We start from the raw sequence: 71,751 nt of genomic DNA, 5'->3' as shown, positions 1-71,751 counted from the left end.
TAGCCAGTGCAAAATTGCAGCTTTACAAAGCCTAAATCCAAACTTTTGTTTAATTTTTTAATTTAGATTTCACTGCTTAACTGAGATACTGTCTATATGACTCTTGCAGATCCAGACCAGTTGACTCTATTTATTCACCCACCCACCTAGACCCCCCCCCCCAAACCCCAAGTCAAATAAACATAAAATTAGAGATCAAGTGTCAATATTTAATTTAAAAATCTTGGTAGAATTTTAATGGATCTTGAAGATATACAAATGTAAAGCACATGGTATTGCAATTTTAGAAAAGAATATATTTGATAAGACTTTGGGAGAATCACACCCTAAAAGCTAGTTATTGGGTCTTAAAAATCAATACAGTCTCAGAGAACACTAAAACACTGGTGTTACCATCCAAGGCACGATAGGCACAGAGTGATGAATGACTCTGATATCACTAATATAACGTGTAAATTTTATGTTAATTAGACTTTTCCCCATAAATTAAACTTTTTAGAGATTGTTAGATATGAATTCATGATTTTCAAATTAAATGAATTTTCAATGACACGTGTATAGTCCAAGTACTAGTTTTACAAAAGAGGTTTTGAAAGGGTGAGAGTCTAACGTATAATCATTTGGTATCTAAAATATATTGATCTAACTAATCCATATTTGTATTACGTAAGTCCATTAAAAGGAAAACGCTACTTATCATCGTTAGATCGAGGGATTGAAAGCTATGACATAACATTGAATCCATATCTCTGGTAGGGAGAAGCAATAGCTTCGTGCTCCGTTTTTTCTCGCACTTGCTAGCAACTTTTTTCATTTTCAAAGCTCAAACTAGCCCCGTTACATACGTTTGGCCTTCACCTGAGTATTGGGCTTAATGGACTAAAGTGATGTCAGTATCCATTTCTTCATGGGCTAGTAGCTTAATCTTTGGGCCAACTTTTTTGGTTAATTGTACACTAATCCAGTAATAAAAGAGGTCATTTAAAATTTTACGAGATACTCTATTTAGACACCGATATTTAATCCTGTGCTTCGTTTCTTAAAATAATTTAATTTTGTTTCATGTTTCAACAAAAATCAGATGTTCAGATGTGTGGTGCTGAAATTTTCTGGACTGAAGTTTTAAAATTCAGCCATATATCATATATCATATGTGTATACTTCAGGCGAAAATGAGGAAATTTCGGACATCGACTATTTAAATTTATTCCTAATTAGATATACTTATAAAAATATTTATAAACTTAGATCATAACTTAAATAGTGACACCAATATATCAATGTATTTCCCCTAATAATTACTGAATTTATGAAAAAAAATTCTTGTGATCAAGTAATTGGGCTTTAGTATCTTTCTAGGCCAGTAAGAATGAGGCCCAAATTAATATTCGAAATGGGCCGTAGTTTGAGGCTCAAAGTTCCTCCTTTTAACCGGAAGACCCAAGGAAGGAAACGATATAATCTCAATTCTACATCAAATTGGATAGTTGAAAACGATATAATCTCGATTCTACGATGAGTACGATAGTTGTTCTCCGCTATCAAGCAAATACGCATGATCAGATGTAGTTATTTTATAGTCGATCATAATCAGGCTCCTAAGCTAATTAATACAGATAATTTATTTAAAGCTACTAAATCTAGATGGAACATCGTAGAATGTTAACTCTAAATCCACAAAGTTAAAATTCTAAAAAATTAGAATTCTAGTTTTTTAGGTTGCGTATTCTAAATAATTACGTAAGTTATACATATCAAATAAATATTACTAAGATAAATATAAAATTTAAACTAAAGTTACAGAATTCATTCAAATATATAACTCGTACTATAGTTCAACACCTCCATCATCAAGGGTGAGGTGACAAGGATGTATTAATTCCTTTTACCAAATTACCTCTAACCCTACGATCCCCATGAAAGAAGAAATTTGTGGTAAGGAGCTAGCGTTTCCTTTTAATCGATACCCTGCATTATATGAATGTGAATAAAGTTGAGTAAATAACTTGGGATACCAAATAATTATAGAAATAATATTATCAACCAAGAAAGAGAACAAAATGTATATACTTTAACAACTTTTAATTCTTTTCCCCATTTCTTGCAAAGTTTCTCAATTTAATTAGAAGAAATAATGGGACTTTTCCATTCGTAAGTTAGAATATTAGTTGAGCTTTAACTATCTCTTTTATATATATAGTGAAAAGCCTTTTTTATATAATAAAAACTATAGTCTTGTTTTCTATTTTTTGCACACGAATCAAGCATTAAATAACCATATTGTATATTTGACACGTTTTATTTGCATAAGTACAATAATAACACGAGGATTAAACTAACATTATCATAAAAATGGAGTGTTTTTGAGTTTATGATAATTTTTATTCACACTACAAGTAAAGCAAGAAAGTGAAGGGGACACTTTGGACCTATTTAACCATAAAAATTATTCACTTTTGTTTCGAGATAATTTTTCATGACTTAATTTGAATAACTCTGATTTGAATTAACTTTAAAATGTATTCAAATACATAGATAATTGTATAGAATGACAAACTAATAATATAAAATAAATATAGTAGCTATCATTTGATTTATTTGTATTTCAGAAGAAGCTGTTTGCCGGTCTCTCTCTCCCTCATATTCTTGCTCACCACTCTCCCTCTCTCGCTTGCTTCCTGTCGCTCGCCTCTCTCGCTTTATACAATAGAATTATATAAATTGTTTTGTAATTGTATAAAGCGAGAGAAAATTGTATAAACGCATGCAAATACATATATCTTCGTCCTATACACTTAAAATTATACTATACAAATATTTCTCTGCCCAAATCTCTTTTGCCTTTCTCGTTTTATACAAATTCAAATTGTATATAATTCCTCTCTTTCTCGTTTTATACAATTCGATTCAATTGTTTATTTCATGCACAAGTCTCTTTTTGCCGTTCTCTCTTTCTCATTTTATACAAATTCAAATTGTATATAATTTCTCTCTTTCTCGTTTTATACAATTCAATTCTGTGTTTCTCGCTTTCTAGTTTTATACAATTCAAATTGTATATAATTTGTCTTTCTCATTTTATACAATTCGCTTCAATTATATATGTATAGCGAACTATACATATATAAGTTTGTTATTGAGCGCAATTATGCAAACTTTACTATGGTATACAAGTATGAATTTTATGTTTGTTATATGGGAAAATTGCCCTTAAATATATTCAAACATGAATATTATTCAAAAATCCAAATAATTCCAAACTCTGTAAATTAAAAATAAAGTGAAAATTATTTGAAACCTCTAGCAAAACGCCTCATTTGCATGATCGAAGTTCAAAAAATAGACTTGATTGAATATCAAAATCTAAAAACATCACATAAAATAGAACGAAATGAATATATGTATATAAAAGTAAATGTACTTTAGCTACCATATGGGATTTCCATGACCCATTGCTACAAACAAAAAATATCATAAAAGTCCGAAAAAAGCAATAAACTTCATGTTGTACGTTAATTAATCAAAATTACCATAAATATAGATAATCCAGAAAATAATGAAGCTATTTCCAATTGTGACTATACCAAAAGCAATTAATCCAACTCTTTGTAATCTAAAATTTAGTATTGATAAATCACAATTAACCACTTAATGGAGTTCTTATAGTTACGTAGAAGAAAAATAAAGCGATCTTGAAAGTTTGAAAGAGGAAGTCTAGTCTTTTTTCTTAAAACAAACAAACAATATAATAGAATATATTTAAAAAGTTGAATGCATAATTAAATCAATGAAAATACAATATATCTATGAATTTAATTTTGACACTAAGTTATTAGACACAATTGAAGTTACGGATCGGATATAACTCAATAATTTTAAAATCTGATTTATGTTGAGTATATAAGTAGTTTATTTAGATGAATATAAATTCATAAGCTTTAAAAGATATTAGTTACGTAATAAAATATTATTCGTTTTGAGCTAAATTTTCATTAAAAATATATAATATTGCCTTTTAATTACGATAAGTTTCATCTACTAATATGAAATTTTGCTTACACATATTCACCAATTTCCTAGTTTTAACTAGAGAAATTGATGTAATCACCTTCATTTGATTTAAAGATTAAATACGCGTCATCTACGTCAATCATGTATTTGTGACCAAGGATCCAAAACTCACCAACTTCGTTTTTTATGTGCATGTATGATAGTAGAGTAAGTTAAATGCATCTAGTTCAGTTGTATGTCATTAATTTTATTATTTTCATTAAACGATGACTCTGATATTACATGTGAAAATAATCTAAAAAATTTTTAACATGTCTAAATTATTTATTTTTTAAAAAAAAATTCTATTAAAATCATTACTTACATAATTTTAAATTTAATCTGATTCGAATATAAATATGGTAGAAAATTAAGGGGGAAAAAGGGGACAAGTCCAAACAAATGGTAATTAGGATAAGCATTGGTATAATAAAAACAAAAATATAAATGACTCAAACTAAATAAATAGGGCCGCCCACAGAGGGAAATTAAAAACCGGGTTGATTCCTAATCCCGGTTTAACAAATCAGCGGTTTTTAAATAATAGCCGGTTTTATGGGAACAAAGTTCCTTTAAACCGGGAGAATTAGGTGGGCCCAAGACCATGAGGGGTGGGGTGGTGTTTTACGTGACATTATGTGGCGAATCGCACGATGTTCCTTTATTCTTCACGTGGTTTCCACGCGCACCCTCTTTTTTCGAAATGGAATCTTTTTTTTTTTTTGCAACGTATCGACACGTCATTAACGAGTCAGAGTAAGGTAGAATCGAGGGATTCATCTGAATCTTTTTTTCCGAAGAGGACATAGTACATGACATTGAGCTTTCATCAACTTTTTCGCGTGTTTCTTCTCATCTAAGTGAATTTATTTTTTATTTTCTCGATCTATTTAATGAGATATCTATTGGCTCTAGTTGAATATAAGTATCATATAATTTTAAAATGTTATAATTTTTAACTTTTTTATTGATTACTAGGTTATTATATTGACGAAATAACTATAATCTATATTTATTATTTTAATATATATACAATGAGTTCAATATTATATAAAATTTAAATTTTGGATATGTGGCGACTTCATCACTAGCCCAAACCCTTCCGTTGAGGTTCATGACGTGTGTCGATAATTTTTTTTTTTTACTTCAAAATGCTAACACATCCACAAAATTTTCAAACCTTTTTTAAAAAGATAATTAAAGTCAAATAATATTTTAATGTGAATTTTTTTTAAAAAAATTGTTAGAACCAGTCTGTTTTTCACCTTTGACTGAATAGTTTCTTTATTGTTTTTATTATATATATAAATTTTAAATAGTTTATAAAAAAATGGATCGTGTGGAATATCTTAGACTTTGCTTTCTTCAAAAAAAGATTTTGACACACTTTTATATATCTTTTTTGATGATGACATGGTTTTTTTAAAAGGCAATTTCATCTTAATATTTGAGAATATATGGGTTCGTGCCTGATTAACATAAAGGTATCAAATATAGGAATTAAAATAAATTTAAACAGATTAAATTGGACTGAATTATAAATAAGGCAATTTGGACTCGCAAAATTTATACTTACTCACAAATTATTAATTTTAAAATAATTTTATTCGCTTTGGCCTATAATCAATGATTATGCTATCTTAAATTATCTAATTATTATTAAAAGAAAATAACATGTCACTTTTTAAAATGTCTTCTAGATACCCAAAGTCTTAATTAGACGTGGAACCAATTTATTTTGTATTTTATAATAAGCTAATTAATCGAATCTATAATTATATTATATATATACATTATTTAATCTAAAGATAAATTGGATTAAAGTTTCTCATCAATACAAGTTTTTATAATTACCAAAAATAAAAATCAATAAATACATGATACTTATTTCAAAAGTTTTATAACAATATAAACTAAATAAAATTATTTTAATATTTCGTGATTGATGATTCGTCAAAATACAGATAAATCTCATTATTCTTTGAAAATAAAATTTGAGTATAATAATCGAATATTCGCGATATAATTTCACGAGTGAAATTAAAAATGATAAATTTTATTATTCTCTCTGTTTCAATTTATAGACACTTTTCATTTTTCGAGAGTCAAACAGTTTAAAATTGATAAAAAGTTTACGCATGAAATCTTTAACTTTTTTGAAATAAAACGTAAAAAATACAACAAATCACAATAATTCAAAATTCAAATAACTAAAAGATTTATAAAAAATTAAAATACAAATAAATTTATTTAAAATGTAAAATCTGAAAAGCATCACGTAAAATTACCGTGTACCCAATTATTCTTTTTCACATAAAAGGCACACTAGGTGAAACCCATAAAGAAGCCCAAATATTGGGAGAACTTTTATTATAATTTAATTTAAAAAAAATAACAAAATAAAAAACTAAAAGAAACAATTTCTGTTTTTCAGGTATTACTTGATCACCCAAACATGACATAAAGCCCCCACCCATACCCACGCCACCCCACCCCACCTTTTTCTTCTTTTCTCCTTTGATAAATACCCCTTTTCTCCATTTCTCCGCCTTCACTATAAACATTTTTTCTCATCATTTTTCTTTTTCTCTCTAAAAGAAAAAAAAAAAGCCATGAGAATGAGCTGCAATGGTTGTCGAGTTCTTCGAAAAGGTTGCAGTGAAAATTGCAGTTTAAGACCCTCTCTTCAATGGATCAAATCACCTGATTCACAAGCCAACGCTACTGTCTTCCTAGCAAAATTTTACGGCCGTGCTGGACTCATCAATCTCATCAATGCTGGACCCCAACATCTCCGCCCTGGTACATCTTCTTTTTTGTAAAAAATTCGATACTCTATCCACATAGCTATTAAAATTATTGAACCTCTATGCTATTTTTTTTTTCTTTTATAGATCAAAAGAGAGAAACAAAATTAATTTTTTTAATTACCTTCATATTACTTGAAGAATTGAATCAATTTTTCTAGTACCACAACTTTTATTTATTAATTATTGTGATTTAATTTTAAATATATTAACAACTGTATACAAAAATTAGATCGTTAAAAAAATGGCACAAGGTATCTTTTAATTGGATTTACTCAGTTCATTCAAATCCAATAACTTTTAGCTCGAATTCTTTATATGAATATATTTTTTTTTTGTAAGTTTCTAAATTTAAATCTTGAATTTGTGTCGAATAGATATGCATGCAAATTTTTAAAAAAAACTAACATAGTTTTTTTTTGGCCATTTTCTCAGCAATTTTTAGGTCTTTATTGTACGAGGCTTGTGGCCGGATAATTAATCCGGTAAACGGATCAGTCGGGTTAATGTGTTCCGGCAATTGGCAGCGTTGTCAGGACGCTGTCGAATCGGTACTCAAAGGATCAACAATCATGCAAGTACCGATTAATAGTGATGATGATAATAACAGTACTGATCAAATTGTACCGTTAAAAGGATGTGACATACGACATGTTTCAAAGTATAACTCAACAAACTCAGATAACCAACAAGTCAAAACTAGGAATGGCAGGCTTAAGCGTAAGGGTAGTACTTTTGATTCTGCAGCTTCAGCTTCCGTGGAAGTTGAAGCAGCAGAAGAGTACTTGTTGAAGAATCAACCCCCGTTAAAGTTCAGTATAACGGGATGGGATCAATTTGAAGAGAGAGAAGATGAGATGATCAAACGCTCACAAAGTCATGACTCGTTTTCAGTTGAAACGGTTGAACCGACCCTTTTGGTGAACCGGGTCGACCCGGTGAAATTGGAGGAAGATGGTGATCTCCTAGGATTAGACCTTACTCTTGGGTTGATGAGTCCAACAGGCTGATGACTCCCGAGAGCTCTTATTGACGGAATCATTGGAGACCTCGATGTCAATTCATCACAACATTTTGGGCTTTTTTTAGTAAAGGGAAAAATAGTTTCCTTTTCTTAATGGTAATCTTTTTTTGTTTGTTTTTGTTTTTGTTTTCTCTAAGTTTTTGGTTTATTTTATTTTGGAGGCATATATATTATACAAATAGATAAGAGGTAAGAAGTGTAATTATGTAGAGTTGTTGGTGATCGATCAATGTACGAAATGAAATTGTCACAATTAGTGACAAAGTGATCATTAATAATAATATAGTATCTAATTAACAATGACTAGTTGCAATAAATTGTGTATTTTTAAAGATTTTGCACTTATTATTATCCTTATGTTATGTACTTGCTACTTTGTATTGCTTGGTACAAAGGAAGGGTCGATAACTTTTAATTTTAATTCTTATCGAAACTTTAAAATCACAATTCTAATGAGGCATCGATACAAAGCTATTATTTTAATTTGTATTTGATACAAAGCGTGGATCATCCAAGGCACATTAGCATGGCGTACTCCTCCTGTTCGAACCGATTGTCTTTGCTTGGTTATCTTAGTAGGAAATTGAAACAATCTATAACAAAATTACAATTAACCTTGGAATTTACTCGATGAGTTTAATCGCTTGTAATATTTTTGATTCATTAAATTGAATATTTTAATTTTACCTTTGTTTTCGTCTTAATATAATTAATTAGATCTATATTTTTCTTAGATTTTGATTGGCCAAAAGAATGAAGAACACGTGGATGCATGGAGGAAATTTTGTCAACAAATGCTATGCATGCAATGGGTAAGTAAAGTTTGGATTTTGCCAAGTTTTTGAGGAAACAAAAGTTTATGCTTACTTTTGCCTTATTTATGGATCATAGACATGAGGAATATGCTAGACTAGCTGTTGTGGACATTTTTCCCAAGAATTTAGGTGTTTCTACGCAATTAATAAAAATAATTTTAAAAATTTACGTGACATAATTTGAACGACGATCAAAATAACAATAATAATAATGACTTGGATATATGTATTTGTTGTAGATATGTTATAACATTTGTATAGTTATAAAAAAATTTCTTATTAGGAGTAAAATGCAAGATAAAAAGTTCTGTTAATTGTCTTCTTTTGGTAATCAAGGTTGATTCAGAATTGAATTTTATGTTTTCTGAATTCCATAATAACCTTTTTTAAGTGTTTAAAGGACAAATTTATAGAATTCGAGCTGTAAATTGTCCTCTAATTCTTTTAACACGTGAATTGAAATAAAAAGAGAAGTGTATCTCATATATTAATTGGAATAGATATAGAGAGATGACTAGTAATAAATCGAAAAATTCTCATAAAATCCCCCAATTGTAATGCAAGTTTAAAATACTTTTATCAAATTAATTAAATAAAAATATAGAAGGGAAGATAAACAAAAATTAAAAATGGTGCGTGTGGTATGGTGTAAGGGGAAAAAGTTGACTAATTATAATATTAACATGTAACATATCCAATTATATTGCTAATTAATAGCTTACATCACATACAACCAAACCTTATAATATTTGTTCTCTATTATTATATTATTTCTATTATATATTAGCTTAAAGTTTTAATTGGTACCTTATGTACTAACCAACAATTTGTGAATGTTTTCAACTCAAATGATATTTGGAGGCTTCTCAATTAAGAAAGAGTATAAAAACAATGGCATTATGGATTGCTGACTTGTTGCCAAGCCTTGTTGGTTTGTCACATATAACATATATATTCCAAATCCAACTTGAAATTAAAAAAATCTACAATATCATATAATATTCTTGCAATCACTAAAGGTATATATATTTGGTATAGAGAAAAATATTTTCTCCAAAAATATCAAAATTTGTATATTCTATTAGTTAAGATATATTGAAAAATATTTTTGTAAAGAAAATAAATATTCTAATAAAATAATTGTGTTAGCTTGTAGAAAAAGAAAAAACAAGTTCGATAAGTTACAATCAAGCTGATCATTGTCTCCTCTCTATCCCCAAAACCCAATCTCCCTCTACCCTATAACCCCAATTTCCACCACACCCCACTCACGATATTTATCTAAATTATATAAAAATATATGACCTGTTTGTCTAATATTTATAGTATATCCATAATTTTAAATAACTTTTTTATGTATTTATATTGTAAGTGTGGATGAGTTTCTTTATATCCTTTGTCTTTTTTATTTCTCTATATTTTAATTCTGTTACCAAAAATTCTGATTAATTATACTATTACATCTGTTGCAAATTTTTTCTTTATGCTTATGTAACACTAGAATATAAGCAAAAAAATTCTTAATTTCCATAAAAAAAAATAAAAGTGTCTTCCTTTCATACCAAACGCACCCTAAGTCTTTAATTTAAAATATATTTTCAAGTAAAGATTAGTGCTTTCATCTTCTAACCTCCAACAACAATTTGCAGTTTTTATGGTTGAAAAAAAATAATCATGTGCCAGGCATAAGCTTTTTTAAAAAATTATATAAATTATAAGATGACAGCATGAGTGACGAAAATTGGCATGGAAGTGGTTTATTAATATTAAGTAATAATTAATAATGTAATAATTAATTGTTAATTAAAGAGTTTGATTATTTTTTATGAACAAGCTGAAGTCAAGAGAGTATCTAGATTCATTGTGTTCAAGTTTCCATTATACAAACATGTGGAGCCATGATTTGGTAATCCAATTATATTATTTAATATAAAAAATTTCTTAATATTTTTTTAAAAATTTGCTTTGGCAGGTCGCCTCATAGATATATATTAATTAATAAAAGAATCACTAATATCACTATCTTGATGTTAGCTAGTTTTTGGACATAATCAACTTTACATAATTATTCTTTTTTTTTATAGAAAAATTACCCATAGTCAAAACTACGAAGAAATAACAATATAATATAGATTTTAACGAATGATTGAGATTATTTCATTGTTAGTCGAAAATTTCGAATTTAAATTTTTGAAAATAATTTTTTTTCTATTAGAGCGCTGACCCTAGAATAATACTTTGGACAACAATACTCCTTAAAGGAGGAGTGATATATAGCAAAAGAATCTTGAGGCTGTGATGTGACTTTAATTATGCAAAAATTATTTCTTATGAATTTTTATAATTATTATGATATTTGCTAATCGATTTAATCGTAAATATGTTTTTGAGCATATATATCATATAGACTTGTGGTAAGTTTATTTATCTAAAATGTCATATACATTTTTTTATAATAAATCTATTACTCTAACTTTTACTTGCTTTTCCTCCTTCATAGGTAATATAGTTCAAGCTTTATTTAAATAGATTTTTATAAAAATTAAAAGGTATTTTACTCCATTGATGAATCTATACATCCAAATAAAATCGATTCAATTAGTAAAATCATTATATTTCGAATATCAGAGATAGTGTTATATTATTTGTTGTATCTAATTACAAAAACACATTAGCTCTAGCACTAAAATACATCATGGAGGGTTAATATACTTTAATCAATATTATAGTCAATATATAGAGAGTTATGCGTGGGCTGTTTTTCACATAAATGGTAGAACATTAACAAAACACACATAAAATAGCATCATATAAATTAGGAAATAATTTTTTATATACAAAAATGAAAGTAATATACAGTTTTATTACAATTTTATGATAAATCTAGAATGGAGACCCTATAATTAAAAGTTAGATAAAAAAAAAAATCAAACCCCGATAACTGAAAATTTAATAAAATGAAGAAATGACCTATGTAATTTGACTTGGTCTGATCATTCCACTTAACAAAATTTTTTTTTTTATCAGCGGTAATAAATATTGACATTAATAAAGAATTTTAAAGTTTTTATTAACACTAGTTAAGCGTCGTTGGAACCAATTACGCTAAAAATTTTACGGACATATATAAAAAGTATTAAATACTACTGAAAATACATTTAACGATAATTAATTCTTAATTATCGTTAATAATATTTTTAATGTAGTGCCTGTTGGTATTTACTCTCACTCAAGTTTATCATCTATCTTATTATTGGATCACAACATATAGGGATAACTCAAGTACACACTTATACTATACGAAGGTCCTATTACCCATCTGAACTTATTTTATTAATAATTTTTTACCCCTTTTAGCCTACGTGACACTATCTTGTGGGCCCAACGATGATTGACTTTTTTTTTTCAAACTAGTGTCACGTAAGCTAAAAAAGGATAGAAAATTACTTATAAAATAAGTTCAGAGGTAATAGGACCTTAGTATAGTATAAGTGTGTCTCTGGGATTCCGGGCATAGATCGATGGGTACTTGTGCATTTTTCCCAACTTATATTCAAATCATCCAATTTGCTTGGCTTAACTAATTATTTAATCATTAGTATGTTTATTAAAAAAGATAATACTCTTATTATAAGGTCAACTAACAAAGAGTTTTCTCTTCTTCTTTTTTCCCTTTAATTTAAAAATCTGTCGAAGTCATCAGACATGGATTCCATTTTTTTTGAGGGTATATACTTGAATCTGCCTAATAGTCCACCATAGATTATATTAATAAAAAATATAACAAGAAAACTTTTACTTTTCTTCCTATTTATTATATATTTATTTCACCAATATTAAAAAAATGCAAGTTGTAATTCCTTAAATAAAATATTACGTGTTAAAAGAATTATTTAATTCCATTTGTTGAATATGACGTGCAAACCGTGATTCCCGACTTGTAAATTCAACTTTCCTCAAAGAAAGAGTTAAATTAATTGATTAATAAACATTTTTATCCTTTAATTTGGTCCTTTAGTAATTGAAAAATAATAATCTTATTTTAGTCTCTAAGCACATTAAACCTTCCGTGAATTGAATTTGTACATTTTAAATCACGTTACTCGTACATATTCACAAAGAGAAAAAGTATCATAATTATTCGTTGTTTCACTATTTTGTTATTTATGTGTTTTTACTTTATACAACTACTGCATATTTAACGTTAATATAGTTCTATATATAAATAATCAAATATAACTTATTTTCTATATGAAGTAACCGAAAACACATATTTTGATTAATTAAAAGTGAAATTGTTGAGTTGTACATCACAAGGATTAAAAGAAGAATTTATCAATAGTTTAGGGATTAAAAGTGCTATTATCACTATTTTTTCAATATTAATTAAGAGGTACGTTGCACTAAGACAACTATTAATCACTAAATTAAAAAATGAGGTGAAGTTGTTTAGTGGATAATAGGAAACGTAAAGTATCTTGATTAGGCTTTTGAATTAAACTAATCAAGCAATTTAATAATATAATAATATTTCAGATTGAATTTGATAGAGATTAGCAAAACGGTGAAGTTTCCCCGCATAATTAGAATAAAATAATACCCTATGGATTATACATTTCAACCCTAATTAGTTATTAGATGCTTAATTAATATTTAATAATTAGTGATAGCCATATTATGATAATTTAATGGATAAGTGCTTTATTACGATCTTGACAAGGACTTGTTTGATTATTATTAAGGGCCTTAATGAGCAGTGTTGATTCTTCACAGCATAAAAGAGTTAGTACTTTTTTAAAAAAGAAAATAAAATTGGACAATCATTGAAGAGGGTTAATCACTAGAAAACAATAATTAATATTATTAAGCATAATAATTAAGGAAGTAGGTAAATAACACTTTCCAACAAAGTGATGACATAGCCAATCATGCCAAGAGAGATTATTTTATTTTATTTTTATGTTATGTTATTTTCTTCCCTTACTATAACGTAAAGGAAAAAAATAAAATAACATGAAAAAATTATTTTAAAATTTTAAATGTATTGTGAAAAGGTTTAGGAAAATGATCTCCGCGTCAGAAACGGAAAGCTCGCTCAAGTATAACTTTTGATGATTCATCGAAATTTTAATTCAAAATCATTGCCCTCAATCGCCAGAATTTCTTATTTAATATTGATCCGAACATACTTTAACAAGAAGTTAAGGAGTGCCAGAATTTGTGGTCAAGTTCTCGTGATCAACTTAACATGATGTCTAGAAGGTCTAAGATATACCTTTGGTTCGTGAGGAATTTTCTTTCATCGTTCTATGTCATACTTGTGATTCACTAACTCTCAATTCCAAATAGATCCTCCCTCCCACTGCTCCACTTTGTGTCACTTGTTTTCTCTTTCCTTTTGTGTGTGTTAATGTAACATAGATAAGATTGGAGTTCAAGCAGTTCGAATGTGTGAGATCACTTTTAGCCTTCGTTGCTTTGAGAATTGATTCAAATCAACTTCAAATTTGATATATACAAAGTAGAAGGAAATCTTGTATACATGTGCTATTGTACAATGGGCCTATTGGACCATTCATTATGGGCTTCTATAATGGATTAGGTGTTTCTTGGTGATTTGGCCCAATAAATGGCATCATTGAGCCCAATTTTGCTTATTGACACTAGCTATCCTAATTTGGCCAATTTGGAAGAAACCACGAAAAAGCAAAGTTACTGAATTTGATCAAACATTTATAAAAATCTAGCTCCGGCATTTTTAAACCACTTTCACTAATATTTTGTCTATAGATCTTTGTCAAGTGTATAGTAGTCATTGGAGCCAGTGTAAAAATAAACTTTAAAAAGCTCATCAACCTTTCAATTTATCACAAGTACAATAACAACAATTCAATATAATCTCACAATTCAAATTTGATGAGAATAAATACACAAATTTTATCCTAACTTCTACAATACAAAGATTGTTTTTCATAGATATTTCGTATTTAATTCACTCAAAATGTTTTCCAAAATAAATTTTAAAAAATACAAACATAAAGAAGTTATCACAAAATATCAAAGAAAAGAAACATAATGATAAAAAATTTTAAAAAATATTATTTTTTTCCATCTAATATCCAAACAATAAGTTGTCTTTTGTCTTCCCTTTTAAAGTCCTTTAACCTTGAGACTTTATAGTCATGTGTCCAAAAATTTATTCCAAAAGGAGAATGCGGTCCCCTTTATGTACTTTTTATTTTCATTTTTTTAGTGCTAATAATTTAAGTAAAAATAATAAAAGGACCATTGAAAAGTCAATTTTATGGAAAAAGTGTATGTGTGCATTTGAGTTACTCATCAATCATTCATCATTTGTCACATTCTAAGGAAGAAAAAAACAATTTCACTTTCTATCTATAAAAACGATTTGTAATTACCAATACAATTGATTGAGTTAAATTTTATCAGTAACTAAATAAAGTCATATTAAATAATTCATAAATTATCCGCTCAAATTTATGGATCTTTTCGAACAAGCTTTTAAAATCTTCCAAGTTCAAAAAGTACTTGTAAAAAAAATATACATAAAGAATTATAACATATATTTGGCTAATTATCAATTTGAAAATTGTAATGATAGAGTATTGATTTGTGTTTGGCCAATCTCAAAAAGTATTTTTGAAAGAAAACTATTTTTTCAGCTTCAAAATAATTTTATTATCACTCAAAAACACTTAATTTATCCTAAAAGTCTGGTCTAATACCTCGACAATAAAAACTTTAAACCTTAGCTTGATCGAACAAGCTATTGACTAATCCATTAATTTAGGCAGATTATACATTGATTTGTGCTAATATTAAATAATTTATCAAATATCTATAGATATTTAATTATCAACTTAATTATTATCTCAATATTAATTTAGCGAATATTTTAAAAATTTAGAGAAACTTTAAATTCTAAACTCGTGTTCGTTTTCTATTTCTGATGGGTCCAAGTAGGCATGTTAACCACGTAGACCCATGAGAAAATGCCAAGCTCTATATTTAATATTAGCAGGTCCACTCTAAATCATTTTGCCGGTCAACTTCAAACTTCTACATTTTCAATCTTTTCTAAATTAATAATTAGGTTAAAAGTCACATTTTATGTTAATTGTTACACAATAATATGAGTTATATATGATTAATATCCAAACACTCTCTTGTAGTTAGAGATTAATGATCATTTAAAAGTATTTTGGATATATATTGAAAGTATCATAAGAAGAAAGTAACACGTATGATTTAAAATTGTACTATTAGAACTCACGTATCAAACGAGATGAAATAAATAAATATATTTGTATTTCATTGGATTAGTTATCCAAACTTCTATACGAAATTGCTAATATCATTATACAATATTGTTATCTATTATATCCATCAAAATTTGAATGACATAATCTCCCATTTAACTGTGGGATTAATATCATTTCTTATTTCACCAACGAAATAACTCGGTAATTATTTTAAAATTTAAAGTTTATAGATTTTTATAATAGTCTTAGGTTAATAGTATATATTAATAGTTAGGTTCAATTCAGATATATAGTATTCATCTGTTGTTTCAATTTATTTGTTCCAATTTCCTTTTAGTTCATTTCAAAATAAATATCTATTAAGGATATCTTGGTACATTTGTCTATCTTGAGTTTAAGCTTACGCGATTTAGAAATGTTTTTTACATTCTTAAATTCTATGTCAAGTCGAAACATGACAACCAAAATTTAAAACGGAGAGAGTAGTATTTAAGTAACTTTTTAAAATAAAACACAAAATTTTATATATATATATATATATATATATATATATATAAAGAACGAAAATTATAAGAGAAAAATTAAGAAGTAATTAAACAACTTTAATTTCTAGATTTTCTTTTGTCTTCTGTTTAGTCAAAAAAAATAAAAAATAATAAGAACACTTCGGAGAACCATGATACATCCAAAAAGTCCTAATTCAAAATGACAAAACTTTTATATAGCATAGCTAATTTATTATGGACTATATACAAGAAAGCTCTCCAAATTTACAAGTAGTACTATTTTTTACAGCTAGTAAAAAAAGTATTACAAAAAACCTGGTGTTAAAAAAATGTAAATTAAATTAAACTAACATTAATCATTTGACCAAAGGGTAATTAGGAGTGCTTGTTGTTACAAAATTGGCCCTTTTAACAAATCTTCCTTTCATTCTTGGCCTCTTTTCGGCATTCAATTTCCTAACTTCGTATCTTATTTTCTTCGAAAATAATCTTGTTCGTCTTTTTTCTCTGTACCTTGTTACTCTCGCTTCTCTTCCTCTATCCACTATTGTTACATTTTCGTTCATTATTCCCATGTAATTTCCCTGCAAAAATAGAATTTTTATTTTAAAATAATCAGATCGATTGAAAAAATAACTATCCATCATGAAACTTATTATCCAAACATTATATAAATAATTGAAGTTACACTTATAAGTCAACTTTTTTCTTTTAGAAAATGAAATGTTCATTAACGTGGTCCTAAAATTGCATGAATATTTACCCTTCATCAAAGTTTAAAATGATAGCATGCAAATCATTTTGTTATTCATTTTATTAGTACTTTGTTTTAAAATATTAAAATGTCGGTGTCCAAATGAAATGACTAGAATATCTAAGATATTTTGCTCAAATATCTAATGTCATATGATAATAATATATAGTATAATAAAATACAATATTTTCATAAAGACCTAAGTATAAACTGCATTGCATGTTACTAGCATATTCCTAAAATTAAACTCATTTTCTACGAATCAAGAAACACGTGGCATGAACTTTCACTTTCACTTTCAAAATTTAGAGAAATAAGACCATAATATAAATTGCATTATAACTATCAAAAAGTGTACTTTTAAATATATTCTAATCAAATCAATTAATTGCAAAAGTTATAATTATAATATAAGATAAAATAAATTAATAAAACTTACCATGCAATCTGGCCATGATTCATTTGAATCCAATTCTGGCCTTTCACCATTAGTCCAAGGACACCTTTGGTCAGCCCATGCTTTTAATACACCTTCATAGTCAAGATTTAATAAAATCTTCTTTTTATTTTCATCGTTCGTCACTACTTCATCGTCTCCGATAATATTTATCGACGAATCGTAATCGAATTTGAACTCAAAGGTGTCTTCGTTAATATCAATATCATGATCATGAGTATGATTATATTGATGATTGTGAGTAGTTGGAGAAGTTGTTTTTGTAACGACTTCCATTTCTCCCTCATCTTCAATTTTGACTTTTTCATGACTAATCATTGAATTTTCCTCCTTGTTACAAACCCCTAATAGACCTAATCCTTCCATATCAAATGACTCATCATCAAGTCCTTTACCTAGCAAACTCTCAACATCGGCTGCGAATTCCGCTAGCTCCATCTCCGAGGGTAACATCTCGTGAAATCTATTCAGGTCGACGTTACAGATATCATCTTGCAATGTCATCTCCTTAGATTCGAGTTTAAACTCTGAATCTGCATCTGTTGGTGCTGTCGATGAGCTGTAAAGGTGGCCCACGAAGGGATCGAGGATGGGCACTCGATATAAAAGTTGCTCCTCTTCATTCTCATCAAGTGAATTTTCATCGCTTAATATCTCAGGGACGAGATGAATAGGATTCTTTCGAATGACATCTCCATCCCCCGCGGATTTACTAGCCTTCCTCCCCTGCCTAGGAGTCCGTGCCTTCCTAGTAAATCCGCGATGCCACGATGGGACTGACACTGACACTGATACTGATGAAATTGATAGCGGACTTTCCAAATCGGGAAAGTAATCGTCCGATGATGATGATGGTGATGATGTTTGTTTTAGTGATGATGTTTTAAGACGAACCCTTTCGTGCCTACGTGCCAAAGGGTTCGCCGAATGAACGGAAGCGTCACAATTTTGACATAAAAATGCATCATCGGCCGGACAATACCAACGTGCCCTTTTTTTAATACAATTGTCACATGCTCTTGTTGTTTTTCCACCCATTGCACTTGCCAATTTTCTTTCGGAAACCATCGACAAATTCTGAATCCGTCTCTGATACGGATATTAATCAATGAACTTTTTTTTGTACTTTTGAAGAGTAGGTGGAAGAGGAAAACTAAGGGGAGATATGTTGAGTTAGATCTTTATGTATAATTGTTAAAAAAAAGCTCTAGAGGAACTCAAAAAGACAGTGCTAAAAGTGCAATTATTTGAGGAACCCACAAAATGCACTTTTACAGCAAATTATAAAGTTCTTATTTTATAAAAATGAAATTGTGGGGACAAATTATTTTATTTAATTTTTGGGATTTTCTACAAGGAATGGGAGACTATATTTGTGGGCCTACAATAAGGCCTTATCTGTATTTTAATTGGCTAAAATTATAAACATCATCTTTATTACTTGTTTTTGATTGGATAAAGTTGTAGTCAAATGGATTTCAAAGGGTCCCACTTCTATTGAGGATGAGAATTAGTTGAAAATTTGATCCAATTTCTCTATCCTAATGTCCATGTCTATTCCCTCTAAGAGTTTGAAGGAGACACTTTTGTTACATTGTCTTGCATTAATTTTTATTTTATTTTTTGCTTTTTCAAAATATCTTGTATTTAAAATTTTAAAAAAGTAATGTAAAGAGGTGTTCATTTGACTAATTAAATTAAAAATAGCATGAATATAATTAATTTTTTTTTGGCATAGCTTATATATGGTTCGTTCAAATTTCGAGAGTCAAACTGTTTTATTTTGAAAATCTTCACGTTTTTTAAAATAAAATAAGTAAAAGTGGTATAAATTACAATCATTCATAATTCTAGATATTTTTTGAAAATATGAAGGAAAAAATATGATTAAAGAAGACTTATTTAATTTTTGAAATTTGAATGGTGACACATGAAATGGGACTGAAAGAATATAAGTTATGTATATATGAAAAAACCTAACAATATATCTGTCTGACTATTTGTTAAAGACCGCTCGATTAATGTGAATTTACGATGAGACTTATTTAAAGGAAAAATATTTTTTTTAGAAAATCATTTATTTTTATGAAACGAATCCGAGGCTTTTGAGCTTTAATTAAAAATGAAGAGATCATATATTAACCACATTATTTTGGTGGTTGTATGCTTTGAGTTGTATGCTCTCTAAGATGATGACATTTGAAGTACAAAGCGTTGAAATTTTAAGAGGAATGTATATTTTGAGAAGAAGGTAGTTAGATACTTATAATATTTTTCGTATAGTAATTTTTAAATTTAGATATAACAGTTCATACTTTAGAAATTATACGAAAAATACTAATTGTAAAGTCTATTGTTTTTCATAATTGTATTCTGGAATTTACAAATTGAAACTTCATTTTGTTTCACGTTATATTTGTGACACTACTGAATTTTGAAAAGCCAAACAATTTTTTTACTAATACTTTTTTTTCCATTTGTTTTAAAATACCTTTATATATAGTTTCATATTGGTAAAAATTATTTCAAAAATACTAAGAAATCAATTATAATTGAAAAGTTTGGTTGAGCTTAAAAGCTTATCAAACTTATTTAAAAGTCAATTTTTGACTCCTAATCACTTTTTTTTTTGCGTGAAATGGATCGTTGTTTTATTTTTCATGTTGAGTTACTAGTTTTTCTGAAAAAAATGTTTTGACAATTTGAATAATATGCAATAAAAATATGTATCTATAGTGTAGTATTCCAAAGATTATTAGCTAGTGTGTATTATCTTACAAAACTAGTGAATCAACTAGTTGATATACGAATATTTATTTGGAAACATTTTTTCGGTCAGAATGGGCGAGAATTTGGTTAGAATGATAAAATAACATATTTCATACTATGTTGATTTATCTGTTTTTAAAAATTTTATCTTTTTAATTTTAATATCTTTTGATTAAAAAATTAAAAAAAGATCAATTTATTTTTTATAAAAAAAAAAAACATAATAGACTTTTTCAAGTTTTTGGTCATTTAGCATTTTTAGATTTTTTTAGAATTTTGTCTATTTTGTGAGTTTTGAAAAAGCATAAATTTTAAAGAAACAACAAACATTATACATATTTAAAGTTGAAAAACTCTTTATTGCGGTCCCTTCTTCTTTTTTGCCCCCCTCTGCCCCTAAATATTTGGTCTATAAAAAAGGGAAGTGATAATACAATTATTGTTTTTTAAAAAATAATTAATAATTGCCTTTTGAAGTTTTGATGATGTTTGCTAGTTTCAACAGTTACATAAAAGGTGTTTTATAATCATTGGTAATTGACTAATTATTTATTTCGTAGCATAAGAAAATCAACTAAATAACATATAATACAAGTTTAATACATATTATAAAGAACAATTTATCATTTACATATAATACAAGTTTTAATGATGGTTAATACATTTATCACACATTTTAATACACTTATAATACAATGTGTCAAATTTTTACCAAACAAACATAATATATTTAAAAAAAAGTATAATTCATATATATTGCATACATAATTCAATTTTAATACATATTACAGATTTAACATAGTATTATTATAAATAGAAATAAATAAAAAGTATAACTAAAATTTGTAATTATTTATTAAAATGTATCATTTTACGTAATTTTTCCTTTTTATTATATATTCTTGATCGAAGTAAATTTGTTGAGTCCCACATTGTCCGGATAGGGAGAATTTAAACTCTTTAGAGAAAAGCCTTGATATATTTCTCAACTTGTTATTTAAAATTGAATATATTTTTCGTTATAAAAGTGATGCATATATACCTTTATTAGTATACAAATGACTCACAAATACCCTTTTCTTCTAATAAAAGTAAAAAAAATAATTTTAAAATTTAATTTTTGAACTATTTTTTTGGAAAAAATATAATCCAGATGGGGTATATTTTAGCTTTCTTACACGTAGTTATTTATTTTTCGACAATTTTGTTTCAACGACTAATTTAAATTTATTATTTTGATAGTCAAATTTGTTTATGTTTCACTAATTTTCTTGTAAATTTTATCATAGATAACTCAATTTTGTTTTTTTTTTAATTTACAAAAACTAAATTACAATATAATAGTAAAAAATTAATTTATTTTTCTTTAAACTAAAGAATGAAAGAAAAAAAAATAAGAAACTCAAATAATAATAGTATAAAAGAAGTTAAAAATAATTTATATATGAAAAAAATTGAAATATATATCTTGAACTTTGTTGGAAGGATCATATATACCCCCACATGATTTTTTAAAAATTTAAAGTAAAATAAATAAATTTAAAACTATTTTTTACGCTTCAATTAAATGAAGAGTATATGTGATCTGTAAAGGTAGGAGTATGTATACGTCATTTATATAACAATAAGGGTATATATAAGTTACTTTTATTATAAGGAATATATCAATTCTAATTGACAAAATTAAGAAATATATAAGATCATTTTCGCATTTCACAACTCTTTATATATATGATTTAATTAGTCTTCTCTTTATATATATATATATATATATTATTTATTTTTTCGAAGTTAACAAATGCGATACGTCGATGGTTTCGTCTTCTACCCATAAGTCACACCAGAAAACACTTTGTGGTGAAGAAAATCATAAAAAATAATTTCCCCGTCGTGTCAGGCGTACATTTATCTGTTGTGTCCTCTTCAATTTATTATGAAATTAAAAGATAAAATAATATATGAAAAAGAAAAAAAAAACGAAGATAAAAGTGGATAAGTGTGATGTGGAAATATTTAGTTATAATTCTTACTGGTTGAAGAAAAAAAAATTCACGCACGTAAATGATGATGTGATGATTACGATTTTCTTGTTCGATATTTTAATTTAAAGTTTAAAAATTTAAATTTTTTATTAAAAGCATTATTTTTTAAAAAATGAGCTCCAGCATATGAAAATGCAGATTTAATTGAATCTCAATTATCTAACGCTTAATCTAAAAAACATAAAAATAAATCGATCATAGACAAAGTGTCACGGTTATGATATTGACAACTTTATTGTTCTTAACTTCGTAGTATTCTCACATGCACTTTTTTCTATAATGTTTGTGCTCTCTAATTGTTTATTAAAGTGAGGGGAGAAAAGGAACGTGGCAATGTGTCATGTATATGATCAAAGTAAAAACAAAGGAAATATCCAAAATAGCTAATACTAAAAATATAATTCGATAAAATATTTATATTTTACTCAATGACGATTTATAGCTATAAGTTAGAAAGGAAAAGAGATGAGTAAAACTAGAAGAGGCAGGAGAAATGTGAGCGAGGGAGATGACAAAGAGAGGCAGGGGAAGTGACATACATTTGGTGTCTGTATTAAATTTTGTAGGCATAATACATAATATGACCCTTATCTTGACTTTAACAAAAAATTACACCTTCTAATTTTGAGTGTGCATAACTATACATTAAACTTGTATAAAGTTGAACAAGTATACACACATATCATGCATGACATAACTATACATTAAACTTGTATAAAGTTGAAAAAGTTTACACACATATCATGCATGACATAATACATGTAGGACGTCGTGTAGGAAACAAAATTGTCATGTAGAATGCCCATGTAGGACGGATGTATTTATTTACTCAATTTTATACAAATTTAAGTGTCTATTTATACAAATCTAAAATTAAAGATTATAGTTATCTAGTGATACCAAATTATATCATACATTACATTTTATATATTATGTCAATTTTTAAGTCATCCATATCATCCATTGCATGACCCTTGTTGAGAATGACATTTCCTATCGTTTATCATATTCAAAGACTTAAACTCAAAACCTATGATCTTTCGCTCTGTGCTCTACTTATCATGAATATGGATAGAAAATGCACCTAAAATTTTATCAATTCAAAAGGAGTATATACATATATACCCTATGTGTATTAATCAAAAGTAGACACAATATAATGTAGTAACTATTCTTTCTATTTCACCAATAAATTTTATCACTTTGTTAAAGAATGACAAAAACTCTCATATCGGTGGTTAATGAGATGCGTGGAATTCTTATAAGGTTTGCGCAATTCTTCTTTCTTTGAGTTAGTTTTTGGAGCGTGAGTTAGGCCTAAGACCTAATTTCACATGGTATCATAGCAGGGCCTGTCTCACCCTATATTGGAACCCCCAAAATCAAAATTATCCACACACCAGATGCTAAGCACTGAGCGTGAGGTGGAGTGTTAAAGAATGACAAAAAATCCCACATCGGTGGTTAACGAAATGGGTGAACTCCTTATAAGGCTTGGATAATCCTCCCCCCTTTGAGCTAGCTTTTGGGACGTGAGTTAGGCCTAAGACCTAAAAGTTTTTTAACATTAAGTTCTAATTTTATGTTTTTTTTCTTCATTATTTAAAAAAAAATAAATGATATCGATTAAGTAGAAGTTTTAAGACACAATATGTTTTCTTTTTATGTTATATGTAAATGTATAAAGTGTACAATGATGTACTATATAGTAGGAGATGTGAATCGAGAAGTAATTTTCATGATTTTTCTTTAAAATATTGGGTGTTTTAAATATTAATATTGCAAATTATTTATTTTAAAAAATTGAGTTGCAATCGAAAATTAATTATCATATTTTTTTGTTGAAAAAATAGATTTTCTTAATTAGTCGTCACTAAAAATCACTCATAACATTTAGTGGCAATATTTTGAAATTTTGTGACAAATTTATCGCCATTAAAGATCAAGTTCTTTTGAAGTGAATTGACAATGCTCTAAAAAATTGAGGTGTTAACTCTTGAGAATTTTTTGATCTTCTAGGATAACAATAAAATATTTTTGATCCAAAATGTAAATAAAAATATAAATAATCTATTTCATATAATTAAAGAGCAATTTTGATCCTTTTCCAAAAAAAAATAATACAAATTACAATCTAACAAAGTAAAATTGTGCGGGCCGTGTTGAAGTTTGTGCGGATTCAGTTCAAACTAAACCCTAATCATCTTCAGCTTCTTCAACCTTCTGGCCGAATCCTCGAGGTCCACCTCTAGCTCTCGCTACAATTTTCCCCTTCCGGCCGCTCTTCTTCTTCTTCGCCGCTTCTTCTTTCTCGAATTTCTCCTTCTCTCTCTTCTGCAAAAAATCCGTAACAGCAATGTAGATTACTCCGACGGTTAGAATGGATAACCCGACGAAAGCAATGACCAAAAGAGATTGAATGACGGTGGAAACTCCGTCGTCACCGGTGGATGAAACAATTTGATCGGCAGTTTCAGCTACATTCACTTCTGATAACTCTGAAATAGCAGAAATTCTCCGATTTCGGATGATTTTGAATGAAATTGGTAGATTTGAGCGGTGAATTTTGTGAATATGGAGGTTTCTAGTGGATGAAATTGATTGATTTTGTGGAGGGAAAAGAGGTGATTTAGGGTTAATTACAAGGAAGGAGAGAGAAATGGATGTAGAAGCAGCCATTGTCTCTCATCCAATTTGCAAAGCCAGAGGAAATGTCATCTTAATTTTTGTACCTCTAATTTCCTTCACACAATCCATAACCTTATCTTCTCTTCCTTGGGCCCCACCACCTAGTAAATTTATGAAAATCGAAATCTTACTAACAAGGTGAAATTTTAGATGAACAATCGATCGAGATACTTAACTTTTTAAGAAACATGTCTATTGTGTAACGACTACATATTAGTGTAGTTTGATACGTTGAGTTGGAAAAGTTATTGTCAAATGTAATTTTATTTCTATTTTGTGAAGGTAAAAATTATTTTTGATGGATTGTCGACATAAGCTAAGCTTATAAAAGTCTGTATGAAAAGACAATATACTAGTGAAGAAGACAAGTAATAAATAATTGAGAGAAAAACAATATTTTAACAACAAATACATTATATTAAAGATGATTATTTTTAGTGACAATAGATATTCGTTGTAAATATTTCTATAGCCTATAGCGATAATGAATCAATGACAATTAATTAACGCCAATAAAATATTTTTCTTTTTTTGCCGCTAAAAATTGTTTTTACTATATTGATAATATAATAATTGAGACAATGAAACAACAGGTAATAATAAAATGAAAAGATATGATAGTATAGGAGAGTAATCTGATAAAGGCAACTCTTTTCGAAAGAATTTCTTACTTCTACAATAAAAAAAATCTTTCTATAATTTTAATTATTGATCAAGTAATCGCACATCCCAGAAATCAATGTTACAAAAAGTCACAACTCTAAAGAAAAAATTTGAATCGATAAAGATAATTTATTTGAAACGAACAAACAACGAGATAAAAATGAAATAGCGTATACTTTAGGTTGCCATAGGGGAATAAAAGATGATGGTGAATAGACCGTTACGTCCTCTTCTATATTTGTCTATGTATGCCATCAATTTGATATATGACATTATAAGATAATCATGCTTGGAAAAATAAACATGAAATTGATCGATCGTGACATAAGAAAATAACTTTCGTAAAAGAAATATTTCAAAAAAATTACTTTTTATCACATAAAAGTATGTTTATATATTGTGTTTTTTCTAATTTAATATGAATTAAATCATAAAATAATATAAGGGAAAACAAACATATAACCGATTAGTCATATAAGAAATTGACTTTTCATGGAAAATAACTTCAATCACATCAAATACATTATCCGTTGTGTCTTCTTCCATTAAATAATATGAGCTTAAATGATAAAATCAAACAACCTTGGGAAAAAATAAATACTAATGAATTTCGACGTGTCAAACACACATTTTATCTGTTGGTTTTTTATTTTATTTAATATTGAGATCTACATCGATAGGATAAATAAGAATTTATATTTTTATATAATTTTGGAACTACTCTTTACTCACAAGTTAATTTTTAAGGTTAAATTACGCCTAGATTTTATATCATTAACTAATTAAAAACGGAATTAATAAATAATATAGTGGTTTGGAGGGAAAAAATGAACATGCACCATTTTGATTCTGACTGTTACGATGTTATTTGTTTTGAATTTGGCCCTTTATAAAGTATTTAACTTTCTTCTTTTATTCTTATATGAAATTTTCTAAATATAATGAGCATTAAAAGCTTGCTCCCTGTCGGAAAATAATATTCTATCAATTTACGTTTGTTATCGTTCATAAATTTTTGAAGATTTCGAAATATTTTTTTATCAAAATTTTTCATAGGCAATTGTTAAGACATATTAGCAAAAGAGCCAATACGTTCAAATGAACAAACGCGTCCATTTTCGAGTTCAAACAAATACAAAGCAGGTAAATATAGATTTACAATTTTCCTATGCTATAAAATGTCACATACATACCATGTTTACTTTAATTAATTGTTTGTCAAAGTGAAAAACGGATAAGGCAAACACATGCAATGCCTACGATAGAAGTCAAAAATAGAAAGTTGGAACAAATTAATTGGATTACAATTGTTCTCATGAATAGATAATGGGATAAGATTAAAGACTCATTTAATGAATAGATCATAATGGGATAAGTTTCTCATAATAGTAACATTATTGTCATAAATACTCTTAGTTGTTATCACTGTTCTTTACTTCAGAATGTTATATACATGGCGTAGTTATAGTCATTAGGATTTTCGATCGACATTTGTCGTCAGGAAATTATATTATATATACAAATAAAATAACATATAAAGTGATTAAATAACATCTGGACACATTTAATATAACAAGGTATAGTAATATAGTAGTTGAAGGTGCCTTTAAAGAGTCAAACATTTAAATGTTTATAAATTCAAATTTCGCGAGCAGCAACTTTAAGCCTTCTCCTCCTAAACTTTTTCATGTATATTTAAAATTTCTAGTACTCTCATTCAATTTTTTTTCATGTATATAACGTATGGTTTTTCAATTTTTCCATGTATACAATGTAGTTTAATTTTAAAATCTCTAATGCCCTTATTCATCCAAAGAAAAAATGTATTCGTGTATAATTTCTGGACATTCTTTATGAAATTTCTGGTTATGCCACTTGTGATATATAATGCTTGTCACACAATATGTCATGATTTCTTTCTTTTCACATTTTATTTTTCTATAGTTACTTTGAATTACTTTTCTTAAGCCGAAAATCTATCTGCGTATACTCCACTCTCATCAGACCTACCAAGTAAGACTACATTGTTTTTGTTGTTATTGTTGTCATACTTTTTTGAATGAAAAAGAATATCTTATATTAGAACAAAAATATCAGAAAGCATCTATATTAAGATACTTATAGGTACAATATTTTTTATTTTTTCAGAAAAATCTGTGGAATGTAAGAACAAGTACAACTCATACATTAGTATCTTAGAAATATAAAAATTCATAGACCAAGTAGCAATTGATAAGTTAACATCATAGATTTATTTTTTCCCAATTATTGTTTTTATTACAATATTTTATTTTATTTTTTTAAAAAATAAAATCCAAGAACTCATGTTACATTAATGGGCCTAGTTACCATGCTGGAAATGAGTCCAGACAATGTGGGCCCATTTTTGAGAAATTCCTAGAAAATTGTGGTCCCTTTTGGGACCATAATAAGTGTTGTATTTTCTTGTGATACACATGATGGGCTTCATATATGTTGCTATCTAGATGGCTCAAAAAGTACTTAAAACCCATATTGGAAATTAGATAAGCCCACAATATTTTTGGATCAAAGCCCAAATCATATTCTCTTATATTATAATACTGAAAAGGAAAAGACTACGTAATTAGACATAATTCACTATCATATATGCTATTATTATCTATCTTATCTCCAATAAGAGTTCTCTAAGTATCTTACACTTAGATATATACATAATTTAAAATATATAAAAATAGGGAGAGAGGCGAGCTTGATTCAAATGTATCTAGCATACCAGATACTTGGAAGAGAGGTGAGTAAGATGGGAGTAAGATGGCTTCGACAACTCTAGCATTAATGACACGAAAATAACTTTTGACCTAGCTGAAAAGATCACGTTTATTTAGTCCCTCAACCTTGAACGTAATTCAAATGTCTTTGAGGTTCAAAATTTGTCTTGATTTAATACTATTTCACGGTCTGCAACAAAATAATACTTAATCTCTTCCACCTCAGCGCGAAGTATCACTTTGCTTTAGATCTGAGTTGCACATGTCTGAACTTCAAATGAAAATATCTAACACTTGATTATCGAAACAATATGCCAAAATTTTAGATAAAATTTATAAATTTAGGTTCGAAGTTTGATTATGAAGCGGCTAAACTTACTATATAGTATAGTATATACACTTCGGCTATACGTTAAATAATTCTTAAAATCGGGTATCCGTTCATGTAATCCGGTAATTATTCGTTTGGCCCATTAACAAAATCCAAAATTAAATAGGCACTTTTTACGGCCCATAGTGGCGTTTTAGCTTATGTATCTTCGCCGTACTCCGCCGTAGCTTCATCGTCGTCGAAGAAGTAGCTGTATCTCTCAGGTACCGGTAGTCTCTCTCCCCCCGTCAGTTTCAATTTTTTAATCTGTTTTACTTTTTGTATTGAAATTATGAATCCGTTTTCAAATTCTGCACATATATTTTACATCGCGTGCCGGATTTTTTTTTTTGCCGATGGTGGTTGTGGCGGTGGATGATGAGATTATAAATTTGTTTTGTACATATTTTTGGAATTGTAACTTAGTTTTTGTTGATGTGATGAAATTTGGGAATTTACTAGTATGATTTAACTTTGTTATGTGTGGAAGGACTCATGAACACGAACTAATTTGTTTTTTGTTTCGATTGAAACTAACATGTTCAATTAATTAGGTAATTTCACTGAGTATGAGAGTGACAGACTTTGCTTGCAATTTTGTAGAATTAGTTGTCTGAGGAACTTGATTAGCATCTGTGCTTGTGTAGGGATTTGGCAATATCAAGTTTTTGTGTTTTGTATGAAATATTCGGTGCAGTATTAGCGTATTACCGGAGTCTTATTCTAATTAGCAAAATAGTAAAAAAGGTGTAGACTTAACTGCATATTAGATCATTCTTTGGTTGGAATCTATTCATTTGAGTATAACTCCTAGTACTTACATGTTTGGACTATGTAAAATTCTTTACTCTAAAAATCAGAAATAGAGTACAAGTTAGTTTTCAAAATCATATCGCATGCAAAATTGTTGTCTTGACTCTGGATGTGTGTAATTCCCACTGATTCATTTTACCTGCGGGAAGTATACAAGTTAAGGTTCTATCAAAATCTTCTACAACAACGACAACAACATAATACCCAGGGTAATCCACAAGTGAGGTTTGGAGAGGGTAGTGTGTACACAACCTTACCTTTCCTTGTAAAGAGGTTGTGTTTCAGAATATAAAAGCATTTAACTCTCTCTCTCTCTCTACTCATGCACGTGCATGTGCTACTCAGAAAGAAAAATAGCATAGTGAACAGTGGTGGATAATGGATTTTAGTGGATGAATAATTGATACTAGAAATCAGGAACCTAGGTAGTAGTTCAGTGTGTTCTCTTTAATTATAACGCCTCTATTGTTTTGTCTGAATGGTTGTAGTGCTGGTCTTTGCCTTGCACCCTTGCCTTTTGAGCAAAGGTCAATGTTTATGAAGCAAATTCTATAAGTAGTTCTCCAGTCATGTCTTCTGAAAACCTGGCATTTCTTAGGAATTATGTGTCAGTTTGTGTAGTGACAAATAATTAAGTGGTTGTTGACATAACTACAGAGGGTGGCATCTAATGAATGGCTTTCTTTTACCAAGGGACCTTGACTCTACTCCATGTCACAGTACCCAAGATTCCAGATTCCTATACCTGGTGGCTGAAGTGAACTGCCTTAATCTGCAGCACTTGCTGCTTTTTGTCCATTACGACCTAAGGACAAATACACGAGGCGGTTTGAGATACTAAGTTGCAGTATTCTTTTCTGCCTTAGAAATTCTTTTAGAAATTATATGCATAAAATATCTAATTTTACGGAGAGATCATGGATTCACAAACCGGTGCCTTCAAAGGTCTATGCAGGACAAAACTATGAACCTATCTACTTGTGATTTTCCATGTACTGCTCTCATTTTTTCCTTCTATATGTGCTGCTTGTACCCTCTTTTAGATGTGAAAATTTCTTGACGTCAGATCCATCTTAACATATGTATCTGTGCGAAACTTGCGTTATGGATATGCTGGACCTTAAAGGCTCCATGTTCATTGTTGTATGACACTGTTTGTCTTACAACTGTTCTATTGAATTTTCCTTTTACCTAGGTAGGTAGTCATTCTCTTTTGTGCAACGTTCCTGTGGTACTCCATTTCAACCATTCTTGTTTTGTTTGTATGTTACATCTTCTTCTTCTTCTCTCATGTCATTCTCCTGATTGAATCTAGACATTTGAATTTTCTTCATCTAGGCATTTGAATCCGTCTAATCTCTCTTCTTATGCTAGTTAGACATACACATATTCTGTTTCACTTCTGTTTATGATAAAACCATTATTTTTTACACTGTGTTTCATAGTTCAAGCTTTTTGTTGACACACTCACTAATCTTGTGAGCTAACACAACATTGTCCACAAATAATATACACCATGAGACCTCATTCTCTATTGTTCGGTCGCTCATTCATTTGTAAGGTAATGAAGTACAGTTTTAATTGAATACTCGGACTGAACCCACAGTTATGAGGAACTCCGTTGTAATCTCTGTTACTTCTTTCACACTTGTGACAATCTGCTTCTTACATATGTCTTATGACATTTATCTATTCGATATGGATTCCTTTCTTCTCTCTTGCCACCAAAAGACTCTTCTTGACACTATACTATTATATGCCTCTCTGAGTCACTTAATTATTATGTATAGATGTTCCTTGCTTCCTATAGCTTTTCATCATTATTTTTAGTAAAACTAAGGCATCTGTTATGGATTTACTGGGCATAAATCATTTTTTCTTGTCATGTATAGTGTGAGTAAGTCTATGCTTTATCACTCCTTTACTGTTAGGGCGTTTCTACCTATGAGTTCTCTTTCTCTCGACTTTTTACAAAATTAATTTATTTTCTTTGTTGATTCATCGTAGTTATGGCTGGTAGAAATCGTATGCCCCGTCAACCTGACAACTTCAGAGGATTCCATGATGGGCCACCACCACGGGGTATTATGCAGCGAGGACCAGGACCCGTCCCTCCTCATCCATCAGTCCTTGAAGAGGAACTAGAGCTCCAGCATAGGGACATGCAGAGATTAATTGCTGAAAACAGACAGGTGATTGATGAGAATGTCATGCTTGAAAGGGAATTGTCTGCTGTAAAAGATGATATACATAGATTAAGTCAGGTCATTCCCAAAATGCGTGCTGACAACGAGGCACAATTACGAGAGTATATTGAAAGAGGAATGAAGTTAGAGGCTGATCTTAGATCTACAGAGCCTCTGAGGTTAGAGGTAATCCAATTGAGAGCTGAATCTCAGAAGCTAATTTCTTTACAGAAAGAGCTATCTGCCCAAGTTCAAACTCTTACTAATGATACTAATCGACTACAAACTGAGAATAAGCAACTATCAGCTATGAAGACTGATATTGATAAATTGCAGAAAGAATTGGCAGAAGCAAGGTATGAAGTTAAAACTTTCTCCCCTAAGAAAAAGATGAATAAACATGAAATACTTTGTTATTATGGTCCTCTGGTGTCAAGACCTCATTCGTTATAATGTATGCGATGGCCTACTTGTGATAACTTCTCTTTTTGACTATTCAATTTGATGATGAAATTGTAGGAGGCAATTTGAATATGAGAAGCAAGCAAATACAGAACTGGTGGAACAAAATCAATCTATGGAGAAGAATCTCATTTCAATGGCTCGTGAAATTGAAAAGCTGCGAGCAGATAAAGTTGGACGGGGCCTTGGTAAGTTCTCCATCTCCTTTTTTATCTGATTTTAATGACGTAAACTTTTGAGCCGTGGAAACAACTTACTTTATATTTTCTCTATTTTGATCTAGGTGTAGGAGCCTATGGCATGATGAATGGAAGCCCTGAGATGAGATATCCCGGTGGAGCGTATGGTGATCCATACAGTGGCGGTGGTTGGGGTTCCTATGACAATCGTGGTCCTCCCAGACGTTGAGTGCTATATATATATATATATTGTGACAGCACTTGAAGCGAAATGTAATGTGATGTTTTCTCCTTTTTTAGAAATGTAATACTCAATATGAAACAAATATGCTATGAAACCAAGATTTTCCAGTTGGACCTTGGGCTTAAGAACAAATTTTTGATAACATCATTCATATCATTCACATCTTTCGATTTAATTATAAGCTAATGAATTGTTATAGTTTTAGTATCATCGCGCTGACTATAGATTGTCATATGCATGCTTCACAACTGCATGGACTCTATGGATTGCATTGGTGTATAAGTTCCATATAGCTTACAAGAGTTTAGAGCTAACACAGATTTAACCACAAATATTCTTCTCTGCTTTTGTTGATTATATTCTCCTAGAGCTTTACTATTTCTGGGATATAAACTGGGTACTTATGGATACAATCAGACCAAGGTCCATCAGTTGGAGTTTCTATTGTCTTGTTACACTTCCAAACAGCACTGTTACACTTGAATCCACTCCCAAATGCAATTTGCCAAATTCTGTCACCTTTCTTCATCCTTCCCTTAGCTTCAATATAACTCAGTTCATACCACAATGATGAAGAAGACGTGTTCCCAAATCGATGCAGAGTCATTCTCGATGCTTCAACATGTTCTGCAGACAGCTGCAAGTTCTTCTGCAGTTCATCAATCACCGCTCTTCCACCAGCATGAATACAGAAATGTTCAAACGCTTGTTTGAAGTCTGGAATATATGGTTTCAGTTTCGTGTTAAAGACCTTTCGGCCTATGAGTGACAAGAGAAACAAAAGTTGTTCTGATGGTGGAAGAACAAGTGGTCCAAGTGATGTTATATTAGACTTCAATGCCTCCCCTGCAATGGCCATAAGATCTTTTGACAAGGAAATTCCTGTTTTACCTTCTGAATCTTCAGTTTCATATACACAATTATAAGATTTGTCATTAGATCCTTTGTGTGTTCTCACTGTATGCAGCAACTTGTACTTGGCTCGACGTAGATCTATCCACCACTTGTTTGATAACAGTATGGCTGCACCTCCCATTCTGAACAGACAATTTGGTAGGAGCATTGATCTATCTTTGCCTCTGTAGTAATTCGGCGTGATGATCTCTGTGCTGACAACCACAGCTATCGACTTGGGATGAACTCGGAGAAGATCACGAGCTAAATCAATGGATATCAGCCCAGCACTACACCCCATTCCTGAGAGGTTATAGCTCTTAACATTATCTCTCATTTTGTACTTATTAACCACCATTGCTGATAAAGAAGGCGTTGGCGAAAAAAGGCTACAGTTCACTATAAGAATGTCAATGTCTTTAGGCTTTAATTCTGTTTTCTTGAAGAGAGAATCCATAACTGAAAATATCACCATTTGAGCTTCTTCTCTTGCAGTGTCCAAGCTAGGTGCAGGAGGGATATAATGAATTGCTGGTGGCAAACATGTATCTTCTCCTAAACAAGATCTCTCAAGAATCTTCAGTTGGAATTCAACACTCTTTGGCTCTGAACTAAGTATGATTCTTGAATGCTCCATGAAGATTGAAAAGGAGACGCGCAATGACAAAGGTGGCTTGTAACATGCATAATCGACTAGGTAAACCCCTCGAGGCCTTGACATGAAGTATAAAATGGACACGAGGATCACAACGACAGATGAACAGACTGTTTTGGTGAAATCAAACTGAATGGAGTTGTTCCAAAGATTGGAAATTTTCTCAGGGCTTAGTTGAATAGCTTGAACAAAAACCATAGCCATTATGGGCAACAATAGACATGTCAAGAAGTGATTCACAACGTATTGGTACCCAAGTTTTGCACACTTGAGTTTAACTGATGTCTGAGCCTGAGACATGTTAGTTATTAAGTGTTATTTCAGTTCGGATAGACTTTATTCAAGAATGTAACCGTATCGGGAACATATGGAAAGTGAGATGATTATAGGAGACATTTTATACAGCAAAAGGATCATATCATTATAGAAATAAGTAAAGGGTAGATTGGCAGCCAACGGCCAACACTCACTCTTCAAGTCTTGCCTGTTTTAGTATATATGGCATAATATTAGTTGACTTATAAAATATTATCAAGTTGTTTTGACTAAACTAAAGTTTTTTTGTGAGAATAACTTCCAATCAATAACAAAGTAATTATCATAATTTTCTCGTAATACTCGACTTTTTTAGTTTTTTTCATCCGGTATTAGGTAGCTAGGAATGTAAAAAGCTTCATAGTAAAGACGATTTCATATTCGGGAGACTCAAAATTGAGACCAAATATGTATTTACCTGAATGTGTGTGACGTGAAGTGATCGATGCAACACAAAATATGTGATGTGACTGCCGCCCTTTTCATTTTTCATTTTATTTTATATATAATTTATATAAAAAATTAAATAAACATATAGAGTATATATTTTATTTCAGTTATTCTTTATTGATATAAAGAAAAAAAAAGAATAAAAAGAAAGGAGCAAAAATTAAGTATGGAGTTTGAGAAAAATAAAGAAAAAGAAATATAAGTAGAGAAATAATAATACACTAATAAAAAAATTAGCTACAAAAACTACAAAAAGCTAGAAAGAATAAGTACTTTGATGAATATATAAGTAAATAAACAATGATTGATAAATACTTTGGATACAATGAACATTGAACTACTACATAAAAGTCTTAACTAAGTATGCTTAAAGGAAGTATGTAGAAGGCCTTATTTGGAGTACTACTATGAAAAAAGTAGAAAGAGTTTGATCCTAGACAACTTGAAGTTAAACCTAATTTGAAACTAAGAAGATATGCTTCATTGCCTTTTAATATAGGACAAATTATCGATATAGATTGTGGTGTCGTGATGGACTGCTTTATCCTTAATCAGAAGTCTCGAATTTGAGCCATGAGTATGGAGAAAATTTTGTTGGAACACCACTCTAAATATGCCCTACAATCATGAGTTTACTCTTCACCGAAACTTCGGTGCTACATATACTCATCTTAATTATGATGTATTAGAAATATATTGGATGGAGATAAATTTTTACCCTTTTTTTGTAATAATCTCTTTTTCGTTTCTTCTTTTGTAATATTATTTTCTCGTTTTTTCCTATTGAAAAAAAAGATTGACATCTTTCGATATTGATTAACTACTTTATAATGACATTCATTATTTATTTTTAATTAAGAACATTCTACGTAACTTATTTATGACTATAAGATTATATAGGGATTTTCTGTATATTACGTAGTGTTTTTTTCTTATTTTTTTTTCTCTAACAAGCTTTATTTCCGATCAAACAATATTATATAAATTAAGGTAGATAGAGTTACAAATTTTCTTACTTTGTATATGTTTGTATTAAGAAATTTATTAAACTTCAAACTTATCAACTCAAATTGTTAATAAATTGTGTAGTATATAGACTTAATAAAATTTAAATTCTTAATCCTCCGATTAATATATTTTAATCAATATTTTTAGTTGATTTTCGAGTAGCTTCCAGTGATTATGATTAAAAGGAGGTCATCACCAAACAAAAACTACCATACTTTGGATTAAATTTAAATACTTTGGGTTTCCTACTCAACACGCAATATATATATATATATATATATATATATATATATATATATATATATATATATATATATATATATATATATATATATATATATATATATATATATATTTACACGCAATTTATATTCATTTGTGACTTTGTGTAGCCCACATAAAATTGTGAATTTTAAATTAAAAGCCATGCAAATGTAGTTTATTCATTTATTAATTATAAGTTTACGTATGGAAAATACATTTGTGATATAATAATTCATTTGAACTTGAAAGTTACATGTACGTTCAATAGTTGGCAAAGGTAGTTAATGTTTTGTTGGCTAAGAAAGTATAATTTTGTGAAAATAATTTACTCATACTAAATATTTATAAATTATATAAATTTATTATAATTGAGTAGTACATTTATATATTTCATCTCTCTTAATTCAACATATCTCATTGTCAAATGAATTGGTCTTTAGATTGTAATTTTACGAGTTCGAAGCTTAAAGTATATAAAATATTAATAAAAATTTTGAAACGGTATATAAAATTTTATATCAACCAAAACGGCAAAATCGCTGGAACAACAACGATTTCCTTCGCCAGAAAAAGTAAAATCGCTGCTACTGCAGCGATTTTGCAAAATGTGATTTTTTTTCAAGAAAATCGTTGCCTAGGCAGCGATTTTTATTTTTATTTTTTAAAAAAATGTTTTCAAGAAAATCGCTTCCTTAGGTAGCGATTTTATTAATTTTTTTAAAAATGAAAATCGTTGTCTAGGTAGAGATTTTCTTTTAATTTTTTTTTAAAATCACATTTTGTGCTTTTTTCGACAGAGGAAATCGCTGTTCTTTCGGCGATTTTGTCGTCTTGGTTAATATAAAATTTTATATACCATTTTAAAATTTTTATTAATATTTTATATCCTTTAAACTCCAGACTCGTAATTTTACCATATAGCAACTGAACTTAAAATATTTAGTGGAGTATAAGTTCTTTAAAAGTTAAAACTCATTAACTCTTAGATGAACAAAGACATCACGTCGAACAAACAATAACATGTTGATCTAGGCGTCACCAGGGCCACAAAAGACAATCTAAATAGTAGTCTCTCTATAGTTGAATTTTAGTATTTCTTACGTACGTCAAGCTATCATGCAATTAAGTAATGTCACAATATCTGCAGAATACACATGCAAATGTTTTTAAGCTTGATTGGATAATAATTAATGGACCTGTCAGTATTATTATTTAAACTCATAAACAGATTTCTAAACTTGTTGGATTTTTTTTTTCAAGTACATCAATTACATCATTTTTCTATTGATTCATTGAATCACTCATAATTTGTTCCTTTTAAATAATGTTGGCTGATTTTTATCGGCTTTTCTATTGTATATGCCTCCAATTATGTTCATATTATAACGATTTTGATCGAAGGAATGAAGATAAAATGTGTGTTAGTCTTATTAGTTTTCTAATGTGTTCAAATAATTTGAAGTAAAATACAATTATTTTCGAACATTTTCACTATTAATTGGACTAATGAGTTCTGGAATAACATATGTGTCCTCTATCAATATCATTCACAAAATCTAGTTCCACATCAGCCAACGGTGTATAAAAAAATAAATTATGGGTGGTTTAATGATTCAATAGGAAAATAGCATACCTGAGGTACACGAGGGAAAATATCCAACAAATTTAGGAATCTAATTATGTATTTAGCCTTATTTTTTTTAATCTCTTGAAGTTTAATTCAAATCTCTTTTCTTACCTTTAATAATAATAATAACAATTATATATTCAGTATATTTTTAATTTTTACAAGTGAAATCTAAAAAAAAATGTATCGAAACTACTTACTTGCTTCAATTTGAGGAAATTTATATCTTAATAGATTCTCGACTCAGATTAAAAAATCATTTCTCATAAAATAATTTTAAAAAATATGAAAATGGATATCCTATTGAGGAATATGCTAAGAGTATTGATAAGAGTTGAATAACTAGTTTGTTAGTGTTCAATTAGTTAGTTAACTAGTTGTTAATGTGGCTTGTTTAGTTTGTTAGCCAGCTGTCATTTTGTTATAGGTTCATTTACATTGTTAGTTAATTAGCTAACTGTATATATATGTGAGTATTATACATTGTAATAGTCAGTTAATACATTGTAAAAAGCATGAGGGAGAAATTCTCTCCATAACTTCCTTCTTCTTCTTCTTCTTCTTCTTCTTCTTCTTCTTCCTTTTCTTCAATCTTCCATTGTCGATTGTTTAATATCAACAAATTGTCATGGTATCAGAGTTGGAGTATAATCTCTGATAAATTCTGGCTCATTTGGATCTCTGAATCTGTAGATCGGAAGAAATAAAATGACCAGTAAAATCGATCACACACACCCCCTGTATTTGTCTTCTTCTGATGTTACTGGAGCAGTTCAAATTGGCATTCAACTTGTAGGGATGGAGAATTATACTTTGTGGAGCAGGGCAATGGAATTGACACTGCTAACAAAGAATAAATTGGGATTTGTTGATGGTAGCATCAAACGTGAAGATTACACAGTCGATTCTGAGAAGAAGCAGTGGGATCGATGTAATGCAATGGTGCTTTCATGGCTTATGAACAATGTGAGTAAGGAATTGATGAGTGAAATTCTATTTCGTTCTAATGCATCACTGGTATGGAGTGATCTGAAGGAACGATTTGACAAGGTTAATATGTCTAGAATATACTATTCAAAGTTGAAAGATTTGTGGGATGAATTTGATTCAATTGTCCCTCCTCCATCTTGTAATTGTGAAAGATCTAAAGAATATGTTGATAGCATGCTTAGACAGAAGCTTCTGCAATTTTTGATGGGCTTGAATGGCAATTATAGTCATGCTCGAAGTCAAACTCTTATGATGAATACACCTCCAACTGTTAATCAATGTTATGATATGATAATTCAAGATGAAAGTCAAAGAGAGTTAAGTGGAGATCAATACAATTTAGGAGGGCAAATGGATCCTACAGCTTTGTTTACTAGTAGATCTGGAGGAAACAATTTTAATGGTCAGAATAATCGAAGTGGTAATGTGAAAATCAATAAGCAGAGAAGTGGATACTTGTATTGTGATCACTGTGATATGAGAGGCCACAATAGAGCTGAATGTAACAAACTGAAGTATTGCACTCACTGTCACAAACATGGACATCTGAAGGATTTTTGTTATCAGTTAATAGGCTATCCTACCAACTATAAAGGGAAGAGACAAGCAAATATTATGACAACAGACTACAACTCTCAATTTAACAATTCAGGTAGCTCAACTGATAGTAATGTTGTAAATCAGATGCAGCAGTTTAAGGGGGGTGGTTCACAACAGATGTTACAACAACATGGAATCAATTCAGGTTCAGGTGGTTCAGGAACTGTTCTAACTCAACATTTTACACCTAATCAATATCAACAAGTTCTGCAGATGATGAACAAGTCATTGATTCATGAAGGGAATACAATATCTACCAATAGTAATGCCAATGCAACAGGTATATTTGCAGGACATTCTCAGTTTACTCCTTCAACTTCTAGTATTGATTGGATTGTTGATAGTGGGGCAACTGATCATATGGTGAGAACTAAAGATCTACTAACTCATGGATCAACAGTGAAGAGTTCAGGACATGTTCAACTTCCAAATGGTGATTCCACAAAAGTCACATATTCAGGCTGCTCTCAATTACAAGGAGGTGAAGTAGTTAAGAATGTCTTATATGTGCCAGACCTTAATTTTAATCTTCTTTCAGTGGCTAAACTTACTAGGCAGTTGAATTGTTGTGCAATTTTCTATCCTGATTTCTTTATTCTTCAGGATCTCTTCACTGGGAAAGTGAAGGAGATTGGTGAAGAAAATGGTGGCCTATACATTTTAAAGTCACCTCAATTGATAAACATTGGACAACATAAGAGTATGACTGCTGTGAAGAATTCTGCTGATGGTGAAGTTTGGCATAAAAGGCTAGGTCATATCCCTATGAGTTTTATCAGGAAGATAGGCATGTTTGCTAATAAAAAGGATTTTTCAGTTGACATGTTGCAATATCTGTCCATTAGCTAGACAAGTCAGACTACCATTTCATAATAGTAGTACTAGAAGTCCACAATGTTTTGATCTAGTTCATATGGATGTATGGGGACCTTACAAGATTACAACTCATAATAAAATGAAGTTTTTTCTTACTTTGGTTGATGATTACTCTAGATGGACATGAATATATCTCATGCATCTTAAGTCTGATGTCTCTACCATATTGAAACAGTTTCTTGCTATGGTTAAGACTCAATTCAATGTCCAAGTTAAAATGTTTAGATCAGATAATGGTAGAGAGTTCTTTAATACTCAGGTGAGTGAGTTGTTTAACTCTCAAGGTATTATACATCAGAGTTCTTGTCCATATACACCCCAACAAAATGGTGTAGTGGAAAGAAAACATAGACATATAATAGAGACAGCAAGGGCTATTCGATTTCAAGGCAATATCCCAATCAAGTTTTGGGGAGAATGTGCTTTAGCTGCTGTTCATATCATCAACAGAATTCCATCCACTGTGTTATCTAATAAGTCTCCTTTTGAAATGCTGTTTGGAAAGTCACCAGATTTGTCCTACATGAAGATCATTGGATGCTTGTGTCATGCAACTACATTGTTGAGATCTGATAAATTTGGTCCTAGAGCCATCAAGTCAGTACTTATGGGTTATGGCACTACACAGAAGGGATACAAACTTTATGATCTACAAAATAAAGTTTTTTTTATCAGTAGAGATGTGGTTTTTAATGAATCTATATTTCCTTTTCAAACTCATTGTTTTGATGATATACAAGATACTGTATTATCTAATGAATATTCAGATTTGTCAGCCAGCTCTGATGATCTTGACTATGTAAATGATCCCATTGATACTGATGGACAGGCATTTGACAATGGTCTTGAGGATCATCATCAACAGGATCAACCAACTCTAGATGATTCATCTTTGAGCTCCAACAGACGACAATCAACTAGAACTTCTAGGCCTCCACTTTGGCAAAAGGATTTTGTTACTACATTCAAGTCCAAATCAAAGTCCAACTATTTGTACTCACTGAAAAATAGCATTGATTACAGTAACTTGTCTTCCTCTTATCAATGTTGCATTGCTAATCTTTCAATCGACACTGAGCCTAAGTTCTATCATCAAGCTGCCAAGGATCAGAGGTGGGTCACAGCTATGAAAGAAGAGATACAGGCATTAGAAGACAATAAGACTTGGGAGGTAGTGACTTTACCTGTTGGAAAAAAGGCTGTAGGTTGCAAATGGGTGTACAAGATTAAGTACAAGGCAAATGGTGAAGTTGAGAGATTCAAAGCCAGACTTGTTGCCAAGGGATACAGCCAACAAGAAGGTTTAGACTACCAGGAGACATTTTCTCCAGTTGTTAAAATGGTCACAGTTAGAACAGTGCTTACTCTAGCTGCATCTAAAGGATGGGATGTCCAACAGATGGATGTTTATAATGCATTTTTGCAAGGTGACTTAGTAGAAGAAGTCTATATGCAGATACCTCAAGGATTTTCTCATATGCATGCAGGGGATCAACCTGTATGTAAGTTGCTTAAGTCATTGTATGGACTTAAGCAAGCTTCACGACAGTGGAATGTAAAGTTGACTCAGGCATTATTAGTTGCTGGATTTCAGCAAAGCCATTTGGATTATTCCCTATTGATCAAGAAGTCTTGTGAAGGCATTGTGATTGTCTTGATTTATGTTGATGATCTGTTAGTCACTGGTAGTAACATCACATTAATCAATGACACCAAACAAGTACTAAAGGATAATTTCAAGATCAAAGATCTAGGATCATTGAGATACTTCCTAGGGATAGAATTTGCAAGAAACAATGAAGGGATTCTCATGCATCAGAGAAAGTATGCCTTAGAGATTATTTCAGACTTGGGTTTAGGTGGATCTAAACCTATTGCCACACTTGTTGAACTGAATGGAAAGCTCACTACTGTAGTTTTTGACAAGCATGTAGGAGTTACATCTGATCCTATATTATCAGATATTGGTGAGTATCAAAGATTGGTTGGAAGATTGATCTACTTAACCATTACTAGACCTGATTTATCATATGCTGTTCAAAACTTAAGTCAGTTCATGAATGCTCCCAAGCAATATCATATGAATGCTGCTATTAGAGTTGTTAGATATATTAAACAACAACCTGGCCTAGGTGTTTTGTTGTCTGCTCAGCATTGTGGTTCTTTACAAGCATTTTGTGATGCTGATTGGGGATCATGCCTTGATACTAGAAGGTCCATTACTGGATATATGGTTACATTTGGAGTGTCTTTACTTTCCTGGAAGTCTAAGAAACAGTCTACAATCTCCAGGAGTTCTGCTGAAGCAGGATACAGAAGTCTGGCATCTACTGTTGCAGAAGTTACATGGATACTTGGTCTCTTTCGTGAATTAGACATAACTACTGTCTTGCCTATTGTTGTATATAGTGACAGTACTGTTGCTATCCAAATTGCATCCAACCCTGTTTTCCATGAGAGGACAAAACACATTGACATTGATTGTCATTTTATTAGAGAAAAGGTTCAAAGAGGTGATATATCCATTCAACATTTGGCTACCTCTGAACAACCTGCTGATGTACTGACTAAAGGACTTAGTCGATTGCAACATGAATATCTGGTTTCCGAGCTCGGAATGAAGAACATCTTCATATCTCCTAGCTTGAAGGGGTGTATTGAGGAATATGCTAAGAGTATTGATAAGAGTTGAATAACTAGTTTGTTAGTGTTCAATTAGTTAGTTAACTAGTTGTTAATGTGGCTTGTTTAGTTTGTTAGCTAGCTGTCATTTTGTTATAGGTTCATTTACATTGTTAGTTAATTAGCTAACTGTATATATATGTGAGTATTATACATTGTAATAGTCAGTTAATACATTGTAAAAAGCATGAGGGAGAAATTCTCTCCATAACTTCTTCCTTCTTCTTCTTCTTCTTCTTCTTCCTTTTCTTCAATCTTCCATTGTCGATTGTTTAATATCAACAAATTGTCATATCCTACGTTCAATTTTCGTCCTCCCTTCTTTAACCATTAGCAAGAAGTAATTATGTTAATGTGAATTTTGAATATAATTAAATGAGACTCACAAAATATGTTAAAAAATATGATACTTTTTAAATTTTATTCAAAAGTTTAGTATATATAAGTTAAAATATTTTATTCATTAATTTTTTAACTGAATTTCTAGATCCGTCTCTGTTGTTCGGAGCAGTGGGACCTATGACACTTTGGTAATTAAAAGTAGTATTAATTTTAATTTTTTCTTATTGGTCCACATTTTAGTCCTTGTTAATGTATAATTGCTCATTTCTTTTTCACGCAATAGTGACAATACTAGCCTTTAATTTACAACAGGGGGACCCATCTAAATTTATCGTTTTACACCTAATTTTCATTTATAAGCTTTAAATATTTATCATACATGACTTAAATAATTAAATTGTACACTTAATTTAAGTGTTTTTTTAATTAAAAGATGAAAAAAATATTTAGGGTTAAAAAAAATACACAACCTTCTAAAATAGAAAATATTTTACATAACTTATGTACATGTTATAAGTTAAAAACTGAATTTATACATAATGTATTTTCTTTTGATTTGTATCATACTATAGTATAATTTGTTAATATCAGTTCTAGGTCAAATAAAAACAATTTAATTTGTATCTCTCAATATAAAGCACCACTTATTGTACATTTGTACCATTATTTCCCCTCAATTTTGTATTAGAATTCGAACTTATACTATTGAAATTTCAGAATTTCAAATTTATTAAAAATATATATCTATACACGTGGAGGCAAGTGTTATACATGTATTCAACTTCACTTGATAGAAGATGCCATATCAGCACAAAAGGTGCATAAAAATAGAAAAATTTAATTTGAGGGCAACAAAATCCACATTAAAAAAGGTGTATTGCTGAAATTCCGACCATGAATGCTCGGTCTTATCCCTGTCTTTTAATTAAATTTCAACATGCTAATATTGAAGTTTTACATGTAAAAGCTTAAAATTTCGGAACATTATCACATAAAAAAAAGTGTGAATTATATGAAAATTTTCCTCAGTATTAGTATGAAAATTTGTAGGAAAATAAAATTCCTACGAATTTTCCTGAGTATTATTATATATTACATATATGTTGGAGTTGTTGTGTATTACATAATTAATTAGAGATATTATTATCTAAATTTTATTTTCAACGATGAATTTCACAATAATTTTGAATCTTTTAAGTGACTTAACAAACTATACAAGAGCACATGATTATCGAAAATAATGATAATTTAAAAAGATTACTATACATACGAGAGAGTTAGGGTTTTATCGTCCACAAATACACTTATTATATCTGTGGATATAATATGCAAGAATATTGCATAAATGTAAATACGATATATTTGTTATCATTATGCGCGTGAATATAGTGTATTATATTACATAGAATACATTTATTATACATTATCCGCACAAATATAATATATTGCCGTACAGATATAATATATTTCACTATTAATATAAAGACGAAAAATAATATATTCCGCTAGGTTTTAAGATCAAAATACTGCTATTTTTGAAAGTATATAAATGCTCATAACTCACCTTGTACTATAGATAGGTTAACTAGATAAAGATGCATCTTAATTAGGTGCACCACAAAAATTAGTTATCATTTAAATCATTCTATCTACCAATGACCACAACATTAAATTGTCCACTCTTTATGTAGTCTTTATATCTTCACTCTCTATATTTTTTCTCTAACTATATGAGTGAAACAAATCATTTTTTTTCTTCATATTTCCCAAAAAAAAAAAAAAAAAAATTCATCTTTTCCAAATTATCCCAAAAATGCCTGAAAATTCTCATTCAATAAAGCTAAGGTATATCAAATTAGGTTACCAATATCTAGTGAACAACTTTTTAACATTTTTGTTAGTACCAATTATGGCTACAATTTTAATTCAATTTCTTCAATCAAATCCAAATGAACTTATCAAATTTTACAACTCACTTTCCTTTACTTCAATTCACTTAGTTTGTTCATTATTCCTCGTAACTTATGTAACAACATGTTACATAATGTCACGTCCAAGAACTATATACTTAGTAGATTACGCGTGTTTTCTCCCTCCTATTACAAATCGTATACCATTTGCATCCTTTATGGAACACGCACACCTGATCTTGTCAACTGAACCCAAAAGTGTTCGTTTTCAAATGAAAATACTTGAACGTTCTGGTCTTAGTGAAGAAACAGCATTACCCCCCCCGATGCATTATATTCCACCAACTCCTACTATGGATTTGGCTAGAGAAGAAGCTGAACTAGTTATATTTTCAGCTATGGATTCGCTTTTGGCGAAAACGGGGCTAAAACCTAAAGACATTGATGTCCTTGTTGTCAATTGTAGCCTCTTTTCACCAACTCCTTCACTTTCGGCTATGGTTATAAACAAGTATAAATTAAGGAGTAATATAAAGAGTTTTAATTTATCTGGAATGGGCTGTAGTGCAGGGGTAATATCCATCGATTTAGCTCGTGATATACTTCAACAATATCCTAATTCAAATGCTGTGGTTATTAGCACTGAGATTCTCACACCAAATGGCTATTTAGGTAAACATATTCTTCAGTCATCTAGTTTATCAACAAGGTTTGAAATATACATTTTACCTATACACTTCAGTTGTATATGATGCGTATCGGTATGTATATTATATGTATATCTAGTATACCATATACACTATTTATACACATTTTGTCAAACTAGATGTCTCCAAGGCATTTGGGTTGTACTCCCTCCGTCACATTTTCGAGAGTCAAACAGTTTAACTCTGACCGGACATTTGCATACGGAAACTTCAGAATTTTTGAAACGAAATTTAGTAAACTACGTAAAGAGTACAATAAGTCACAATATATAATTGATAATTGAAAATGTTAAAAAGATCTGTGAAAAACTCACGGTCAAAGATATACTTGTTTGAATCTCGAAATGCGAAAAAGTGCCACATAAAATGAGAGACAAAGGAAGTAATTCGATTTTTCCTTTTTTTATTATGTCACAGTATTTAACTAAATTCGGATTCTTTTATTAAGAAAATAAAACTTGTGAATCTAGATCATAGTACATGTGTCAAAGTATAACTTTACTAAACAAGTACAAATATTGCAAAATTTTGAGTTGATCATTCAATTCAGTTAATACTCATAAAGTTTTGTAATCTTGAACTCCGATTCATCATTTATATTATTTTTCAATTTAGGTAAAGAGAGATCGATGTTACTTACAAATTGCCTATTCAGAATGGGAGGTGCAGCCATACTTTTGTCTAATAAAAAATCAGATCGAGGTCGATCTAAGTATCGTCTATTACACATAGTTAGAACACTCAAAGGTGGCGATGATAAATCTTTTAGGTGTGTACAACAACAAGAAGACCCTGAGGGGAAAGTGGGCATAAATTTGTGTATAGATCTCATGCAAGTTGCTGGTGAAGCATTGAAATCTAATATCACAACAATTGGACCACTTGTTCTACCCGCTTCGGAACAACTTCTCTTCCTTCTTACGCTCATATGTAGAAAATTATTTAAGTCTAATATGAAACCTTATATTCCGGATTTCAAATTAGCGTTTGAACATTTTTGCATACACGCTGGAGGAAGGTATTCCTTTTTTTTTTTTTTACTTCTTTAAATCACTCAAATTTTATTGAAAGTGAAGTATTTTTTTTTTTATCTTCATAATTTCTTTCTTATTTAATTTTGATAAAAAGATTAAAGCGTGATAAAGTATTGATAATAAAATAACTTTTTTTCTTTTTTTCATGTCATTCGTGTATCCTTATGTTAAATTTTGATTCGATGTGTGAGTGTGGCCATCTTATCAAATTTACACGTTGAAATGTGTGACTAACTCAAAAAAAGAAAAACTTAAGTAATCATAAAGTACATATTTTTATTTATTTACCGACCCGTTATCAACATATGAAATATTAAAGTCGATTGTACTTGAGACAATTTTTTTTTTTTTCAATAGGGCGGTAATAGATGAACTACAGAACAACTTACAGCTATCGACGGAGCATGTTGAGGCCTCGAGAATGACACTTTATCGATTCGGTAACACATCATCGTCGTCACTATGGTACGAGATGAGTTACATAGAGGCAAAGGGGAGAATGAAGAAAGGTAACATTGAATTACGTGATTATATCAATTAAAAGTTTAAACCGTTACAATAAAAAAAAAAGTAGTATGATTTTGTATAACACTTAATTATTTTATTATATATTATGTCTCGACAGGCGATAGAATTTGGCAAATTGCATTTGGGAGTGGATTTAAGTGTAACAGTGCTGTTTGGAAGTGTAATAAAACAATCAAGCTTCCAGTAGATGATCATAATCCATGGGCTGATTGTATTGACAGATATCCTGTTGATATTCCAGATGTTGTTAGGCTCTAATTATCTTTAATTAAATCATGAATTTAGTTAATTAAGTGTGTTAATTATTTTCATTGATTTTGTTTAATTTGCATGTCTTTTCCTTAATTAGTCTAATTGTATGTTGTAATTAGAGAGTATGTGTTTTTTTAATTTATATGAAATAAATTAATGTATATGCCAGTGTAGGTATGTGCAATTTAATTCGTATACTCTAACTAATGGGATAGGACAATTGAAAAAAGCACTATATTATGTGACGGTTTTTAAATTTCGAGAGTTAAATGAAATATATTATCTTTTCACTTATTTGGGTAAATATTACTATGAATTATTGAATTTTTAGTAATATTTTATGTAGATTGTAAATATATAAGTTTTATTTAGAAAGATAAAAAGATTTGTCCTAAATATAAAAATTAATAAATTAAAAATTTCAATCCGCCTCTACATGTTACTTCATCGACGTTATTTTTTATTTCTCTCCTTATATAAACTCAACTATTAATTCAAGTAAATTATAAGAAGTTATGTCAATAAATGTAGAATGAAAATATTAAAAATTAAACTAAAAAGAAGAAAGAAAGAGATTGGATACATAAAATATCAATAATTTGGAATAACTTTAAAGTCATTGAGAAGAGAATTTGTTTAGATTGCAATAATAACTATATGGACATGCATTTGTTTATTTGACCTACCTTCGTCAAGTTATTTATAGAAGATATTTTTGTTTGTTTTCGATTCGATAATTCGATCGCAAACTATTTTTCATAATTTCTAAAAATGTATATAAATTTTTTTATACAAATCTAAACTAATTAAATTGTAAAAATAATACTAAACTCTAAATGAAAAACAAAACAAAAAAAACATATCAAGGTCCAATATATTTAACTGAAATTCCCTATTAAGAGTTGGAGTTTTCCAATTTATTACATTATAGTCAATATTTAATGTTATAATACTCTACTTGATTTAATTATATAAAGTTGGATAAGAATTAAATTGTTAAATTTATAAATATTTATATAATTATAAAATCATATCATTCATTATAGAATAAATAATAAAGATATGTTACATTATTATAAAAATTTATATTTTTTAAACGGACAAAAAAAAAATGGAGTATCTTATTGTCCTATACAACAACACATCTACCTGTTACATTTTACTTTTATCAACACAGTAACGAAGTCAGAAATTTATATGAAAGGACTAAAAAGTACTAATAATAATTATGAATATCATCGTTGCTTCCCTAAACCTTTTTGGTTTGTCAGAAATTTTTTTAACTTGTACGAGAATATAAATTATTATATAGAGAGATAAGTGTTAAAATAAACTATCTTTTTTTTTTAGTTTCATCCGTAGACTATTGAAAGTATAGTTTTGTACTCTTTCCGAAGATTATTACAATATTTTTTATGATATGGATATTTAAGTACCATTTACCTTTAATTTTAATACTACGTTTAATTTTAATACATTGTAACATACTGGTATAATCCATTTGACTTTTTGGATCAAAACTAATATGAGCTAACAACGACGACATGTTCAATTCTAACCTAATATGAGCTAACAACAACATATCCAATTCAGTAGATCCTCGATTCAAGAAGTAACATTTCAAAACAATCCAAAAAAGAAACTACAGAAGCATAAGAATCAAACTGATTGTAACGAAAACAACAGATATATAGTAACAAAACAATAACTACAACAAAATAATATGATAATCAAAAGGGATAATATACAAGTACCCCTCAATTTATGCTAGAAATCTCAGACTTATACTATACTAAGGTTCTATTACTCCCTGAACTTATTTTATTAATAATTTTCTATCCATTTTCTGTCTACATGACACTATTTTGTGGGCGCAATGGTGGTTGACTTTTTTCTTCAAACTAGTACTACGTAGGCCGAAAAGGGGCAGATAATTACTTATAAAATAAGTTTAGGGGGTAATAAGACCTTAGTATAGTATAAGTGTGTCTCTGAAATTTCGAACATAGGTTGAAGAGATACCGGTGCATTTTCCCTAATCAAAATAAAAAGAAACAATACCCAGTTACATAAATCAAAGGATAAGAAATTACATAAGTAAAACTCCAACAACGAGTACTAAATAGAAGGATAATAAAATTACACACTGCACAAAAACAAGTTATAATAGAAGATTATGTAGGGACAAATGAAACCAATAAAAATGCTTGTTGGGCTAATCAATCTTCTTAGACCTAAGGCGAGTCAATTCATTTGGCTAAAGAAAAAATTTCTTCTTCTTTTTTTTTTTAAAGGTTTTTTCTTTAGATTTTATTCATATATTTTTGACAAATTTAATTGAACGCAAGTGAAAATAAATTTACTGACAAGAACTATTAAGGTTGCAGTGTCAAATTTAAATTGTGAATGAATATTTTTTTCTTTTTCTACAAATAGAGCTAAGAAAGAAACTAAGGGTGAAAATAGAGAAGAAAATATCATATTCCTTGTAATTTTATTGCTGAAATGTAAAGAAAAGAAATGAACATACACTGATTTTACTCTTACTCATAAAAAATTGTTCTCAATAAATTTTCGACTTCAAAAAGAATAATTCAAAGTAATATTTTACAAATGAAAATGATAAAAAAAATTAAACTAAAAACGGTAATGTTTTAGATTTAAGGGTACCTGAATAATTTATAGATTATGATAACAAAATGTCTTAAAATCCAAGAAATTCTAATCATCAAAACAAAAAGACAATATTTATTATTATTACGGAGAAACAAAATTTTATTTCACTAACACCATATTAATTTAAAAAAATAAAATTTAATTTCATTCATTGAGAAGTTAAACATTAATTTAACAATTATTGTAACATAACATAGATTATATCGAAAAAACTATCATAACGACCTAATGCCCCTGAAAGTCTTAAAATCAAAATTTGTTCCACAAAAGTTTAAGAATTTTAGATCCTCCCCCATCCATAATTATCAACAATTGAAACACCTAATTTATATGATATTTTCACCTCGTTACCTTCTAAAATATTCACTCAAGTCTCCTTAAATAGGTCTTCACCTGTATGATTTCAAATTTCTTCTTTGAATTTTTCCTCAACCCCATTTGATGGATTCAATTTTCAAGTAACACCCACTAATGATTTTTTTTCAAATTCATCACTTGAACAAGTTCTTTTATCAGTTTTTTATGAAATTTGATTTGTTGCATTTTAGTTATGACTAATTCTGCAAATTCAAGCCTTTTAATTATGACTAATTCAAGCAAGTTCAAGCCTCTTTAAGGTTCCCAAATTATATTTAGAATATGATAACAAAAATATCACAGAATCAAAGAAATTTTAATCACCAAAATAAAAAGACAATAGATTTAAATAATAATGGAGAAATAAAATTTCCTGGTACTATCACCATACTAATTTTTTTTTTAAATTTCATTCATCAAGAATTAAACCATTGAATTAACAATTATTGTAACATAACAACATAGGTTATATCGAAAATCAAATCTCAAAGACCTAAAGTTCCCATAATTAAAATTTGTACCCCCAATAGTTAAAATTGCTATTCTGGACCCCTTTCCTCTCCTTTTTTAGACAATAAAATTACTTATCTATGCTAAGATCATCTATAGCACTAAATTCACCAACCAAATATCCATAGTTATCAACAACCAGAAACCCCTAACTTATGTGAAACTTTCACTTCCCTGCCCTCTAAAACTTTTACCTAGGTCCCCTTAAATAGTTCTTCATCTGTTTCTCTCCCAATTTCTTCAGTGATTTTTTCCTCAACTCCCTTTGCTGGATTCGAATTTTCAGTAACACCAGTTGATGAATTCTGTTTAGATCCATCATCCGAACAAGTCCTTTTGTTGGATTTTTCAGAAATCTGATCACTTTTTGATCTTTTAGCTAGGATCAATTCTTCAAATTCGCGCTTCTTAGACTTGTATTTTGCAGAAGCTTCATCAACACTGCCAAAAGTACCCAACCAAATGTTTTTCTTTTTGATTGGATGTCTGATTTAAACTCCAAATTCATCATTTTTTCTCGGTCGAACACCAACAGTATACGATCTAGCACAATTCTTTTTTGATGTTATTTCTTGAGAATTCATGCTAGGAGAAAAAAAAAAGGAAGGGGGAGGCGGAGGTAAAGGGGTGGAGGGCAACTTCAAAAAAAGAATTAAAAGTGAAGGGGGAGGCGGAGGCGTAGGCGGAGAGGTGGATGGCAACTTCAAAAAAAAAATTAAAAGGGAAGGGGTAGGCGGAGGCGGAGGGGCCGAGGTAACTTCAATAGAGAAGAGTGTAGAAAATCTACTTGAGAGATAAAAATGAGAAGTACTATATATATATATATATATATATATATATATATATATATATATATATATATAAGCAAACATATTAGGGTGACAATTGACATTTAGACTATAATTTAAACGGGGGGCATAATTAAAGAATCAAGACAATAAATGAGTCAAGATTCAATTTAACCTAAGTCAAAGATTTAACAAAACACATTTTATATAAATTTAAAAAAATTTAGCTAAATTCTCAAGGCAATTTATTTTTTTGAGAAATTGTAACATTTGATGGATTTTTTACCACCTACATATCCTATTTATTTATATCCTAATTTGAGAATGATTAATAAAATCTCTCAATTTGATAGAATTATCAAATTGGCATAAGGTGGATGAAATGGAGGCTTGTATCCATAATCTTCTGTGATAAGAAGGTGCTACCAAAGCTTGAAGGCAAGACTACACAACGATACTTAAGAGTAATTATGTTGTATAGGGTGGAGAGTTTTTCAGTCAAGAACTCTTACGTTGAGAAGTTTGGAGTTGCAGAAATTAGGATGTTTAGTCAAGAACTCTTACATAAGAGTTCTTGACTGAAAAACTCTCCGCCCTATACAACATAGTTACTCTAAGTATCGTTGTGTAGACTTGCCTTCAAGCTTTATAAAACCTTCTTATCACAGAAGATTATAGATAAACGCCTCCTTCTCATCCACCTTATACCAATTTGATAACTCTATCAAATTGAGAAATTTTATAACTCATTCTCAAATTAGGATATAAGTATAATGGATGTGCATATAGTAAAAAAATATCAAAAGTTACAATTATGCCCCCTATTTTTTTAATTTATATAAAATGTGTTTTGTTAAATATTTGACTTACGTGATTGAATCTTGACTCATTTATTGTATTGATTCATCAATTATCCCCCTGTTTAAATTTTAGTCTAAATGTCAATTGTCACCCTACCTGGTATGTTCATTTTTATCTCTTAAGTAGCTTTTCTACACTCTTCTCTATTCAAATTGACCTCGACCCATCCGCATCCCTCTTCCCTTTTAATTTTTTTTTGAAGTTGCCCTCCACCTGTCCGCCTCCGCTCCCCCTTCCCTTTTAATTCTTTTTTTGAAGTTGCCCTCCACTCCTTCGTCTCCGCTTCCCCCTCTCCTTTTATTTTTTTCTCCCAGCATGAATTCTCAAGAAATAACATCGAACAAGAATTGTGCTAGACTGTATTATAGTGGTGTTCGATCGAGAAAAAAATAGTAAATTTGAAGTTGAAATTAGATACCCAATCAAAAAGAAAACATCTGGTTGGGTACTTTTGACAGTGTTGATGAAGCTTCTGCAAGATACAAGTCTAAGAAGCTTGAATTTGAAGAACTGATCCTAGTTAATAAAGAAAAAAATGATCAAATTTCTGTGTTTGGGTGATGGATCAACTGGTGTTACTAAAAACTCGAATCCAGCAAAGGGAGTTGAGGAAAAAATCACTGAAGAAATTGAGAGTGAAATAGATGAACAACTATTTTGTCTTGACATATGAAGTATCATCCATGAGATGTGCCAAAAAAGCTAAACAACCCTTACTCACCATTCTCTTAGCACGAAGAAAAGAGATAATACGAACTGGAGTGGAAATATAGTCACCCTCCCACACTAGCGGATCTGTCCCAGCTTGGCCAATGTCACAGTTTTAGGATTACAATCTAAGATTGCAAAATTTGGAGAAACTCAAGTCATACCTAGAATTACATCAAAATCAACCATTTCTTGAATAATCAAATCTAAATATGTATTGCTCCCCACAAAAGTCACAAGGCAAGACCTATACATCTTCTCAACTATCACAGACTCACTATAGGAGTAGAGACACGAATAGGCATGTCAAGCAAATCACAATATAAATCAAGATCAGTAGCAAATGAGGAAGATTAATATGAAAATGTGGATCCAGGATCAAACAATACAGAAGCCATGCAATCACAGACCAAAAGAGTACCTGTGATAACAACATCAGATCTCTCTGTTTCAGATCTCCTAGGGAAAGCATAACAATGGGCCCTATCACCTGTCTGTACATTGCCCCTACCAAGCTACGTTGCAGTAGTTCCAATATGCCCACCACCCCGACTGAATTGGTGAACACCATTACCTTGGCCACCACGTCCTCCAGAATGGCAGCCTCTACCATGACCACCTCTACCTCTAACTACTGGGGATCTGTAACACTGTTTTGGACAATATTTCCTAATATGTCCAGCCTCTCCACATCCATAACAAGTCCTGGAGTCAAGTATAGGTCTGTGTGAAAATGACGAAGTCTGGAGATAACCTCCAAACTCAAAAAAGGCTGACTGGTCTGCGACGGACCCCCAGCTGAAGCTTGTAATGAAGACTGAATAGGACGGGCTGGGTAACCTTTTGAACTCTGCCCTCTGGAGTAAGAACCACTAAACTCACCTCCCTTATGGAACTTCTTAAATGTCGATGTCATGTTGAAGTCGTCTGGCTTCACCCCCTCTACCTCTATCACAAAATCAACCACTTCCTGAAAGGATTTTGCTGCAGCAGCTACCTGTAAGGCTGGGATCTGCAAATCTGACCTCAATCCTTTCACAAAGCGGCGAATCCGCTCTTGTGGACTGAAGCAAAGCTGAGTAGCATACCTGGATAGTGTACGAAAATTGGCCTCACAAGCAGCAACAGACATCCTTCCTTGCTCTATGCTCAAGAACTCATCTCTCCTCCTATTCCTCAAAGTTCGGGGTATACACTTCTCCATAAATAAGCTAGAAAATGATGCTCAAGTCATAGGTGGTACCTGTGCTGGTTGACACTCAACATACGACCGCTACCACATTTTGGCACCCCCCTGAAACTGATAGGTCACAAACTCAACACCGAATTGTTCTACTATGTCCATCTTATGTAGCAGCCCATGACAATCAAACAGAAAATCATAGGCATCTTCAGATTCAGCACCCTTGAAGACTGGAGGTTTCAACTTTAAGAACTTAATGAAAAGTTCATGCTGATCACCTGTCATTATAAACCCTGTAGTCAATCGAGGAAACGTGCCTACTTCCAATAATGCATCCATGCGAGGAGACATAGCAGCTGCATGTTGTACCCCCCAAACCTGAGGTACTGGTGCAGAAAACACTGGATGTGTCTAGTCCTGATCAGATAACCTGCTAAGATAAGTAAGAACCTGATTAATCATCTCTGGGGTAGGCTGGGGTGGTACTTCCTTATCTTGAACCTGCTCATTTCCCCTTCCTCACCCTCTCTCAGTACCTCATCAGTCGGTGGAGGAGTCATTGTGCTATTCCTAGCTGGACCAGGTGTTTGTCCTCTGCCTCTAGTGGGCGTCCTCCTGCGACCTCTACCACGGCCTCTTGCCACTGCTCCTCCTCGAGTTACAGCCCCAATGGTTGGCTCAAACGCACCCTGTCTTGCCGATGTTGGTGTTGGCACAGTTGTTGCTCTAGTTCTAACCATTTGCGAAATAGAGTAAGAATGTCAGATACCAATTTGTATCACCTAGATACCAATTGGATCCAAGTAATAGCATGAAAGAAAGAAAGAATAGAGTTTTCCTAAAGTCCTATAGCCTCTCGAAGAAAAGTAAAGGCGTCCCCATACCGTTCCTCAAGACTCTACTAGACTTGTCCTTGTGTGATGAGACCAACGAACCTAACGCTCTAATACCAAGTTTGTCACGATCCAAAACGAGTCGTGAGTGGCACCCACACTTAACTTACTAGGTGAACGAACCAACAATTATAAACCCCAACATTTACCAATAGTTCAACTATGAATATCAAAAATAATGCGGAAGATCCAAAACTTATTAATGTAACCAAGTAAATAAGCTTCTAAAGTTTAACACTTATTACCCCCAAAATCTGGAATTCATCACATCAAGAACATCTTTTCTCAAATTGCCAAGTCTAAGAGTATTTAAGAAACCAAAATAAGTAAAAAGATAGTCCATATCCGAATTTCAAAGACATCAAAATGTGAATGAGAGAATCCAGCACGAGCTAGAAATAATAGCTCACCCTGAACTCTGATGTGCTGGAGACTGACTAGAGCTGAGGGCGAGTTAAAGTCGATGGTACACTTGCTGCACTCCACAAAGAACAAAGAAGAAAATACAAGTAGGGGTCAGTACAAGGAACACGTACTGAGTAGGTATCATCGATCAACTCAAAATAGAAATATTGAATAATAATATAAAATGAACTACAATACTTAACAGGTGGTAAACAACAGACACATGAACCATTGACAACAACACCATAATAGGTACACTATCCATCACAACATCAAGCACACCTATGAGGACTCATGTCTCTATGCTATACTCATTGGGAAATAGGTTCTTTGAGTTTGAGTATATTAAGTTAATTCAAGATTCCTTTCCTTTAATGTTATCGTGTCAAAACGTGACACTCCGATCCCATATACCGTGTCGGAACGTGACACTCCGATCCCATAATATTGTGTCGAAACATGACAATCCGATCCAATTATCTCATTATTTTATTTCATCAACCCTTCTTTATTCAAGGCGTCATTTTAATAGAGAGGGTTCAAGGTTAGAACTTCAACAGTCTCATAATTTTAGGCCAACCACAAACCACACAATCAAAACATACAACCACACAATCAAGTACGTAGGAGACTTTACAATATCACTCAATACATATCAATCGCTATTTAGAGTTTATCTATCAAATAGAATTAAACCATAACCTACCTCTACCGAAGAACCGAGTCAAGCAACTACTTCTCCAACACTTTTCCTTTCCTTATTGCTTCCGAACCCTTCCAATATATCAAGTATATATCACACAAGGTGTAAGTTCACAAGGCCATAAACACTCCGATTATTCTGTGACTAGTCTATACCCATCAATTCACCTAATCCTGTAATCACTTTGTTAAAGTTTAAACCTAAGGGTAAGTCTTAGTTCTTCCAATTAGCATAATTTTAATGAAGTTTAAGTAATTCAATACAATAAATATTCAATTACCTATCACAATATACTAAAACTCTACTTATAGAATGATGGTAAATAGTAAATTTAAAATTAAGCCACTAATTGCGGAAACCATAGGCAATCATATACTGTAAAATGCATTTATCATGACATTAGTTAATGATTAGCTAATCATTACTTCAATCGAAAGAATTCAATATCCAAACAATATAAAAGAATTAAATGACATTAAGTCTGTCCAAAAATAGAAAGAAACAAACATTCCCCTTTTTCTATAACTAACAAGACCATAATTCCTGCAGAATTCACCGTCTAATTCCACATCTATATAATATATAACATATGCGACCGTTCCAGCACCCTAATCTTCAAAAATTAATTGTTTTTGCTTATAATTTGACCAATCATTACATCCTTCTTCTTAAAACCTACCATATAATAATCTATCCCTATGATTACACTCTAATATTGAAAGCCGAAGGAGAAACGTTTCTACCTGAATTGCTTCTTCAATCTGTTTTTGACAACTCTTCTTCTATTTATTTCCTCCTTTCTACAGATCAGGTATCACCCTAATTGTATACCTTAATAATATAATGGGGTAAAAGTGACCCCTTATTTATTTAATTATTATCTCCTTTAACCATCAACTAACTTAATTATTAAAACTACCCCTCTAATTTCATAATTATATTATGAATAGTCCAAATCCAATTAGAACCCATTGAAAAATATTTTATGAAACACAAGGCTTTAGCACTGGAACGACCAAAAGGGTCGTTCAATATATATATATATATATATATATTAACTCCACTTAGTTTTTTTTGTTTTTTATTCATTTTTGTATTTGGTTCTATTTATTTTAGATATATTTGTACTTTCGTGGAGATTATTATTGTACTCTTTATGATATGAATATTTTAGTTATAGTTATCTTTAATTGAATCCGTTGCAACATATTGTTATCATTAATTTGAGTTTTTGGATCAAATCTAACATTAGCTAACAACAACATGTTTAATGTACATAATCCAAACCTAATATGAGCTAACAACATCATGTTCGATGTAGATATGCAGACTTTACTCTTATTTAAGAGGTAGTTTTCAGTAGATTTCGATTCAAGAAAAAAAACATATCAAAGTTATCCAAAATGTAATAAGTACGGAAGCATAAGAATTAAACTGATAGTTCCAAAAAAAAAAGCAGATCAATAACTACAAAAAAAAAAGCATATCAATAACTACAACAAAATAAAATATTTATTAAAGTAAAAAAGAAACGATAGATAGTAATAGAAATCGAAGAATAATTAACTATAGAAGTAAAACTCCAATGGTGACTACTAAAATAGAAGGATAGTAAAATAACAAACTGCTACCTAATAATTTTGTTTAACTAATTGATATACACAAAAACAAGTTGCAATAGAAGACAAGTTATAATAAATTTACTCACAAGCACCAATAAGGTTGAATTGTCAAATTTACATCGTGAATGAATAGTTTTTACTTTTTGTACAAATAGAAATAACAAAGAAACCTCGGGCGAACAAAAAGAGAAAAAGATTGCATATTGCATGTAATTTTATTTTGAACTTGAAATGTAAAGGAAAGAAAAAAAATATACACTGATTTTACTTAACTCATAAATAAATGTTGTTTTCAATTAATTTTTAACTTCAAGAAAAAAAAAATCAAAGCAATATTTTACAAATGAAAATAACAAAAAATAAATTTAAAAAAGGTAATCTTTTGAATTCAGGAATATTCGAATTGTTTATAGATTATGATAACAAAAATATCTTTAAAATCCAAGAAATTCTGATCACCAAAACAAAAATACAGTAATTATAGTTATTATTATTATTATTATGGAGATACAAAATTTCATTTCACTAATACTGTACTAATTTTAAAAAGTGAAACTTAATCTCATTCATTGAGAAGTCAAACATTAATTTAACAATTCTTGTAACATAACAACCTACATTATATCGAAAAACTAATCATAAATACCTAAAGCCCCGTGAATTTTTAAAATTAAAGTTTGTATTCCCAAAAGTTTTAAAATTGCTATTTCAGACCCTCCCTTCGCCCATTTTTTAGACCATAGTATTACATATATATGCTAAGATCATCCAAGACACTAAATTCACTCAACAAGTATCCATAATTTATGTGAAATTTTCACTTTCTTACCTACTGAAATTTTCACTCAGGTTTCCTTATATAGTTCTTCATTCGTTTCATTCCCAATTCCTTCTTTGATTTTTTCCTCAACTCCATTATTTGATGAATTCGAATTTTCAGTAACATCCATTGATGATTATTTTTAGATTCACCACTCAAACAACTTTTTGTCAAAATTTTCAAAAATCTGACTTGATTTTACATTTTAATTATGACTACTTCTACAAATTATAGATTAAAGTATAATAATTGTGAAAATATTTACGGTATAAGTGTATATTCCTTTGTTTATTTGTTTTTCTGCTCGATTTTGGGTTGGGGCCTCGATGATTTTATTTTTTGTTGCATCTCTTTAGTCATATCATTGTTGATTATCTTTAGAAATTTGGCCTTCTTTTACATTTTTAGCTACAATTAGTTTTTGAAATTCAAGCCTTTTAGACTTGTTAAAAGGATTTGTTTGATTTAGAAGCTTCATCAACATCAGTGATGAATCTAGAATTTTAAATATAAAAAAAATGTTATCAGTGAGATTCGAACTAAGGCTCAACAATACAAAAAAAAAAAACGAGAGTAGGTGAGAGGCGAATTGTATATGTATATCGATTAGATAATTGTAAATAAGTCAACTTTCACATATCTCAAACACAAAATTCATATTTGTATGGTATAACAATGTTTGCATAATTGTGCTCCATAGCAAACATATATATGTACAATTCGCTATAAATATATAGTTGAAGCGAATTGTATAAAACGAGAAAAAGGGAATTATACACAATGAATTTGTATAAAACGAGAAAGAGAGAAAGGAAAAAGATACTTGGGCATGAAAATATTTGTATTGTATAATTATAAGTGTAAAGGACAATTACATATAATTTGAATTTGTATAAAATGAGAAAGAGAAAGACAAAAGAGACTTGAGTAGGGAATATACAATTGAATCGAATTGTATTAAACGAGAAAGAGAGAAAGACAAAAGTAATTGGGCTAGAGAGTATCTTTATTGTAATTATAAGTGTATAGGAAGAAAATATATGTATTTGCATGTGTATAAACAATTTTCTCTAGTTTTATACAAACAGAAACACAATTTATACATTTCGTTTCTGCTTTTATAAGCGAGAGAGGCGAGGGTGGCGAGGGAGATCTGGGAGAGGGGATAGAGAGGAACGAAAATATATGTATTTATACAATTTTCTCTCGCTTTATAGAAGCACAAACAGATTTTATACATTTGTGTTGTATAAAAAGCGAGAGAGGCGAGCGAGACTGCCACCAAACGAGAGTGGCGAGTGAGATTCCACCAAGGAGAGTGACAAAAATAGCTATAGTTTGCAATAGAGTACAATTAAATCAAAGTATATTTATACATTTAATTTGAATTAATTATTTGTTATTATATACAATTTTCCCTTGTAAATGTCATATATGTATTTGTATATTCTGACGAATTATACATCTATAGATATAGCTAATAATACAAACTCGAAGTCAGTCCACTTAGTTAATGTATAATGCTAATCGTGAGTGATAATTATAACAAGCTATACCTAGAATGATAATTAAGTGATATAAGTTTGTTTAACTATGTAATTTTCTCTTATTAAAAAGTATCCAACTAATTACCTTTTAATAAGAACAATTTATTAACTCTTCCGATAAACACTTTCCTAAAGATTATATCAAATTAATATGAATCAAGTATAATAAAACAAAAAAAAAATATGTTTTATAAATCAGTATAATAAATGTTTGTATTCATCAAACTCATTTATATAATACTTTTTCGTTTCAATTCCATCGTTAACATTTTACTAAAATCTATAATCAGAAGAACTAAATATATCCTTAAAACTTCAAAAGGAGTATTTCATTAAAAAGTAAATCAATCACAATTGCTACATCAATACTTCTTGTATTATCAAAATTGTTTAGAAAAAAAATTCAATTTTTTACTTTACATAAATGTAAGATCATCCAAATTGCTAAATTCACCCAACAAAAATCCATAATTATCGATAATTGGAACCCCCAAATTATATGAAAACATTACTTCTTTATCCTCCGAAATTTTCACCCAGGTCCCCTTAAACAGTTCTTCACCACTTTCTTCCCCATTCGATGAAATCGAATTCAAATTCTCAGAGTCACCCATTAACGATTCTTGTTTATCCTCTGCAAAAAAATCGATTTTTTCGTCAACCCTATTTGATGAATTCGAATTCTCAGCAATACCCATTAACGATTTTTCTTCGCTCGAACCACATTCTCGATCAAAATTTCCATTTTTCTGTCTCTTTTTTGCTTCTTTAGCCATGACTAGTTCTTCAAACTCAACCTTTTTCGACTTGTAACTTTCATAAGCTTCATCAGCAGTAACAAACGTACCCAACCAAATCAATTTTTTGTTAAATGGGTGTTTGATTTCAGCGCAAAATTTCCCATTTTTTCTCTTACGAACACCAACAGGATACAATCGGACAGAAAAATTAGTCGATATTTTTTTCTTAGACTTCATGATCAAAGATTTGAGCAGTAACTAAAAACAGAGTAGAAGAAAAAAAGAAAATTTTGAGATGGGAGGTTATAAATTGTGAATATATGTAATAAAATTTTCTTTTTCATTTTAGGAAAAAGATTTAATAATAAAAACACGTTTTTTATATAAAATATTTGGAAACCTAATTTTATTTGGAAAAGAATTTAACAAAACGAAACTTTTTAAAAAAAGGAAAATAGTTAAAACAAATATTGCAAGATTAGTCCCTCTACTTTACATTTATAATTTATTATTTTTCCTAATTTGACATTGAATATTTAATAAATTTCTATAATAATAAGTATCTATTATTCTGACTTGTTGATTAACTAGAGGATGCAAAGGTAAACTTTCTTGTCTGGTGTCCCGTCTATAACTTCAACATTAAGCCCTGGCAACTTCTGAGCTACAAGGATACATACTGAACAATTGATTACATTGTCTCCCTCCAGCTTTGCACCGTCATCGCCAAAGGGGCGGCAGTCTCTAATCTCCAACTTGCCGAGGCTATCACAGCCAGAGAGCACGTAGTGGAGGCATAGATGCTTATCCCCCAGAAAAGCTAAGGAAAGCATCTCTAACTTCTAGCATGGACCCTCATGTACTCAAACATACAGTCCGTACTGGAATTCCTTGCAGTGTTGAACAATGGCCCCAAAAACCAGCATCAAGGGTTACATTGAGTTTGAGGTTTGATAATACACACAAACGAAATTGGATCATATTACAATGGTTCCTTGCTTAGGGAAGCCCACTGAGACAGCTATAAGGTCTTGCTTCATCAAGGATACATTCGGTCCTGGAGCAAATGGACCAGAAAGAAACACCCTAAAGCTCTTGAACTTCCTTGTGCAATCTCCTCAAGACCGCTATCTTCAATGTAATCTAGCACCTGCAGTCGCATCCATGTCAAGCAACTTAAAGTGTAAGCTGGACAAGGAACCAGTCAGCAGAGAAATACATCAGAGCCACCAGGCAGAGAAGAACTGAAAACTTACAGGTCCTTGGCCTGAATAATATCTCGTTATTTAAGCACCATGCGTGAAAAATAGTGAGTGCTCTTACCCTGGGAAATATGTAAGTATAGACGGAACTTATTACCTATTCCATTTAGTTTTACGCGGTGGAGTTTCACTGGACACCGAGTTTGACAAAAGAAAGGAACTTCTAGTCTTAAACGTGCCATATCATATTTGTGGCTATAAAAGCATGTCATCAAAGGTAAAATGGGAAATTTATAATTAAATTATTTTCAATAATGGAAAGGCGTTGTTCTATTTTAAACATGCTAAAAAGAAAAGAAGTGCCACATAAAATGGAGTAGCTTCTCTTTCTTTTTCCGATTACTTGACCAGTGTAATTTTCTTTGCAGATAGCATGTAAGGAAGACAATATACGATTCTCTTTGCCAGTATATCAGCCTTAGAGAATCAAGATAAATCCTCAGACAACTTTGTTGTGGTGAATAAGTGATGGAGGGTTGTATTGATATCAATTATTACTGCACCACTCTTGTGTTCAGTGTTCATTTTTCCTTCTTCATTTTGTGTGCTTTATAGTTAAAAACCAGTAGTCTTGCTAGGTAATCCAAAATTTGTTCTTTCAAAATTGTTGTTCTTGTATAATCTCTTCTTTTTTTTGGCGTGGCTTAAATTGTTACTCCTCAAGTCCATCATAAAGTACATTATTGCAAATATTCTTGTGTATGAAGCAAATACACTAAAGAGAGCATCAAAAAAAGAAAAGAAGCAGAAAGTAGTACCTATCATCAGCTGCTTCGCTTTCAGAACTTCAGCTTCTGGCGTGACCGTGATGAACCTGTTCCGCTAACCCACACGTAAATAAAATTGACATCATATAATGGAGTGCCTGTCTGAAATATGCTACTCCTCAATATATTGAAGGACATTGTTATTTATTCTCAAATAGATAGAAAATGACACTACATGTTGACAACAAATAGCATTGGATATGATATTCCTAAACTTATAATATGTACACATAAGGGTAACTCACACTATTTCTCATATCAAGAGAACAGTAATATCTGATTTCCAAGATAAAAAATAGTGGAAAAACAATCAAAACATCAACAGTGATGTACCTCCTCGATAACCCAGCCTGAAAGCCAAAGCAACATTTTCATTGCCATATTTCATCTTCCACAATTGCATTGGATTCAATTTCATTTCACACTATTTCTCATATCAAGAGAACAGTAATATCTGATTTCCAAGATAAAAAATAGTGGAAAAACAATCAAAACATCAACAGTGATGTACCTCCTCGATAACCCAGCCTGAAAGCCAAAGCAACATTTTCATTGCCATATTTCATCTTCCACAATTGCATTGGATTCAATTTCATTTCACACTATTTCTCATATCAAGAGAACAGTAATATCTGATTTCCAAGATAAAAAATAGTGGAAAAACAATCAAAACATCAACAGTGATGTACCTCCTCGATAACCCAGCCTGAAAGCCAAAGCAACATTTTCATTGCCATATTTCATCTTCCACAATTGCATTGGATTCAATTTCATTTCACACTATTTCTCATATCAAGAGAACAGTAATATCTGATTTCCAAGATAAAAAATAGTGGAAAAACAATCAAAACATCAACAGTGATGTACCTCCTCGATAACCCAGCCTGAAAGCCAAAGCAACATTTTCATTGCCATATTTCATCTTCCACAATTGCATTGGATTCAATTTCATTTGAGGTGATAAACAAAACTGTATCAAAGCTTAAAACATAGCCGAAAAAACCAAGCGATAGCAATTTTCACTTCTTCTTTTCCGTGTGGAGCTTTGGTATCATCTCAAGGATGGAAGTATTCTCACTTATTTCCTTTACCAGTAACTTAGCTGTAGTTGCGTCAAATGAGAAGCCCCTCCCAGACATTTCATTCATAAAAGTTACCATTTCATTTATTTTCCTACACCTAAGATACCCTTGCACAATAACATTGTAAGTGACATTGTTTGGAAGACAATTGTCCCCCTCCATTTTTCTAAGCAGATCTTTAGCTTCATCTAACAACCCTTGTAGACAAAATCCAGTTATCATTGTATTGTATGTTCTCACATTCAGAATCAATCCCATTGAAGAAAGCTTCTCAAAAATAGCATAAGCTTCATCGAGTTTACTGTTTTTACACAACCCATTAATGATAATATTGTAAGATACAATATCAATATTTTCTGTCTTTCTTTCCAACTTATTAAAGAGTGACATAGCTTCTTCAACAAGTCCGTACTTAAAATAACCATCAAGCAAAGTGTTATGAGTGGATAAGTTAGGTACCGGCCCAGTAGATACCATCTCAACAAACAATTGTTTTGCAACACCAATTCTTCCAACTTCAAACAGACCTTGCAAGATAGTATTGTAGCTAACAATATTAGGCTTTAATCCCTTTTGAGAAATTTCACAAAACAATTGCATGGCCTTGTTTATTTTCTTTTTCTTACAATATCCATTTATTAGTATGTTATAGCTAAAAATGGTAGGCTCAATGCCCTTATCTATCAAGATATAAAAAATTCTCCTCGCTTTATCTAGTTGACCACGCAAACAATATCCATCCATTATCACATTGTAGGTGATTACATTAGGCTCGACACCCTTTTCAACCATTTGTTTCATTACTTCTTCGGCATCTTCAACTTTCCCTTCTTTGCATAGTCCATCTGTTAGTATGTTGAAGGTGCGCACATCTGGATACATATTTAGGTTCACCATCTCCGAGAACAAAGTTTTAACCTTTTCCCACCGACCGAGCTTACACAAACTATGAATCAATGAATTATACGTTAATATGTCTGGATGAATGCCCTTTTGCTTCATCTCATTCAAAATGTTGATAGCAGTATCTGAGTTCCCATCTTTGCATAGGGCATCTATTACGATATTGTAGTTAATTATATTTGGTTTAGCGTTCCCTTGTTCCATTAACCGTAGCAAACTTAAAGTTTTTTGCGTATGACCCCTTTTACTGAGTCCATTCATGACGGTTGCATACATGACTTCATCAGGCTCACAAATCTCCTCTGTAACCAATTTTTTGAACAATTCAACAGCATCTTTAACCTTATTTTCAGCAAAGAATCCCCTTATTAGGGTTGTAAAGATGACAACATCAAATGCAAAACCACTCTTTAAGTAAATCGATAACACCCAAAATCCACAATCAGCACGATGCATCATGCAATAACTGTTAACGACACTAGTCAAAATGACTCCATCAATTTGGATACCCAATTTCAGCATTTGCCGAAAAAGAGAAATGACAGCGGAGTAATGCTTCATCTTTATCATATTCTTAAAAAATTTAGAGAAATAGACAAGTGAAGGAAGAGGCTTCATTGTAACCATTTGATGGAAGAGAGTAACAGCATCATCTAAGCACTCAAAATTGCTACTACTACTTAACCCAACTCTACCCTTTACTTCACTACGCTGTGAAGAAGAATAAGAATGTAATACATGAAACGAAGAGATAGAGCGAATACCATTACATTTCCTCAGAAAAATTCTCCTCATCTCCATTGCCATCTTCAATTTTTCTGTGCTGTGTGACCTAATTTTGCCTGCACATACTTTTTTTGTATTAAAATTATTAACAGAGTAGTTGCCACACCTTCTCTTTTCTCCACACAAATTAGTATAATCTTCGATTTAATTAGAAAAAAATGTATAATTAGTGCCTGAAATTTCATAAATATACTTTTAATATACTAAAGTCATATCACTCCTAAATTTATTTTATAAATAATTTTCTACGTGACACTAGTTTAAAAAAAAATATCAGCACATGCTGAATCCACAAGATAGTATCACATACATTCAAAAGAGATAAAAAATTATTTATAAGTTTAGGAGGTAATAGGACCTTAGTATAGCATAAGTGTGTCTCTGAAATTTCGAACATAGGTTAAAAAGGTACTTGTGCGTTATCCCGTTTAATTATGACAAAAACAAGACAATAAATGTTGTTCATGGATATAATTATATGAGTATTTTTTATTGAAAAAAAAATTGAATCGTTAAAAATAAAAAAATCGATAATAAATATCTTATAAATTTAATTTTGATTTAAAATTTCAGCATTAAAAGTTAAAATTCTTTTCTTAATTTAATTTTTTTTTTTTTGGAATATTCCCTATAACAATGAAAAATTTTCTGCATGTATGCACAAATCAGTCCATCATATAACATTTGTTAAATCAGATCAAATCGATTTACTAATGGGATATCCTAATACGTTACAAAAATATATTTTAGCTAATGATCCAATCAAAGGAATAATTAAAACAAGGGTTCGAACTTCTTAATTGAATTATTGATGAGAAATGAATTTTCTAATATTTGACTATGTATCATTGAATAATTTATTAACACACTTGAGAGACATTTCATAAATCGAACAGCTTATTAGGAGTAAACATAAATACTAAAAATCAAATTGAACTAATTTAATTTTTCGGTGCAACGTCAGTTTTTTTCCTCAAATAATTCGATCTGGTGTTCGATGCAAGGATCACGATATCGCGATGCATCAGATATTCGAAATTTCATTAAATAAAATAAAAAAAATATTTTATATTTCAAATTATATTAATGATATATTTTAAGTTTTGAACCAACACAATTTAATATAATTTTTATACAAATTTAATACAGACTTCTCAGAATTTTTATACATTTAATACAATTTTGATATAACCTTAATACATTTTATTAGAACTTCACCTAATATATGACAAACATTCTTAATACAAATATAATATAAGTAGTGTATGTGAATTTGAAACGTTTGGATACTATTTAAATTAAAATTTACATCGTTAAAAATATATTATATTTATTCTGAATAAATACTATCAAATTTATAATATATAATATTAAAATTGAATTGTATTATAACTATAGTTTATATTTATATATATAACTAGTGAATTTAACCGCGCTTCGCGCGATGATAATTTTTGATATAGTTATCACTTATTAAAATTCAAACTTTAATCTAATCGATTGTTAATATGTGCTTTCCACTAAATTGTATCATTTGAAAGTGTGATATAATTTGAAGAAAGATTGATCCCTTGTATTACCTTATGTCATCAAATGGCATAAAAATATATTTACTCTACTTGAGCATGTGAAAGTAAACAATAATATTTGATTTTTTTTCACAGCATCTCTTTAATGAGTTTTGCTATATAATTTTTATCTTCCTTTTTTTCTATATTTTTTAAAAAAAATTCTCTCTTTTTTTGTTGACTTTTTTTATCCATCGCCCTTTTACCATTTTGTTCATGAATTATCATTTTCTTGAGAGTTAAATTCTGAAAGAAAATGATGTTGGAAGTAAAAAATTTTATCTTTCAGTAAATTCACTTTGAAGTTGAATTTTAAAATTTTAAAAATCAATAAAAATATGTTTCACCTTTTCACTTTAAATTATTTATAATTCAAAAAACAAACTTTTATTTGTGCTCACAAAAAAAAATTAAACGATTAAAAACTTTGAAATAATTATTCTTTATAAAATTCACAATTTTCACACTAAACAATGCATTAATGCTTGTTTTTTCTTCACCTTCATTTTTCGCATCCTTCTTTTTACCGTTACTTCTCTGCTCCTTTTCAAAATAAATAAGTATCTCCACAAATAATATATTCTATTGATTACAACATTACAAATTAATAATTTTATCATATGGCTATTTTGTGGGTGTCTGTTCATCTACTATTTTGTCAATGAGTATTACTGTACCTTATCCTTTATATAATTATTTATTTTCTTAAAAGAAATGTTATATGACAAATGTTTGTAGCTTAAAAAGAGAAAAATGTTAATACCTGAAATTAAGTTATATTTCACCAAGAAAGTAATTATTTGGTAACACTAAATTAGTAGCATCCGAAGAGAAATCGATAAAAGATATCGTAATTAATAATATATGTCGGATAATTAACTAAAATTTGAATGATTTTCAGTAGAGTCTTTTTCTTCTTTGCATGTGTTGTAAAATCAAACTTTGTCATCTTTAATTTTTCACCTCTCAAGAAAAGTTTTGAATCCTTCTACATGTGATAGTTGTCAATACTTTAACAATTTTAAAGTTTTTGATAATCAATAAAAAAAAACCTTCAATCAACTTGATTTGAACCTGCTAACTTAATTTCTTTTGACCTTATGATTCATCGAATTATAATCATAAGTAATTTGAGAATTTAAAATGTTTTAAAAAAGAATGTGTAGAAAAAACTAATATTCATGGAACAAGATTCCTTTTTGTCAACAAAAAAATTATTCAAATTGATTAGTTCGTCATGTTCTTGAAATTAATAACATTCTACATTTTGTAAATTCTAACAATTTATCATCAAATTGTCTTTATGTGTAATCTAACTCTAAAAAAAATATGGCATGCTAACAATCCAACTGAAAGCAAGGTATATAAATTAAGAAAGCTACATTAGGAAAGTATACACATCTGATCTATGTATAGCACAAAATAATAGACTACGAAAAGACAAAAAATTAATTTAAAATGTATTTTTACTCATATATTAATATACAAATTCATAGCCATTATAAGTCCTTTTATTTAATAGATTGATTATATATTTAAAATTGAAAAAAAAATGAAAAGTAAAAATAAAAATAATTATAATGAAAATATTACAAGAAAGTATGACATCAATTCGTCTATGTTTCACTTTATTTTATATATATAGATTTCAACAGGTCTACACATTTAGTATTACAAAAATATGTAATAAGATATTTTTTAGTCAATAAGAATTATACCCAGATTAATCAATTCACAACTTTTCTTTAAATATATTGCATTTCAGTTCTTCAAATTTTTTTCCTTATCATTAATTCATCCATATCAGTAATGATCAACACTGAAAAAAGAAGAAGAATATGTCACATTAACAATCTAATTAGGAGCAAATGAGTAAGCAAGCTACAACATAAAAATGATGGAAAAATTCCTTATCATCAAATTATCTATATCAGATCAATACCGTAAAAAAAAAAAAATATGCTAGATTAACAATCAAATTAAAAGCAAAATAGAGTAAGCAAGTTACTACATAAAAAGAAAAAAGAAATCCCAATCTATATAAGATATTTTTTAGTCAATAAAAATTATATCCAGATTAATCAATTTGCAACTTTTTTTAAATATATTACATCTCACGTTCTTCAAATTTTATTCCATATCATCAAATCATCCATATCAGTAATGATCAACACTGAAAAAAGAAAAAGAATGTCAGATTAACAATCTAATTAGGAGCAAAATGAGTAAGCAAGCTATAATATAAAAAGGAAAAAAAATCCTTATCGTCAAACCATCTATATCAGATTAATACCATAAAAAAAGTATATGCTAGATTAACAATCTAATTAAAAGCAAAATAAAGTAAGCAAGTTACAACATAAAAAGAAAAAAGAAATCCAATCTATATATATAGCACAAAAACATAGACTATGGGAAGACACAAAATTAATTAACATATAATAACTCAAAAATTAATACATATTAAAAGTCATTACATGTACAAATTAAAAATAAGTAACATTGATTGAAAAAATGGAAGGGTAGATACATTCCTTTATAACAATTACACAACTTAAATTTGGAAGGAAGGATTAAATGCTTTAAATGCTCATAATGAGGGGAAATTTTTTTTAAACAGATTTTTAATAGAAAAAAGATGAAAAATTTGAAAATTATGAAAAAATTGATAAATAGTAATATTGGCCATTGAGGCATACCACATCAGCAAACTGAGATTCAGCTTTATATATATATATATATATATAGATTTGCATTTGAATCATGAATATACATAAAACAAAAAGGGGAAATCATTTAAAACATGGCCCTTCATAATTAAGTATTATAAAGTATAAATTATATGTTAAGAGAATCTTTCAAGTTTTTCTAATGGCAATTATTATATAGTTAAAATAGTATCTGGGAGCTTTAAATGTTTTTAATTAAAATCTGAGTAAATTAATATATCACGTTCATGATATATTATTATTTTTTAAAGGTATTATTTAATTGACAAAAAAATATTTATTAATTTTAAGAGTATTTTGAGATTCAATGAAGGTTAATTCTAATTACATTAAAATTATTATAATTTATTAATTTATACATCATATTTATTGAATTTACATAAATAAATTCATTCATGAATTTGAGATCAAGATTAATGATCTTGCTTACCGCAATAATATGAATATCAATAATTTGTTGAATTATCCTGATAAAAATAATAAATGTTCAGAGATTAAAAGTTTAAAAGAAATGGTGGATATCGTCGAAAAAACAATGTTGATGATGATATGATACTTTTGAATTAGTTATGCATGAGAAAAATATTATCTTAAAGAGATTACTAATTTTTCAACTATTAATTTAATGAGATATTAGAGCTTTACACATCACTATTTTTATAATCAATAAAATAGAAAGATTTTAACCCGTCAAGTATTTTCCCATCATTGATCGACATCAACTCATCCCAATCTCTAACGAAGAGATCTATTATCCCAAGTTTTTTTTTACACCATTTAGAAGGCCCCTTTATTTCAAATACTTAGGTTTACCACGACGAGATCACCTCAAAATGTCACCATAG

General features: G+C 29.9%; 7 protein-coding genes across 18 annotated transcripts; 3 read left to right on the top strand and 4 right to left on the bottom strand.

The window, feature by feature from the left end:
* The first annotated feature begins 6,546 nt into the window (after nt 1-6,546).
* On the top strand, nt 6,547-8,213 carry LOC101254088 (LOB domain-containing protein 42). The gene is made up of 2 exons (XM_004238879.5): nt 6,547-6,852; nt 7,293-8,213. Exons 1-2 carry the CDS (start codon nt 6,663-6,665, stop codon nt 7,865-7,867), a joined length of 765 nt encoding a protein of 254 aa, XP_004238927.1. The 5' UTR covers nt 6,547-6,662; the 3' UTR covers nt 7,868-8,213.
* Nucleotides 8,214-16,672: 8,459 nt separating this feature from the next.
* Nucleotides 16,673-18,971, bottom strand: LOC101253781 (zinc finger protein CONSTANS-LIKE 16-like). The gene is made up of 2 exons (XM_004238878.5): nt 17,679-18,971; nt 16,673-17,069 (listed from the first exon to the last, which is right to left on the bottom strand). Exons 1-2 carry the CDS (start codon nt 18,762-18,764, stop codon nt 16,842-16,844), a joined length of 1,314 nt encoding a protein of 437 aa, XP_004238926.1. The 5' UTR covers nt 18,765-18,971; the 3' UTR covers nt 16,673-16,841.
* A 5,586-nt stretch (nt 18,972-24,557) lies between these two features.
* Nucleotides 24,558-25,256, bottom strand: LOC101253483 (uncharacterized). Its single transcript, XM_004238877.5, has one exon. The coding sequence runs from the start codon at nt 25,184-25,186 to the stop codon at nt 24,704-24,706; it is 483 nt and encodes a 160-aa protein (XP_004238925.1). The 5' UTR covers nt 25,187-25,256; the 3' UTR covers nt 24,558-24,703.
* A 3,719-nt stretch (nt 25,257-28,975) lies between these two features.
* Nucleotides 28,976-33,018, top strand: LOC101253185 (protein FLX-like 3). The gene is made up of 4 exons (XM_010322461.4): nt 28,976-29,202; nt 31,799-32,333; nt 32,497-32,627; nt 32,723-33,018. The coding sequence occupies exons 2-4, from the start codon at nt 31,801-31,803 to the stop codon at nt 32,845-32,847; spliced, it is 789 nt and encodes a 262-aa protein (XP_010320763.1). The 5' UTR covers nt 28,976-29,202; nt 31,799-31,800; the 3' UTR covers nt 32,848-33,018.
* Nucleotides 32,984-34,873, bottom strand: LOC101252875 (3-ketoacyl-CoA synthase 6-like). Its single transcript, XM_004238875.5, has one exon. The coding sequence runs from the start codon at nt 34,709-34,711 to the stop codon at nt 33,227-33,229; it is 1,485 nt and encodes a 494-aa protein (XP_004238923.1). The 5' UTR covers nt 34,712-34,873; the 3' UTR covers nt 32,984-33,226.
* A 10,388-nt stretch (nt 34,874-45,261) lies between these two features.
* Nucleotides 45,262-48,187, top strand: LOC101252583 (3-ketoacyl-CoA synthase 6). The gene is made up of 4 exons (XM_004238874.5): nt 45,262-46,147; nt 46,798-47,200; nt 47,574-47,725; nt 47,842-48,187. The coding sequence occupies exons 1-4, from the start codon at nt 45,379-45,381 to the stop codon at nt 48,000-48,002; spliced, it is 1,485 nt and encodes a 494-aa protein (XP_004238922.1). The 5' UTR covers nt 45,262-45,378; the 3' UTR covers nt 48,003-48,187.
* Nucleotides 48,188-62,246: 14,059 nt separating this feature from the next.
* LOC104647283 (putative pentatricopeptide repeat-containing protein At1g12700, mitochondrial) lies at nt 62,247-66,735 on the bottom strand. 12 transcript variants are annotated; one of them, XM_069297789.1, is made up of 4 exons: nt 64,172-66,735; nt 63,830-63,893; nt 63,066-63,133; nt 62,247-62,959 (listed from the first exon to the last, which is right to left on the bottom strand). In XM_069297789.1, exon 1 carries the CDS (start codon nt 66,628-66,630, stop codon nt 64,858-64,860), a length of 1,773 nt encoding a protein of 590 aa, XP_069153890.1. In that variant the 5' UTR covers nt 66,631-66,735; the 3' UTR covers nt 62,247-62,959; nt 63,066-63,133; nt 63,830-63,893; nt 64,172-64,857. The 12 variants fall into 12 exon arrangements, with proteins under 12 accessions (XP_069153890.1, XP_069153893.1, XP_069153895.1 ...); XM_069297792.1 differs by having other exon boundaries at nt 63,830-63,885; XM_069297794.1 differs by lacking the exon at nt 63,066-63,133 and having other exon boundaries at nt 64,172-64,544; nt 64,706-66,735.
* Between the last annotated feature and the right edge of the window lie 5,016 nt (nt 66,736-71,751).

The sequence above is a fragment of the Solanum lycopersicum genome, chromosome 5 (genome assembly GCF_036512215.1).
Source record: "Solanum lycopersicum chromosome 5, SLM_r2.1".
NCBI lineage: Eukaryota > Viridiplantae > Streptophyta > Magnoliopsida > Solanales > Solanaceae > Solanum > Solanum lycopersicum.
This window is presented reverse-complemented; position numbering and strand designations above follow the sequence as displayed.

Bases quoted from the DNA above. Each gene is read 5' to 3' on its own strand.
- LOC101254088 (XM_004238879.5), top strand. From the start codon at position 6,663: ATGAGAATGAGCTGCAATGGTTGTCGAGTTCTTCGAAAAGGTTGCAGT. The intron at 6,853-7,292 runs GTACATCTTCTT...CCATTTTCTCAG, and splicing joins ACCCCAACATCTCCGCCCTG to CAATTTTTAGGTCTTTATTG.
- LOC101253781 (XM_004238878.5), bottom strand. From the start codon at position 18,764: ATGGTTTCCGAAAGAAAATTGGCAAGTGCAATGGGTGGAAAAACAACA. The intron at 17,070-17,678 runs GTAAGTTTTATT...CTATTTTTGCAG, and splicing joins AATCATGGCCAGATTGCATG to GGAAATTACATGGGAATAAT.
- LOC101253483 (XM_004238877.5), bottom strand. From the start codon at position 25,186: ATGGCTGCTTCTACATCCATTTCTCTCTCCTTCCTTGTAATTAACCCT.
- LOC101253185 (XM_010322461.4), top strand. From the start codon at position 31,801: ATGGCTGGTAGAAATCGTATGCCCCGTCAACCTGACAACTTCAGAGGA. The intron at 32,334-32,496 runs GTATGAAGTTAA...ATGAAATTGTAG, and splicing joins AAAGAATTGGCAGAAGCAAG to GAGGCAATTTGAATATGAGA. The intron at 32,628-32,722 runs GTAAGTTCTCCA...ATTTTGATCTAG, and splicing joins TAAAGTTGGACGGGGCCTTG to GTGTAGGAGCCTATGGCATG.
- LOC101252875 (XM_004238875.5), bottom strand. From the start codon at position 34,711: ATGTCTCAGGCTCAGACATCAGTTAAACTCAAGTGTGCAAAACTTGGG.
- LOC101252583 (XM_004238874.5), top strand. From the start codon at position 45,379: ATGCCTGAAAATTCTCATTCAATAAAGCTAAGGTATATCAAATTAGGT. The intron at 47,201-47,573 runs GTATTCCTTTTT...TTTTTTCAATAG, and splicing joins TGCATACACGCTGGAGGAAG to GGCGGTAATAGATGAACTAC. The intron at 47,726-47,841 runs GTAACATTGAAT...ATGTCTCGACAG, and splicing joins AAAGGGGAGAATGAAGAAAG to GCGATAGAATTTGGCAAATT.
- LOC104647283 (XM_069297785.1), bottom strand. From the start codon at position 66,630: ATGGCAATGGAGATGAGGAGAATTTTTCTGAGGAAATGTAATGGTATT.